The sequence below is a fragment of the Impatiens glandulifera genome, chromosome 4 (assembly GCF_907164915.1).
Source record: "Impatiens glandulifera chromosome 4, dImpGla2.1, whole genome shotgun sequence".
NCBI classification, from domain to species: domain Eukaryota; kingdom Viridiplantae; phylum Streptophyta; class Magnoliopsida; order Ericales; family Balsaminaceae; genus Impatiens; species Impatiens glandulifera.
The window spans coordinates 21,779,960-21,852,048 of NC_061865.1; the positions used below are offsets into that span (position 1 = coordinate 21,779,960).

Consider the following 72,089-nt stretch of genomic DNA (forward strand, 5'->3'; position numbering starts at 1 on the left):
TTGGGATTAATTGAACAAGACATTTACTATAATCAATATATATATATATATATATATATATATATATATATATATATATATATATATATATATATATATATATATTGATTTATGATTTATATTATATAAAAAATATTGATTTTAAATTTTGTTTTAAAATATAAATAATTTAATGATCAAAATTATTCACAATATTGTTTTTAATATAAGCATAGTAAGAGTGAAACGACTTGACATAACACGACTAAAAAGTCGTCACTACACAAGTATTCTGGCACAACAACGACAAAATCACACAAATATATATATATATATATATATATATATATTATATATAATAATTATTATTATTATATATTTTGCAAGTATAATGTTTTGTAATAGTGATAAAAATTGTTCAACCTAACCTCCTTCAAACTAAAAATTAAATCTAATATTTTTATTATTATATTTTAAAAATTATCTGAAGATTTTAATCAAGGTTTGAGGGGCTTCAGTATTACTTAGATAAGGGACTGGTTCATACAGTTTGTATTGTGTTGAGTAAGTTGAGGATATGGATAAGAACTTTATAAGAGAAATCAGCTAAAAGTAGTTATATTTTTTCATTTTAATTAAAAAAAATGTAATGTTTCTTTATAAATTAAGAGTGAACGATACCATTCGAGTTGTGAATTTCTAAAACAAATTGAGTTAGTAATTTAGTATGCACATGTTATAAATCTATAAAATTATTGATTATTAATGTTTATTATAAATAAAATATTTTTATTTTTCATTAATAATACAAACTATATAACACATGCAAATATAATTAATAAACAAGTTTTAACTTTGCTTTTTAATATTTGTTTTATTTTATTAAATTAAGGCCACTTATCATATAATAGGCTTAATTAATATGACTTGAAATTAATTATAAAAATATTTCACAAATTTATTAAAATGATGGATATTTTCTAACATTTATTATTAAGTTTTGACGAAATTTAAATATATATATATATATATATTGTTTGGCAAACAAATCTAATACTGAATTCAATTATTTTTATTTTGAATTACATATTATTGAATACTTGAGGGCAAAATAATAGTGTTGTGCCGTGTTTGTGCTTAGTCTTGACAAATAAATATATTTAATTATGTATTAAATTTCTATAAATTTAAAATTAAATATTATTTATTGAATCAATAAATTTTATTATTTAGTAATAAAGTCTTTTGTGAGTTTTTTCCTTTAAAAAAATATGTGATGGTGAACTACAAAATATTAGTAAATAATCAATGACTTATCTTTTATAAGAGTAAATATTATTTCCATATTCAGGTTGAATCTTCTTTTATTATAATTTACTGATTTTCATTCAAATAAGTGATAAAAAAAAATTAATATATTTTAAGCAAATTAAGTAATATGTCTAGTATTTGAGAAATATTTAAGATTAAATTTATAATAGTGTTGATAGTCTAATAAGAACTGATTTTATCAAAAAAAAAAAAAAAGATAAGTCTAGTATTTGAAATATTGTTTATTCAAACTAGAAAGAAAAAAATACTCAATCTAGATCGATGTGTCTTAACAACACCTAAGGTGTTAGGCATATGTACATCTTAAATGCTTCTATCATTCATTACATATTTTTGTCATATTGTAAAGAAGATGTAGATGAACTGATAACTCAATAGTATATGCAACAAAACTCTTTCTTTTTAATTGTCGTGATAAAAATACTTTTATTATTCACATTCCAAACCAAAAAATATTCTTAATAATTGTTATCATTTTTACAAATATTTCAAAAAGATTTATTAGTGTCACAATTTCAGCAAATAATAATAATACATTTGTGTTAGTTTTTTTTCTATTAGGCTCTAGTATTATTATAAAAATATTAAATAACCTTAAAGAAAAGTCAAGATAACAAATAGAAAAAAATTAAGCAAGTATGAAACTTTAGTCAAAAAATTAAGCTAAGTATGAAACTTTAGTCAAATGATTATGTGAGATATATACATAATTGCATGTTTATGAATAGATTTTGACTTAACTTATAGTTTAGTAAGATATGTATGGATGAGTGTTTAAAATTTTAATTTCAATTTCATCCTAATTCAAAATAAATTACAATTCAATTTTTATATTTAAAATTCTTATAAAAATGTAATTCAATTCTAATTTTGTTATTTGGACGATGAGATTATTTTATAAACAAAAATAATTAAAATTAACTATATATATCAATGCATTTAAACATAAATTATAACAAGCAAATAACTAATTCTAACATTTTTTAGCAAGATAATTTATTTATTAATTTGGTTGAAAAATATCATAATATCAAACAAGTTATAATAATATGTTGATATAAGATCAAAGTAACATATACAAATTTATAATTTATATTCAATACGAGTTAGTCTATCTTAGAACTTTACAAAACAACCAAAACCGATAATTTATCAGTTTTATTTTATCAGTTTATCGGTTAACTTATTCTAACGTTTTCGGTTAACCGATTTTTTACCAGTTAAACGGTTCGGTTTATGGTTGAACTATTTTTCTACCGTTTTAACCGGTGAACCGGTAATAATTTAATTATATATTTATATTTTAATTTATATTTGTTATTTTATAAATATTAGATATATTATAAATAGTATTTAATAATTTATATATATTAATTATTTTTAAATTTCAAACTATAATTTATATAAAATTATTTTTAAAAAACCTAATTTATATAACTATTATTTAAAAATGAAAACTCTTAAAATATATTATATTGTTACAATAATATAATATATTATATTATATTTCTAGATATATTTATGAAATTATAACATGGACAAAAAAAACGAGAATAATATAATAGGATGGCACAAACAAGAATTTTGAAAAAAAAATATTTAATAAATTGAATACTTGATTTAAAAATTGAATCATCGGTTTCCGGTTAAACCCAGTTAACCGCCCAGAATTGACTGGAACAAGTAGAACCATAACAGGTTAACCGCCCAGAATTGACTGGAACAAGTAGAACCATAACAGGTAAAATTAATACCAACTAGCATTTATCCTATGCATTTGCACGAGTAATAATATAAAAAAACCGTGAAAAAATATTACGGTAAAAATATGATAGCATTTTTAATTTTATTTTTAGCCGTTTTAAGTTTATGAGCGGGTCAACCCACAATCCAACCTAAGTAACCATTTACTCTCACATTACAGAACGATCTTTAAAACAATTGATACAGTTTGATTGTTCAACTCAATTAGTATGACCTTTAGAGATCACTTCTTCTCCATACTACGAGTGAAAGAGAAAATGTAAAGACTACCATTAAAGTTACTCATGCGAGACTTACTATATCCATATTAATTATGTCCCATATCTCTATAAATAGGGACGAATCTATGTAAGGGCTCGGGTGGGCTAAAGCCCACCCCGAAATTTTTTTTTTTTTTTTTACGGTAGAAATATGACATTACCCTTGATTTCTTAAAAAAATTAATATAATTCATTGTTTTTTTATTTAATTATTAAAAAAATGGTAAAACTTACTTTTATATACTTGTTTTTTTCAAAATTTTCTCGTTATTATTTTAAGTCCACCCTAAACTTTTTTCAAACCCACCCCAGTTCGAAATCCTAGGTCCGTCCCTGTCTATAAATATGACGGAATTCTTCCATTATTGCTCACTAATAATAGTGAAATCTATAGCACAGAGTGAAAAGAGAATTATGACCGATTAAAAACTATTGATGAACCACCGCGTTCATCAAATTTGGTGTTGAATTTAAAATATAAAGTGTTATTAATTTAGTTGTTTAAAGGGTTGTACTTTGTTTTGTTAAGTTGCAAGTTTTCACTATGCCTATAACAAATTTTATTTTATTTTTAACCGTTTTAAGTTTATGGGCGGGTCAACCCACAATCCGACCTAAGTATGCATTTACTCTCACATATATATCCAAATTAATCACAGCTTTCGACCCAACAATCCAGACACTTTAAAAATTAAGCATCATTATATATATATATATATTAGTCAGTTAAAAAGCTGAACTTATATTGTTAAAATATTCCGCGTTCATCAAATTTGGTGTTGAATTTAAAATATAAAGTGTTATAGCCTAGTTGGTTAAAGAGTTGTATTTATTTTTTATGTTGCAAATTCGAATCATACCTATAGCATTTTTAATTTTATTTTTAATAGTTTTAAATTTATGGGCGGGTCAACCCACAATTCGACCCAAGTATCCATTTACTTTCACATATATATCCAAATTAACCACAGCTCTCGACTCGGCAATCCGGACACTTTAAAAATTAAGCATCATTATATATGTGTATATATATATATATATATCTTTCGGTTAACCAATTTATAAAATAAAAGGTAAAACCTGACTTAATTAGAACCGATTAACCGGTTAACCGACCGGTTGAACACCCCTAATCTCTCCATGTTCATATATAAGATAAAAAAATAGTTTTAATAATGAAGGAAACACATTAAAAGCTCACAAACAGATAAATTGAAAATCTTATATTTTTATGATCACTTCTTTATTTATAGCAAAGTCCTGGCACACCTCATACACTTAGGGATTGTTAGGAACACCTCGAACTTCCTCTCGTTTGTTGTGAGGATGTCAACAACTTCTATAAATTGTGTCTCCTCTAAGTTTGAATTTTTTATAGTTCATCAAAAACTTGTTCAACACTTGTCTTTTCAACATTATATGTTTTACCAACCACTCCAGCCATCTTAGATATTACAATGAACATATCATCATGACGAATTCTCTTAAAAGGTCGTTCTACATTGGTTGATTCCTTATTTAATTTTGAATAACTCTCTATATCTCCAAATATATTGCTTGCACATTCATCACCCGTTTCAACTCCACTTTCATTTGCCTTATCTTGTCCATAAATAATTGGCAAAACTTTCAAATTCTAAACAATTTTACTTCTACAATGACTCATTTGGGGTGTCCTTATAAAAAATTCACAAACAAAAAATATATAAAAATATTATCTTAAAATAAGAATTCAAGCAACATAAACCAATATAACTTGACAATAAGTTGTCTAAAATTCTTCAGGATCCACTTCACCACTTTTCTATCCCAATTCCATCTAAATTCACTAGTACCAATAATAACACTTATAACATCATAATGTTTATCTCAAGTCTTAAGACGCGATGGTATATTTTCCTTATTAATATTAACATTACATTGACAAACCACAACAGCATATGCAACAAATTTTCATCTATTAGGAGGATGATTTCTCAAATTATGTTGCTCAAGTAATTGTTAGCACATTATCCAACATTGATGTCCACTTGAAATAATATTTAGTCATTATTATCTTTATCTTGTTCAAAGTAGATAGTCAAAATATGATATTCATTAGAAAAAACACTAAAACAATTTTATATCATTTGATAAAAGAATATATACATCACAATTATATTAACTTTACATGAATTAAAAAATGTTCAAGCAGATATCAAATTACTAACAACTCATAACTACGTTCTACCACTCCTAACATATTTGTGATACATCTCTCTTGCCATATTATTCATAAAATTTATCCATTTACTATCCTTGTACATTTGTTATGACATTTTCATAGTACACATCACATCAAATGCATCATTTGATTGTTGTGCAAATCACAATCAACCTCATATTATGTTGCAATATCACCTATATAGTTATGAAAAACACAACAAGGATTAATAATACGAACCTCTCATTCAAGTAAATAAACTATTGAGACAATATTTGTGCATATATAGAAAAAAATAATATAACAAATTCCAATAATTATGCTATAAAATTCAAATGTGTAATAGTACCAAAAAATGATGGTTGACGAAGTATTGTTTATCGTTTATTCAAAAATCCAAATGTTCTCTTTAGTGATTTTCTTGTTAAAGATTGACGTAAGCTGAATAATTATTTATAGTTAGAAGGATAATTGCCATGACAAGACCAATACTTTAGGTGATAACAAGTAGAACCATAAGACAATAGAAATTCTAAAGTATTTGCATATTCAACATCAACTAGATAATAACTTTCAAAATAAAATTCAAATTTATTAGTATATTCTTAATAATAATAATATAAATAAAATTTCAAAATAATATTAGTTGGCACAAGAAATAGATTCATTTTTCTTACTAATTCACTTAATAAAACTTTTGAATCTGATAATGAACATTTCCATCTAGCAAAAATATAAAAAAAATTTTAAACTCTTTATATCACATACTCCTCAGACATTAGTTGTTATATGTTATTTTTTATTTTGATATCTACCTTAATTTTTAAGTGTCGACATGTGTTCCGTTCAAAACTCCAAAACAATCCTACAAATTTAAAATTAAACTATATAATTTTATAGGATAATCTAGAAATATATTTGAAACTTAATATTTGGTACTAAACTTGAACCAATTCCATTTATGATCATTCTCACTAACATTCTCAACTTGATTAGGTAATAGAACTAAATGTAGTACTTCATAAAAGTGCTTACTAATTGTCTCACATGAGCGAATATAGATACATACATACCTCCAAGTATAAGAAGTTTTACTCCATGTCCTAGTACAAATAAAAACATGTCTACAAATTCTTTAACAATCACATTGTTACTATCATACAATAATTTTTCGTGCAACAATCCACAAAATTCGATAGAACCTTATTTTGTGTCAAATCAAGTTTTGTCTTTCTCTTCATATAATCATTTTACTAGTAGAAATTTATTGATAGACTTTGTCACTGTTACTTTAGTAATTATTATTTTCGAAGTAATATATGTTAATCAACTTTAGTATAAAAAAAAGAGAGAAATTATAAAAACAGGCTTCACATTTTTTAAAACTAATATTTTACTTTGTATTTTTTATTTGACAAAGTATAGAAGGAATAAAATAATAGTTTATCATAAATAAATCATTATTCATAAATACTTAAAGAAATCCTAAGTAATAGGACATATTTTCCTCCCTACTTTTTCTCATCCCTATTTTCACCTTAGATATGTTGTTCCAGATGTGATGCTCCACCCTACATCACCTTCACAATATATGTTGACTTTTCATTCTCTCTCTTCATTAATTTTGACTTATTTTATAAACTAATTAATTTTTGTTTTTTGTCAGGTGATGTAGGTTGGAACATCAAATTTGTAACAGCATATTTGAGCCCACCTATCTTAGCCTTCTCCTTCTTCATCGACTATCATTTAGGTGTTCTCTTTTTCACTCTGCAAAATCTCTTTTTTACCACCACAGAAAAAACTCATCTATCTGTAAAAACCTATTTACGCTACAAAGAAAGCTTTTGATCTTCCGTCATTCCTGAAGGTAATATTAGATGACCTACTATTTAGAAAATCTTGTAAACTGTATTAGATGATCTAATATTCTCCTTTTTTTACTTTATCTCCAATAATAAAGAAAATATAAGAGCGATTTTATATAGTGTTATTTTCTTTAATGTGCAAATTAAAGAAGCATTACAAGCAATTTCTAGAATATATATTTCTAACCGTACATAATACAAAAATATTTTAGTGACATATTGTTTTGAGGTTCTTGTAATATTGAATTGAATAAATTCTGGATATACTTGGATAGAAGGTAAAAACAGTATGAAGAGGGTGTTGAACAATTAATCAGAGGTTATTTACATAATCCTAATATTGACCCAAATTTAATGCATTGTCCTTGCTGCAAATTTATCAATCTTAGAAAAGGTCCGGTTAAGTTCATTTTAGAGCATGTTTATTTTCACAGTTTTAGTCAAAACTATCTGAATTGTTCTTGACATGGTGAATTTTCCGAAAAAAATAGAGTATAGTGTTAACCATGACTCAACTGATGATTATTATGACAACTTTGAGACCATTAATATATGTGAGGCATCTATAATAATTATACACAAAAAAAAAAGCATTTATGAAATTGTTGGAGTATCCCGGCTAGGGGTGAGCATAATATGGGTTTACCCAAACCCAACCCTAACCCAAACCCAAAATATTAATTTGGGTTGGTTAATATGGGTTGGGTTGAGTATGGGTTGGGTTGAGTATGGGTTGAGTTTAATTTGGGTTGGGTTAGGGTTACCCAAATTACCCAAATTATATAAATTTAGTTTAATTTTCTATTATTAATCCAATATAAACTAATCATCTTCCAACTTTAAGTCGAACACGTTTTTGACATGTTTAACATATTTTTCATACGTTTAACACGTTTTGCACACATTTAACACGTTTTTAATATTACTAACACGTTTCACTTATAACATGTTTTTCACACGTTTTTCACACGTTTAACACGTTTTTCACACGTTTAACACGTTTAACACGTTTTTCACACGTTTTCACATTTTTTACACGTTTTCACGTTTTTGATACGTTTAACACGTTTTTGACACGTTTAACACGTTTTTGACATATTTAACACATTTTCACACTAATAGCACGTTTTTCACGTTTTTGTCACGTTGAACATGTTTTTGACATGTTTAATACGTTTAACGCGTTTTGACAAGTTTAACACGTTTTTTACGTTTTTGACACGTTTAACACGTTTTAACATATTTAACACGTTAACACGTTTTTGATAATTTAACACGATTTTCACGTTTTTGGCACGTTTAACACGTTTTATGCACGTTTAACAAGTTTTAAACATATTTAACACGTTTTAAATAAGTTTAACACGATTTTCATGTTTATGGCACGTTTAACACGTTTTTGACATTTTAACACGTTTTTGATATGTTTAACACGTTTTTCACACGTTTAACACGTTTTTAATATTTTTATCACGTTTTCACACTTAAAACATGTTTTTCACACGTTTAACACGTTTTTATGTTTTTGGCTCGTTTAACAAGTTTTTGACATGTTTAACATGTTTTCATACTAATAACACGTTTTTATCATGTTTAACATGTTTTTGACATGTTTAATACGTTTAACGCGTTTTTGACAAACCTAACACGTTTTTTTATGTTTTTGGCACGTTTAACACGTTTTTAACATAACTAACACGTTAACATATTTTTGATAAGTTTAACACGGTATTCACGTTTTTGGCACGTTTAACACGTTTTTAACATTTAAACACGTTTTTGATATGTTTAACACGTTTTCACACGTTTTTCACACATTTAACACGTGTTTTACACATTTAATATGTTTTTCACGTTTTTGGCATGTTAAACACATTTTTATCATTTTTTTCACATTTTTGACACGTTTCACACGTATTTGGCACGTTTTGACACGTTTAATACGTTTTTGACATGTTTAACATATTTTTCATATTCTTAACACGTTTAATATGTTTGTAACATGTTTAATACGTTTGTAACATGTTTAACACGTTTTCACGTTTTGGCACGTTTAACACGTTTTTGACATTTTAACACGTTTTACACATTTAACATATTTTTGACATGTTTAACATATTTTTTTGCACGTTAACACGTTTTGTCACGTTTAACACGTTTTTGGCATTTTTGACACGTTTAATATGTTTTTCACACGTTTGACATTAAACATGTGAAAACGTATTAAACGTGTCAAAAATGTGAAAAACATGTTAAACGTGTCAAAAACGTGTTAAACGTATCAAAATGTGCCAAAACGAGGAAAACGTGTTAAACGTGCCAAAAACGTGGAATATGTGTCAAAACGTGTGAAAACATGTTAAACATGTTACAAACGTGTTAAACATGTTACAAACGTGGAAAACGTGTTAAACGTGTCAAAAACGTGGAAAACGTGTTAAACGTGTCAAAACGTGCCAAAAACGTGTGAAACGTGTCAAAAATGTGAAAAATATGTTAAACGTGTTAAAACGCGTTAAACGTGCAAAATGTGTTAAACGTGTCGAAATCGTGAAAAAACGTGTCAAAACGTGTCAAAAACATGGAAAACATGTTAAACGTGTCAAAACGTGCCAAAAACGTGTGAAACGTGTCAAAAATGTGAAAAATATGTTAAACGTGTCAAAACGTGTTAAATGTGCCAAAAATGTGTCAAAATGTGTTAAATATGTCGAAAACGTGTCAGAAACGTGGAAAATGTGTTAAACGTGTCAAAACGTGCCAAAAACGTGTGAAACGTGTCAAAAATGTGAAAAATATGTTAAACGTGTCAAAACGTGTTAAACGTGCCAAAATATGTCAAAATGTGTTAAACGTGTTGAAAATGTGAAAAAACGTGTCAAATGTGTCAAACGTGTCAAAAACGTGTCAAACGTGTCACAAACGTGTTAAACGTGTTAAAAACGTGTTAAACATGCCAAAAACATGAAAAACGTGTTTAACGTGTCAAAAATGTGTTAAACGTGCCAAAAACGTGTTAAACGTGTGAAAAACGTATTAAAAATGTCAAAAACGTGAAAAACGTGTTAAACGAATAAAAATGTGTTAAATGAATCAAATACATGTTAAATAAAACAATAAAAATAAAATAATTTGGGTTACCCAACCCATACTCAACCCAACCCATACCCAACCCATATTAGTAAATAATATGGGTTGAATTATGGGTTGGGTAAATTTAATTTGGGTTGAATATGGGTTGGGTAATACGGGTAGGGTTTACCCGTTTGCTCACCCCTAATCCCGGCGACATACTTACTTATCGTGTGCTTGAAGATGTCAGTAAATTGTCACAACATATTGTTGCTCACTTAGAAGCATTGAATAAAGATAACATCTACATTATTCCATACAACACTAGCTAGGTAAGATTTTAATTGTTTTTTTATCATACTACATACTAATCAATTATTATCATTATGCATGTATCATTGGATCTGAATATCATAAATGAGGGAAAGGGCATGATATATTTATTGAATTCTATGAGTAATAGGAATTGAGACTATGCTTGGAAAACTATTGTTATCAGGTTATATTAGATTATCCCTTACAACAAAGTAGATTTTAAACATTTTTTTTTAAATTACAATGTAGAGGGTGAAAAATGCATCAAGGGGTATCCCAAAAAAACTAGGTTTTAAACAATTAATTGTATGTATTGTGACTATATGTTTATGCATCATTTTATAGGTTTTATTATTTGAATTGTGAGTAATTGTATTACCTTTTCAATTTTGTTAGGATATTCTAAAACAAAGTAGTAGTAGTGTTGAATGTGGATATTGTGTAATACGTTATATTATCGAGATTGTTTTTGTGTTGAATGAAAATCTATAACTTGCGAAGAATGTATGATTTCTTCTTTATGAAATATCTACTTCAGCTCATGTTTTTTTTAGGATAGCATTAACTAAAATTATTAACACATTATATTTTTTTTACTTGAACACTTATGAAATGTTTTATTCAAATTTGAATTTCTGAATTTTATTTGATGGTTAAAACTTTATTTTGGTCAATTAAAGTTAGAATTCATTAAAGATACATTTATAGTATTTCTTGTATATATATTTATAAATTTAAATGCTGTAGTAAAAAATCTAAACCAGGAATTAATATATAAAAAATTCTTAGTTTACACAAAATAATTTGTGAAGTCATATATAATAAATTACTTCGTAAATCTATATAAGTTAGGAAGCCAAATCTATATATATATATAATAATGCTTAATTTTTAAAGTGGCTGGATTGTCGGGTCGAGAGCTGTGGTTAATTTGGATACTTGGGTCGAATTGTGGGTTGACCCGCCTTTAAATTTAAAACGGTTAAAAATAAAATTAAAAATGTTAATGGTATGTTTCGAACTTGCAACCTAACAAAATAAGTACAACTCTTTAACCAGAAAGGCTACTAAGACATTAAATTTTAAATTCAACACCAAATTTGATAAACGCAGGACCTTTTAACATTAATATAAGTTCAACTTTTTAACTAACTAATCTGTATATATATAATGATGCTTAATTTTTAAAGTGTTCGGATTGTTGGGTCGAGAGTTGTGGTTAATTTGGATACTTGGTCGGATTGTGGGTTGACCCGTTTTTAAATTTAAAACGGTTAAAATAAAATTAAAAATGATAGAGGTATGTTTCAAACTTGCAACCTAACAAAATAAGTACAACTCTTTAACCAACTAGGCTAAAAAGACTTTATATTTTAAATTCAACACCAAATTTGATAAACGCGGGACGTTTTAATATTAATTTAAGTTCAACTTTTTAACTAACTAATCTATATATATATATAATGATGCTTAATTTTTAAAGTGTCCGGATTTCCGGGTCGAGATCTGTAGTTAATTTGGATACTTTGGTCGGATTGTGGGTTGACCCACCTTTAAATTTAAAACGGTTAAAAATAAAATTAAAAATGCTAAAGGTATGTTTCGAACTTGTATAATTAATTACTTCAGTATATTACAAAATCAACTAAGCAAAATAAATATAATTAATTTGGATCGGTCCAATTTTGAACTGATTTTTCCTATATTGATCGGTCAAATACTTCACTATTTTTTTATACGACTTCGATTATTATGCAAAGTAAAAAGTATATATTACTTCAAATAATATCCGAAGTAAAAAACCCAAAATTCACATAGTATTTTAACAATATTTTTTTAATACATTATTTATCTAAGATGAATTTTTACAAGAATTGTTCAAGTAAACTTATTTTATTTTATTTTTGGGACAATAAACTTATTTTATTTACTCTTACTAAACTAGTATCATCCATTAATAATAATATTTCATTTTGTAAAATAAATAAAATTAAATCATATTTAGATTCACTAAATTGACATTTATTTGGATTAACAAATGTCTTAAAAAAGTGGTAGAAACACAACCAGAGATAGTTGCAACAAATTAGTTACTACTCCTTCCATTTGAATTTTAACAAATATTTTGTTGAAAAAACAGAACACATATTCTCAATACAAAATATTAATTTGGTTACCATTGTTCAATATCCAAAAACAGAAATCAAGATTAGTAATATCAATATTATCAAAATTATGAAATAAAGTTCTCTTAAAAAAACAGCTAAGTTGGACATATAACAAAGTTAAACAAATTAGAGTAAAAATGTTTCTATATCTATGATCAATTGGTTTAATCATAACTTCTAATACATAAACTTAAATAAGATATATAGGTCATTAAACCACAATAACTATTAATTGTTTAAGCATTAGACAATTATTTTTAAAAATTGCAGATTGTTGAACGTTAAGGTGGTTGTAATAATCAAAGATTTCTTAACTAGATTTGTATATTGTTTTAACTACTTTGAAAATAGAGATATGGAAGATACTTAATGCTGAATAGATGGCGAAGAAGCATGTCTTCAATGACAGAACTGAAACTTCACAAATATTTTTGGTTTCATCAGCTCCAAGTCAGAAACTATTTCCTTAAGTAGGCGGGAGGTGAGATTCCACCTCGTTTTGAGAGATGCTTAGAAAAGTAAAAAATCTAAGTCGATGTCTAGAGGGACGGACCCAGGATTTTGGGTTGGGATGGGCTTAAAAAAAATTGAATAGACTTAACAAAATAACGAGAAAATTTTGAATGAAACAAATATATAAAGGTAAGTTTTAATATTTTTTTCAATAATTATATAATCAAACAGTGAATTATATTGAAATTTTTTTAAAAAAATAGCGGGTATTGTCAAATTTGAACCGTAAAAGAAATTAAAAAAATTCGGGGTATAAAATAAATAATATGATAGTAAATAAGTTGGATTTAAAAAATATTTAGAATTTAGGGTGTTCTTGGCCAAGAAAGTCCAACCAAGAAATGAATCAAGGTTTGATTTTTGTAGTTGTGGTCTGGTTTTTGACAGTCATGGCTAAGTTTTTGATCGAGATTTTGGAAGGCCGGCCGATAAAATTAGTCTTTATAAGTTTTCTATCGAGAAAATTAGCCAGACTAGCTATCCGATCGTATTTTTCAACCTCACCTCACATCCGATAGAGTTTTTCAGCCTTTGTCTAGTTTTTGGTTCCATGACATGTTTTTTTGACCAAGAATTCAGCCCACACGATCAAAAAGATGCCAACGACCGAGAAAAAGAGCACCAGTTTGCTTGATTCATGAACTCAACCGGTCCGGTTTATTCCTTTAGGCCTATTTGTTTCTAGTTTTGTGTAATTTTATTTATTTTGTGTGTTTTATTTATTTATTTATTTAAATAACTTTTTTAATCCAAAAAATATAGAAAATACAAAATAATATTTTCAACCAAAACAAAAAAATAAGTTTCAGTAGGCCTGTTTTGCTCAAAATTTAATATTTTCTTAATTTTCTTAAATCATAACTTCCTCCACTTGTCCAAAAAAATAAGAGGTCAATATATTTATTCTAAAAAAATATTTCCAATCCAGAAATCGACTTATTAGCGTGTTTTCGATATTTTGTGATATAACTTCATTATTGCTTGAAATGCTTGAATAATCGTTATCAATGTCCACGTGATCTCTACTAAATTATAATTTTGACATCATTCTTCCATGATTTAAACTCATTGTCATGTTGATGTATTTTTTTACACTTTCCTTTATTTATATATATATATATATATATATATATATATATATATATATATATTATTTATCACAAACAATCATAACCCTCATGATTTTGATGAAATATTTTTATCATAAAATTACGGAATTAGTTTGTGTTTTTTTTTTTTTTATAAATAGTTGACTGTCAACATGAAAATCAAACTTAACATTAAAATCAGCATGATAAGACAAATTAAAAAAAAAAAACGTCAAAATACATCAAACGTGATGTGTAAAAACAATATTTTCTAAGAGACCAAAGTTTTAGTAATAGAGACCGTCTATATAGACACATCGGTATAGCGCTGATGTTCGTTTTCTACACATAATTTAAGTACTTAACTCATTTGAATAATCTATCATTCTTGGTGTTAACACTAAAATTTATCTTTTTTAATTTTGCGAGAAAAAATAGATGCCGACTTTTTATTGTGAGACTTGTTCTTAAAATCGAAAAAAAGTTAAAAGAGACCTATATCAAATTTACCATTTATTCCAATATCGGATGGGCTGAAGCCCACCCCGAATATATATATATATATATATATATATGCCCATTTACTAGTTGAATCTTCTCTAAAGAAGGTTCCATAATTGGAGAAACTAGCGACACATTCAGAATTGTGCCTAATGGTTTCACATAAGGAACATCATATGATGATGGCACCAAAATTGGATGCACTTCCTTAAAAATTCGGGGGACGACCGTTCATCAGTTTATTTAGTCTCTTATTCAACAATGGCAACAACGAAACATTTTTAGGCAAAATAAAAATAATTTTATTGTTACGCCATAAGCGACATACTTATCGCGATTATTGAATCCAGACGAAAATTCAATATATTTTGGACCTTTCTATACTGCCGAACCCAAACGCCTATTGTTGCGTTCATTTGTCACCACTGCCTTCCGTAGTAGTCGTAAATCCCAAGCATTTGCCATAAACTCTCTATAAACTCCTGGGCCAGATTCAACCACGCCGACGAGCTCTAGATCCGACAATCTAGTAAACAACTCGATAGTTTTTGGCCCACACACAATCGGCTCCCTCCACGCTTCCCAGATCGCTCGCCTTAGTCTTTCTACAATATTCGCAAATGATACCCCCTTACCTATCTTCTCACACATTATGACACATTATGTTGGAGACGACGACATGAGGTCTCATAATCCGAGAATGAGTTTTATCTCCCCAACGGTCTACATGATAATTATAACGATGAGAAACATACCTACCTCTAGCCCTCCCTCCATTAGTAGCATTGTCCGACCAATGATGCTCAACCTTTGCGGACCCGATCGTTCTATTTCTATTGTCATATCTTTGGTAACAGTCCATCAAACGGACATCGATCTCGTTCGTTCTTACCTGCCACTCAGTTTCGACCAGCTGATGCTGATGCTTTTTATGCCCAATCGACCTCTGATGGCAGGGTCCATCCATCTGATTCCTTCAAATTATATGTTAGGAATTTACTATCTCATCTAAAACATTTTAGATTAACTGTTTTTTTTGTTCTTGTTGTAAAAGTAGTGTAATTAAATTGGTGTTAAGTAGAAATTTTCTAAAAAGACTTGTTATGTGCAAGTTATGCAATTGTATATGGATTCAAATTTTCCTATAATATAATATTATAAATTATTTAATTAATTCATAAATTAATGAGTATATTATTTTTTAATTATATTAATATTTTTAATATATATTATTAAAGTTATTTTTAATATATATTATGAAAGTTTATATATATATATATATATAATAAGTATTATAATTATATATTTTATTTTTGTTCAAATTTATAATTAGGATCATTTCTTAATTTCTTCTAGTCACAATTCTTTTTATTTGAATTGACCCGGTTCTCATTTTGGTCCGACCCTGCCCGCCTAGGGATGATCAGATCGACTATGCGTTTACGTTTCCGTCCCATTTTATTTCGAGAATTTTTTTACTATTATCTCCGCACTGTTTCTTTCGGGCAATTTCCTTGGGAACTATTATACTATATTATCTATTTTTTTTAATAAAAAATTATATAAATAAATATTTTAATATTATATATATTATAATATAGTGTAAATTTATATTATTATACAAAAAAATAATTAAATTTTTTATTTATAAAATACGAAAAATAAATAAATATATTAGTAATGTTATATATTATATTATATTTATTAGTGTTTGGGGGTGAATAGTTTGAATAAAAACCATAAGACGGGATATAATTACCTTTTCTATGCCCTTTCTACCGAAATGACCAAGACCGATTATGTGATAATAAAAGATTATAGGTGTTAGCTTTAGATTTTAAATAATGTTATAGAGATTTTGTAATTATATATTCAAGATTTTTGTAAATATTTGTTTGATTTTGAACTGTTAGAAGATAAATTTAATTAAAATATTTTTTTATTAAACAATAATTTAAATAAGAGAATATTTTGAAATATATTTCAATTTAATAGATATATTTTTTTATTTAAAACCCACAACCAACTCAAATTCAGATTAAAAATATTTTCTAATAGGCCCAATAAATTTAAATAGTAGAAAAAGGAATATAAAATTGAAAAACTTTAAATAATAAACAAACAAACAAACCTAAGTTTGCCGGTATAAGATTATGTTTGATTCTGGCGTGTGTGCGTGATTCTTCTTTGGTTCGCATAAAGCTAGGTCTTTTACGGGTTCTTGTTTTCACCGTATCATGGATAGACAAAGAGGGGATCGCTACGGCGGACACCCTGACGCTCCCCACTTCATGGACTCTAGGCGTCTTTCTCCTCGCTCATCTGATGTTATAATTCCCCCACGAAGTAGCCCTAGTAGCTATCGCGGCGGTTTCTCCTCCGGTGGAGATGGCGGCCCCCATTTCCGTCAATTTGAAACTCCTAAGAACTTCCCTTCTGCTGGAGGAGCTGGAGGTGGAGGGTTCCGCCCATTTGTCGGCGGCGGCGGTGGGTTTGATTCCACTCCCCAGATGCCTCCTCTATCTGGCCAGAAACGAGGGTACCCCTTTCCCGTCCGAAGTGGATCACCAGGTAATAAAATTTTGTTTTTTGCTTTGATGGGTGTATAGTGAGACACGAGTTTTCTTGTATGTTACAACACTAATTGTTAATCCCCTTCTCCAATTTAGCTTCCCATTAGTGAACTTCATACTTTCCTTCCATTGTTGTTGTTTTAATTTGTTAACTTTGCTGTTTGACCATCATCATATCTTATGGGCAACTAAAGAACATAGTTTATTAGTAATGTTTAACAAATCATGGCCTTTAGTGGTGGAAGATAATCAAAATAAGGGATTGTAACATTGAATCTGCTGATTACTAATAATGGTTTAAATCACACCCGCCTCTTATAAAAAGAAAAGAAAAGAAAGAAGTGGGGCGGACAAGTTATATCTTTTTCAGGGTTATTTGAATGTATGTGGTAGAAGGTGCTTTGTTGTACACATGGAATTCCTAGACATTTCCTCAAATCAAGCAGTATTTTGGATGATATGGAACATGCTAGAGACTAAATAGTTTGGATGCAATTAACCTATTGAGGTCACAGGTTAATGTTTAAGCATATGCATGTTGTTGTTAAATGTGTAGGCATCAATAAGATATAAAGGCAGAGGTAACAAATATATTTGATACTATTATTACTTCGATCTAGGCCTGAGGACATGTTCTTTGGTTTGCAAGAACAAACAAATACGACTCTGGAGAATCAAGAAGAGGTTAGGGAGTCGAGGATGGCTGTACTCAACTGAAATTTGTCTCAGGAGAAGGGGTGCTTGGCCCATAATAAACTTTTTTTTTGAAGAAGGCCCATATTAAACTATTATCATCTAAAAGAGAGAAAAGATCAATTAACTGAGATTGAGTTGATGTTTTAGAAATTTACATGTATTTTGTATTCTTACCTTGTCTGGTACTAGTATTTTGTATGTGTAACCTGTGTGTATCATATACTTGCTCCCCATCTCAAAAAAGTTATGAAGCTAGCATAGTTTCTGATTCTAAGGTCAATGTGTGGTGACTTTATTGATGCCACATTAAAAGAACTTATAGGATATGTAAGTTGTGGTAATTGAAATATAATCACTTCAGTTTCTTGCATGATATTCCTTTCTCACTTCATACTGATCTCATTTTAGCTTTTTGTTCATAGATCGCATGACTGGAGGAAACTTTGCGAAAGTCTTTGTTGGGTCTGTTCCTAGGACAGCCACGGAAGAAGATGTAAGTAGTCCCTTGGATGCTATTATCAATTGTAATGAAGATGATGTGACACCTGAAACAAAATTTTCTTTTAGTTGGAATAGAATGTTTCATTTTGTTTGTGTGCTTTGTTCGTTATGGAGATAACAATTAAAAAATACTTTTAATCTCTTCCTTCTCTACTATTCCCTTTTCTTGGTTTGTCAAGTGCAAGAAAATGAGTCTAAATATCACTTAAGGGACATAAATGATATATGGCTGTTTAACAATAGATTAAGAAGGGTGCGATCATACCAGCATTAATGCACCGGATCCCATCAGAACTCCGCAATTAAGCGTGCTTGGGCGAGAGTAGTACTAGGATGTGTGACCCCTGGGCAGTTCTCGTCTTGCACTTTTTTTTACATTCAAAATAAATTAAGGAAATATGACTGATGTCATTTTTGCATCACCTTGCTTCTACTTTGATAAGATGCTTATGGTTGTAGGTTCTGAAATTTACACCAACACTTCTATAAGAAAGAAATACAAGTATGAGAACAATTATTATTTTTATAATACAAGTATAAGCACATGTCTCTTCCTTTTGTTTTTAGAAATTCTATATCCAAACTAGCTGTTACTATGAACATAGAGATATTTGAGTTTAAATCTCACTATCTTAACTCATAACTGTTATCTTTAACCTTCTTCATGGTGTCTTCCATACAACATTAAACTATGTAGCTCACTTGATGACAGATACGACCCCTGTTTGAGGAATTTGGAAATGTTATAGAGGTTGCTCTGATCAGAGATAAGAGAACTGGAGAACAACAAGGTATGCATAAAGTCTTGAGATTCTTTTGTTACTGCATCTTCTTCTCTTTTCAGGTTTACTGAGGGGCTGATGGGAGGACCTGTAAGCTTAGTTTTGATCTCAATTAGTTTTTCCAACGGTTTCGAGCTTGGTTTTGGTTGTGACATTTTTCTGTCTTCGTCCTCTCAACCAGAAGACCACAAGAAAATTATCTAACATTCAGTTTATGTATAGCGGTTGGGGACTTGAAAGACCTAGATCTTGCACCCGCTACTACAGGCTGCAGCGTTTGTGGCATTTTGCCTCAATTAGTTGTAATGGAATTCTCTATTTCCATGCCTGTGGTTTCTTTTTTTGGTCATGAAGTGTAGAAGAACATCTTGTATGTGAACTCAATGGTACTTAGTTATAATGGGTTCCAATGAGAGTTGTAAGCAATCAATCACAGAGGTGTGGTCTATACTTATAGCCAATTGGAATGATTTTATTGAATTGCCTTTGTTTTTAGTAAAACTGGGATTGATCAGATTTTGGTTTCTTGATGGAGGATGTTTTTATAGTTTCTGTTTGAAGTGAGATTACTGGTTCACTATCTTCCTAAAGCTATTGCGTTGCATTAGGGGCTTCAAACCAGAATGTTCAATTTGTTTGTGGTTGTGGTTGTGGATGGATATGACATTTATTTACTTTAGATTCTAGCAATTGGATGATATTTTTTTTTTGTGTGTAAGCCTGTTGGGTCTACTTGTGGATGTGTATTCTTGATGAGATCTTCTCTCTTTGTGGATGATATGTTGGATGTGTTGGAGTATGATCTTGTTGAGCTTTCTTGTTTGTTTTTGGGCCCTTGTTGATTTTCCTTTGTTTTTCGTGCAAGCTATATAAACTAATCTGTGGTTTGGTTGCTTAGTTCCCAAGAAACCATTCATTTTTGAGCAATGTCTATTCTATTTTCAGCAAATTTGAAAATTACAGGTCTTGATGCACTGGTTATTTTTTATGAAATATTCTATAGTATGTGATCATTGGTGGTTATGCTTCCTTGTGGAGCATGTTTGATGAGATGCTGTGGTTTCTTCCAATATATTGTGGGTATTGATATGAAAATTGACTTGGTTTATTAGCAGCCCTAGTGCTGGAATAATATCTTAATATCTATTGGATTCATTATAGCTTACAATTTTGCTTCTGCAGGGTTATGGTATCTGTGGAACTGAGTATACTTATTATCATTAGTAGTATACATTAATATGGATGGTTTGATATGGAGTTATCCTTGCAACTTTTATCATTTGTAGTATAAGTTAATATGGTTGTTTGATATGGAGTTATCTTTGCAACTTTTACTCTGTTGTTGTTATGTAGCTTACACATTATATGTTTTCCCTTCATCATATCTGGTTACTCTTTCTGCTTGTTCCGAGATCAAAACTTTACATATTTCTAATGGATTCGGCGTGCTTTCCTACTTGTTTTGGAGCTTCTTCTTTTCTCTTTATTTTTTTCTCCTAATATGATATCATTGTCTTTCTGCCTCCTTGTTGCTTAGGAATGCTGGTATTAAGTCATAATACTTTCTTGGTTGTGTGATTTGTTGATGTTATCACTTGTAATCTCATGCATGTTCCAATAAGAACATGATATGAGATAAACATGAGGGTATAGAAGAGCCAGGTCGAAGATGACATGTGGGAGGAAGATTAAAGAAAATTAGAATATGGTTTATATAGTTCACTTCATCTTTCGTCTAACGTGGAAATGAGATCCAATGGGATGAGGGTGGAACTGCAACATGTTTCTGTTATGTACTGGCGATCAGGTGCTCCTTGTATACAGGCTGTGGTGTCTCTTGCTGAAATAGATTAGGTTGCTGTTTTTTTTTGAAAAGGTGAACTATTTATTGAAAAAACACGCAAGGAGTGTTTGAACATTACAGAGAAGGGGGTGGAGGGGTGGCGGAAAAACAAAAACAAGAAAACAAATAGAAATGTTATATGCCAATAAGATCAAAGAATTCTCATCTTGTACAAAACCCTCTTTCCCTAATAGAAGCAAAAGCATGAAGCTCTTGATTCTTCCAATATTGTAGCTTTTCCCTTGGAAAGTTCTATGGGTCATTTCTTTCCAAATTGTCCAACCACATGATGAGAGTATATGTTTCCAATCATTTGCGATACTAATTAGGTTGCTGTTTTTATTTTCTCTTACTATTTATTATCTTCTCTCATTTGTGGATGATTGTAGTGTCCATTGCAAAAGTACCCTATGGGTGTCCACCATTGTTCTTCTTAGTTTTGGTTCTTCCTATAGTAGCAAATTATTTACTCTTTGTTTGAGAATCTAGTTGAGAAATTGATGAACATATTTCTTGTGGAATTAATCTTTATCATGGAGAATGATATTATTTGCAAGAGTGCTTTTCACTGGTCAGTGTCATGGATTCAACTTTGTGCCCGGGTTCTTACTGCTTATGAGTGTTTAGAGTTTCATTAGACCATACCTGGGTTTTTTACAGCAAGCATATTTTCCTTTCACCAGTTTCTGGTGTTTCTTTTCCCCTCATCTCAAAGTGTTCTTTGAATGTCATGCATGTTGACATATCAGCCAAGGTTCTATACTTGTATGCCACAACTAATTGGTTGAATTTGTGATTTAAGAAGGATTTTTTATGTATATATGATGTAATAAAGGTTTTGGATTAATGTGATGCAGACAATATTTGGATGTCAGTAAATAGATTTGTTTGAATCTTGATTTGGTATTAATTGTTCAAAAGAATTGGTTTGGCACTTAGATTTGTACTTTTTTTTGTATAACTTTGTTTCTTCTCTTGATGAGAGGTTATGGTATCACAATGTACATATACATATCTAATTGTATGGGTAGAGAAATCCATTCTCATTCTCCTCTTTTTCTTGGACCTTGATTTCGCCTTAGTGACCATATGGAGTACCTTAATTTTGTTGACTCAATCTTCTTTTTCTCTACTGTTTCATGAACTTTCATCTTTTCCATTTTCAATTGATTATCAGTTTGTATTTTTCATTATGTTAACCTTAGCAGAAAATTTAGGGGAGTTGAAATCAATATACAAAATCTGACTTTATGCAGGATGTTGCTTTATTAAATATCCCACATCTGAAGAAGCCGATAGAGCTATAAAGGGTTTACATAATCAACGAATATTACCAGGGGTATGTTTTTAGACTGATCTGGGTTCATATATGATGTCAGCTACTCATTTCATCTCTACTTATAATTTTGGATATATTCTGTTTAAATTATTTTGTAGGGAACAGGTCCTATCCAAGTCAGATATGCTGATGGGGAAAGGCAACGTTTAGGTACTTTGTGTTTGTGTTTTCCTTTTTTTTGATCTCGTTCTTAAAGTTTGACATACATAACATGTAGTCTATTTATCTCACTTTGCATGACCGTTTTTTCTTTTGCATGGCTGAACACAAATATGTTATCTTGTATTTTAAGTTTCTTCATGCTCGTAACAAATGGCTCTACCAATTGAAGCTTGTATCCCCATTGCCTTCTTAAACTTGCATGTTCATTTTGAACTTTCTATCTATCTATCTGTCATATATATATATAATTATCACATCAGAAGCGATTGATTATTAATTCCAAATTAATCCGCTGCCTTGTGATGGGTAGTGTGGTGTACCCTTTGTCCCCTTATTTCTAGACATATCATTATTAGAATGTGATAACTATCATGATTGTGAGTTGTGACTCTTGGGGGCCTAGAAATTCTTGATCCCAAACCATCTTAAGTTCTTGGCATGGTATATGAATTATTTTTCTAGAGTTAAATACTTTGATGCTTCTTTCTTCTCTGACATTTTATATATTTGATCAGGTGCAGTTGAGTACAAATTATTTGTCGGATCAATGAATAAACAAGCTACAGAAAAGGAAATTGAAGAGGTAAGCTCCTCATTCACTTCTATTTGACATGGAAGCTCTAATCCTCCATTCTCTCTCCCATGACCCATCCGATGTCCACAAAAGAACAGCAATTTTACTTGTTCTTATGGTTGTATGCTCTTGTTGTTTGAAGTGTGGATTGGATTTTCATGATCTGTGCTTTGTTGAGTTGGAAATATGATAATTAACTTATCTGTGTAGATTTTTTCACCTTATGGCCGAGTTGAAGACGTTTACCTCATGCGTGATGAAATGAAGCAGAGTCGTGGTTTGTCCTAGTGCTTATATTTCTTGTTGGTTTGTCTATTTTTGTAATACTATTGGAATCAGAATCATTGAATATGAAGAGATCTAATGCTATGCTCATGTTACTCCAATGACCTACTGGCTGAGTTTCTATATTGCTTCATCAGTAGGCTTTAGGGCACAAGCTGAATTTAAGTTGGTATATCTTGTTTGAATGGACAATGGAAGGGTTAGAAGCTGACCATGTGGTTTCCCGTAGTAAATAGTAATACTGCCCTTATGTGCATTTTATTTTGGTTTAGTGAACTACGATGTGGAAACTTCAGAAAAAAAAGGTTTCTTCAGCTGGCTTTGATGAATGCGAACCAAACTTGCCAAAGCATAATAATTTTCAACTAGAGAAGGATAGTAAACTAAAACAGATTTATCAGGCATTATATGGATACATTCAAGTGAACAAGTGTCATTATTGTTTGCTATTACATTTTCTTCTGTCCCTTGTTGCATCAATGCATTTTTACCATACCTTTCTTTTCAAGGTTTGCATTCTGATTTATTACTTGCCAAATATTTCTAGGATGTGGATTTGTTAAGTTTGCAAGCAATGATATGGCATTGTCAGCCATTAATGCCCTAAATGGAAAATATACTATGAATGTAAGTAGCATTTTCTTCAGTTTCATGTCATTGACTTAAGAGCTATGAAGTTACTCTCATTTTGCATTTACAGGGTTGGGATCAGCCATTGATTGTGAGGTTTGCTGATCCAAAGAGGCCTAAATTGGGTGAAACAAGGTTTTTCTTAGTTCCTCATCACTATTTATTCGTTCATATCGTTGTTTCATAGTTAGATGGGTTGAAACAAGTATTACTGTATGTGTTTGATAATACTAAAAGTTAGGTATTGAACTAAATGTTGAATTCTGAAAATTAAGTATTGAACAGGAAATATTCAATATAAGTGCTTAAGCAAGTTATCAAATCATTAACATGACAACTTCAATAAAATAAGTCCCTGGCAAAAAAAATCTCAAACTAATTTTTTCCAATGAAATAATTATCAATTGAATGACCACGTAGATGTAAACTAGTCAAAGTATTAGTCATGTGAAAGAAGTGACAAACTTGTTATTGCTCAGTTTTTGATGCCTAAGTTTCTGTAGGACACTTCAGTTCTACCTTTAATTCTGAATGGTCCTGTATTTTCTCAATATAGTGTATTAGCTCACTACTTGATATTCATCTTTCAGAGGTCCTGTATTTGGGAGCCCTGATCTTGGTCCTCGGTTCCAACCACCAGAAATGAGGTACCTGTAAACCATATTTATTGGTATTTTACCTTTGGTCAACTTTCGATAATGATATTTTCTGCTTATTTCAGACCAGTACCAAATCTTGGGGATGCCATGCTTGATCGGATGCCACCAAATTCCTGGCCTAACATGAGTCCACAGGGTTTTCGACCATCTCTAAATATGGGTAGGCAAGGGTTTGGAAATCAGTTGCCTCCTCGATCTGGTGACCCGACTATGCCTTCAGCTATGGTGAGGGAAATTGATGGTTCTTTATCTTGTCTGTGTTACAAGATCAATGTCTTGTTTAATGTAGGGTATTTCAAAATAAACTGTTTTTTTGAAAAACTTGTTAAATGACTAAATATCCTTTGCCTTTAATAATTTAAATGTTATAAATAATTAAGTTAGAATATTTTAGTTAATGATTTGATAGAAAAGTGATTGATGATGTGAGGGTGATTTATTTTGACTTAATCCAAATAATCTACATCAAACAAGGCACAACTATCACGCACTCCTCTAGTCAAACATCACGATGATCTTTTCACAGTATGAAATTGTCAAGGTTGCTTGTTAATGATGCTGATACTCCTCTTCGCTTTTTGCACATGATTTCCACTGGAGTTTTTGCAATTTCTTTTATTCTTCTTCCCTATTTTGTATTGCACGTATGCAATTGCTTGGAGTTAAAGACTTGTAATATTAATCAAGTTGCCTTTCATTTTCTGTTTAAAACAAAGCTATTGCAGTGAATGTGTAAATAGAGAAAATAAATGATGAACTTTGATGGAAGTAAAATAGTATCTGGTCAAATCTTCATTTTTGATTGAATATTTTAGGGCGGTAACTTTGGTGGTCCTGCTGATGGCCGATTTCCAGTACCTGGAGTTGTGTCTTCTTCCCCGTCACAGCAGGTAAAAAAAATAAGATTTGGTTTCTGGTTGATGAGCATCCCGGGTAAAAGCTATGTCTAGATTTTGTGTATTCTAAGCTATGATTGAATATTTTAGGGCGGTAACTTTGGAGGTCCTGCTGATGGTCGATTTCCAGTACCTGGAGTTGCGTCTTCTTCTCCTTCACAACAGGTAAAAAAATTGGTTTTTGGTTTCTGAGCATCCCGGGTAAAAGGCTATGTCTAGATTTTGTCAGAGAGTTCTAAGCTATTTTAATATTTTAGGGCGGTAACTTTGGTGGTCCTGCTGATGGCCGATTTCCAGTACATGGAATAGTGTCTTCTTCTCCGTCAAAAGTAAAAAAATAAATAAATCATACCAGAACCTACCATCATCTTTGCTTCTAAGACTTCATCTTCTATCTCTCTTTTGCAGACATCTAATGTATCTCTCCCAAAACATGGGCACGAGCAGATTCCTCAACCTGTTGGTCAACAGCATTTTGGTGGACAATTGCCCGTTTCTCAGCCTCAAATGCACCCAACTGTTCCATCTTCTGCAGCAAAACAAGTTAATTCTAATAATGTGCAGCAGTCACATTCTTCCATGCCAACTTCACAACAGCTGCCTGCTCCTCATATGCAGCAGATGCCTCCTCAGCCAATGCAACAGCCACCTTCTGAATTTGCTCAAAGGCTGACTCAGCAGAGAGAGTCTCTGAACGCAATCTATCAGTCATCTCAGCAGGCATTTTCTCAGGTTCAACAACAATTTCAGCTCATGCAACCTTCCAGTCGAACTTTCATGCCACAGCAGGCTTCTCAGGTCCCTAAACAACAACAGGTATCATTACTTCACCAGGTTTATTAGCCGATTGTTGATGATCTAATGTTCTGTTTGTTTGCTTCTCCCAAAAAGAGGCGATATGTGCTGAGAATATTATTATTTGTGGTATGCAGTCTCAATGGACTGGAGTAATGCCTCAGTCAACAGTCCTTGCTCCAACAAAGGATGCACATGCTGCTGTTTCTGCCATTCCTGCAGTATCCCAGACTGAAGCTCCAGCAAAATGTCAGTGGACGGAACATAATTCGCCAGATGGATTCAAATACTACTATAACAGTACAACTGGCCAAAGCACTGTAAGGCACTTCTAATTTTCTTCTTTTGGCACATTGTTTATTTTTATTGGGGATGAAAATTTCAAGAAGGCTGTCTTTCTCCGGGCTTGCTTCGAAGTTATAACCGGATACAAAAATACAATATATATCATTTTAACTCAGATATTTACAATGCCAACAATTTATATTTATCCTTCATATTTTCTTTTATTTAGAATATGTTTTTAATGTTATTAATATAATTTTGTACTATTGGGATTTGGGACACAGTGGGAAAAACCTGAGGAGCTGAGTCTGTTTGAGAAGCAACAACAGAATTTATCATCAATTCAATTGCCTCAAACTCAATATCCTAAAGGTCCGTCAGGACATCAAGCTGCTTCTCAGGCTGCACAACAGGTTCAACTTCAAAGTCAACCGTTAATGCAACAAGTTTCTCAGCAGGCTGCACATCAGGTTCAACTTCAAAGTCAACCATTAATGCAGCAAGGTTCTCAGCAGGCTTCACAATACGTTCAACATCAAACTCAACCACCGATGCAGCAGCAGTTTCACAACTCTCAGTCACTGCAACAAAGATCCTTACCATCTCAGGTCTGGTCTCATTTTCCTTTGTAATTAGGTTTTATATTTTATTTTATTTTTCTTTAATTGATTCCATACAAATGCAGTATCAGGTTTCCGGTGTTATGGGACATCAAAACAATCAGGTTTGTTTTTTCCAATAGTTATTTTTCCTTTATGCTTTCTATATCCTATATTTTAAGTATAATTTTTTTTCCCTTTGGTCCATGTTGCAGGGATCTCACTCTGCCCAGGATTGGATGTGGAGGAGTAAACCTTCAGGTTTTTCGTTAACTTCTTAAAGTTTTACGATTCATTGTGAATTGCCTTTAACTTACCCTAGGATTCAATGTTTCGTCATCAGGGGCATGATGTTGAATGTCAAAGAATTTGTGGTCAAGTGAAGATGATGCTGACTTATCTGTGAAATAGCCTGAGGTAGCCAATAGTAGGGATCTATTATTTAACTCAAACTTTTGCCAATGGAAGCTTTTACTTAGTTTGCATTGTTGGGAAATTTATTTGCGAATTTTATTTTTTACTGAGGCTTGGAAATAAATCTATTCATACTTTTGGACTCTTAGGGGAATTATAGGTACTTAGACAACGAAACCGCCCAGAATGTTTTTTATTTAAATAGGTTAAAGTACATTTTGAGTTAATTGGGGTTCCTACAATTCCTGCGGATTTCACCACTATTGATTGTACGAGGAGCAAGGCCTCCCATCTTGATCATTGACTGCTTAAATCCCTCGTAGAACGCTAGTGGGTCATTTGCATAGGCTTCGACAGTTTCCCGTGTTTGGTCACTTACGATGAGTGCCTGGTCCGACTGAAGAAGACCCTCCCCCGAGAGTAGGTTGATGTAGTACTGGTTGTCGAATGTTGTTGGAGTGGTTGTGTCTAGGTTAGCTAGTGTAGTGTTGCTGTTTGGGTCTGCAGCACATAGCTGCTGGAGTATCTGCATGAAGTTTTCGTTGGTATTGGGTAAGATGCCATTTCCCAACAGTCGAGAGCTAAATGTAAAGCATCTTGCTTTGCCCATTGTGTGAGCTCCTGAGAGAAGATTAGTATTTAGAATTCAAGCCTTGGTTTCGATCATTTAAAGTTAGTCAATTAAAACAAAGCAAGGGTTGGATTTGGAAACACCACCATTAAAAGTGTTTTAATCCTATCTCAAATCTAGCTCTAAAAATGTTTTCAAATGACCAATCCTTGGGATTAGAATTGTGACTTGGCTACCTGATAGAGTAACCATGTCAACAAGAGTAAGTCCCACATTCTGAAACTTTGCCATCAAAGCAGCCACGTCAGAATTAGGACCAGGGATATTGTTGTTGGCATCTGCCATGCTGGCAGTCAAGCTGTCCCTCCGTCCCACCTGGACTTCCCACCATGGCCCACCAGACTGGTAGAAACCGAGAATGAATAATGTAAAACCTTAATTTGTAGTTAACAAGTTCTCAAGTAGTAGTAGTAACTAAAAATGTCATTTCATAGTAATAATAAGCTAATAACATTACCAAGACTATAGAATCTCTAGCTGCAATTGCCAGTATATCAGCACACGAGACAGTCTCGGGACATAAATACTCGAGTTCGGATTTTATAACATCGATAATCTCAAACCCTCTTAGCGAGTTTACGTTCGGGCCTGCTGTCTTCTCGCCTTGGAAGCTTGTCGTATCGTCTAGCAGAACAGAAGCGTCGCAACCCTTCAAACAAAACAGTGTTGAAAATAAGTTAATTTATCTTGTATTTATTTTTTATCAAATAAACGAAAAAATTAAACTTTATTACATTGACAAAGCAGTCATGAAAATGGAGGCGGAGAAGTGATGCAGCCATTCTGGGGTCATCCAAAACCGCCTTTCCGACCCAAGAGAAGATAATTGCTTCTATGTCGGGGCAGCTTTCGCGATAAAACCCGACTTTTAAAACTGAATTCCCATCAGTACCTAAACAATCCTTGGAAAAAGAAGAATTAGTAGTAGCAACATTGGATCTTATTAAGAGCCCAAACATTATCAAGCTTATTGCCAAGTAAAATGCCATTTTTCTTCTCTTTCACTTTCACTTGCCTTTGAAGATAATGTGAAATCATGTTGCCCTTAATAAAGGATTGGGACAGAGTGAGTGATGGAAGAAAGATACAGACTGTTTAACCTAATGGCAATGATCATGATCTTCTGATATCATAATATGATCTTTTTATTGCATTTGGTAGAGAGAAATAGAGCAAGACCATGTCAAAAAGTAAGATTTGTAGTAAGTATTTGGGGATTTGTTGGGTTTTCATGTAGACTAGGTCAAAAACTCCTAATCATCACACTAAGTTGAATTGATGAAGTCTTAAATTTTAAATGCATTTTCCAATAGTTATACAGTGATTAGGACCTTTGGCAAGCTTGTTGTTATATGACTAGGATACTGATATTTGAAAAAATAAATTAAGTATAGAAGTTTTATTTAAAATATTTGAGAATTTTTTATTTAATTCTCGAAACATCTTAAATTAAAATGGACTAGTTATAGTAGATAATGTTCTAACTTTTAAAATTAAAATAATATATATTAAATTTAGGTAAAAAAAAATTATAATTAAAAATCATTTCAATCAAATTACATTAACCAAAATATTAAATATATATATAAACTCAATTTTTCGCTAACAACTCTTTAACATCAACTTTCGAGTAGTTCACCCCAACATTCCTTACTTGTCTTAGTTCCATAAAAACGACTTCTCAACGAAAGATGCTCAATTAGAAGTGGAACCAGCACCCTCGAATGTGTGAAAACACTACAAATCTGAAGTTCAAATTAGAAAATGTGAGGAAAATGTCATTCACGCGAGCAAGTAATTCCCGAAGAAGTTAGTTATTGAGTAAACCGGGAAAACAATAACAGTTTTTCATTAAAAGGGCATGATTCATTGTGCGAAAGGAAAATGTACGGTGAAAGAAAAAAAATGCTCCTTTTCGAAAGGCATAGCTTTTTCAAAAACATTTAAGGAAGAAAGACTTGAAACCATTTTCTATCTATAAGCCCGCTGTTTGCAAATAATCAAGTTTCTGTCTTCAAGTTCACAAGAAGTAAGAAATGCCCCGCCCGGTTCATTGGGCTGTTGGCCTATCAATGGTTGAGTGGTGTAGCTCATTTTTTCAGTTCGGCTAAGGCAGAATATGACTTTTCGTTGGCGTGTAGTTGTTTAAAATCGAGATAGTCAAGCATAAAAAATAAAAATGAACCGAAAACAGCTGAGACTCAATTCTTATTCCTATTGAGAATCAAAGTAAATATCTTCTCAAAATCACTACCCTCATCATTTTTAAACAAACAAAGATTTAATTAAATAAACCTATTGCACAATCTATATATTATAAGTTTAATAAAAGTTCTAATAAAATAAACAAGTAATTAACTAATAAAACAGACGGACCCAATTAAGCAGGAAGAGAGGAACATGTGCACAAAAAAAATAATATTTTTCTGTTTTTAAATTTATCTTAACTATTTGTTCTACTTATTAAAAGTTATTATAAAATGTTGCATTATTAGTTTGATTTTTTTTTATAGAATAAGTACAAAAAAAAAAACAATAAATTATTTTTAATTTAATTGATAAATTAATATGGGAATAGGTCGGTGGTACTTGTATCTTTAAACTTAGTTTTTTTTTTTTTTGTTTTTTTTAAATCAGATCATATGTATTTTAACTAACCACTAAACCTAGTTGTGATCAAATCAAAACCAAATATTAATAAATAATAACAAATAGCACATAACCGACCATTATTTAACAAACCCAAAGATCAAATAATGTAATTTAGTCTCTTACAACTTACAACCATCAAATTACATGATATAATAATAAAAAATCACAAAGCCAAAATCTTCAAAAACCCATCAAAAGAAACCCCAATCTCCTTCCCATCATCATAATCATCATCATGATCTCCATTTCCCAATCCAATCATGGCCTTAATATCTTCATCTCTTATTTGAAAACCAGCCAATTTCATATACATTCTAAGATCCTCTTTTCCCACTTTTCCATCTCCATCTCTATCCATAACCTGAAAAATTTCCTCCATTACTAACCTGAAAAAGCTCCTTTCTTTACACTCAATAACCTTCTCGAATTCCTCGTATTCCACGAACCCATTCTTGTTTTCATCCGCCACAAACATCATCGCACCGACAGCCTCGTGTTCTTCAGGATAGAATTTCTCGAGATCTTCACGGCTTATCTTGCCGTCGTGATCGGCGTCGAGGACGTCGAACGCTGAACGGCAATCGGCGGTGCAGGTCACGGGGTTAAAAGGGCACATTTTTATTTTATTTTTGTTTAGTAAGAGGTTGAATAATAATTTAGTGGTGGATTTGATCGATGCAATATATAGTATATATATATAGGTGTGAACTGATATTTTAATAGAGAAGAGAAAGAGGTCTATGTTTTTTCATTTTTTTAATCAAAACAAAAAATATTTGTCATATATACTAGTTTATAAAAAGTATTTTCCTTTCATTTTATAAATATTCAAACAAACTTATATTTGTCATCTACTTTAAAAGTAATTTAATATATAGTGCAAATGTTAATAGATTTAATATTATTTCAAAATAACCTCTCTTTTCTTTATTATTATTATTATTATTATTATAAAAACTTGTAATTATCTTAAAATTTAAAATCTTCTAAGTTTCATTTTAATATATATTTATATTTTAGACCCACCTCAAAATAATGTTTAACTTCAATATTGAAACATTCTAATTTCAATAAATAAATAAAAAATTCATTTTACTTCTTCTAATCTATTAAATTACTTAATTTTTAACTATATTTTTTATTTAATCAATATATTAATACATTTTAAAATATTTTATTAAAAAGAATTCAACGAATAACCTTAGGTCTTGTTTGGATTGGGGTTTTTTAAAAAATTTAAAAGAAGAAAAAAATAATGATTATTAATGATTTTGAGGAGATTGTAATTATTTTTAGTAAAAAAATTATAAGGTATTAATATGTATAAATAAAATAAAAAATAATAATTTAAAAAGTATTTTAGAATTTTGGTTAATGAAATAAGTGACGTGATTGTTGAGAAGTGATTGATTGAAAAATTAATTTTGCGTGAATTTTTAAAATAAGAGAACACGCATATTGATCCAACCAAACTGATATAGTCTTTTAGTCATTTTTTGGAGATAAGTTTTGCGTTTTATCACAGGAATTAATTATGTTTTATTTTAATTTAAGACGTTTTATATAATATAATGTTTATTTTTTTCCTTAAGAATTCCAAAATAATAAAGCAACAGATTCCAAACAAGCCGTAGTAGATATGACGCAAGCCATGACATCATGGGTTTCGGGTAAAACTATGTAGAAACCCGACTTGACTAAATTATTGGGGGGGGGGGCAATTTCATGGTAGGCACTCTTGTCTAGTTGTCCGATTTAGTCTAATTTGTTTCATAGTGCTCTGCTTTTATTCTCAATTTTTTGTTTGATTCCAAATGTTACAAAGTCAAATAATAATAAATGAACTTCTTTCCTTTTCATTCATTTCAAATATCAATTTTTTGGTACAATCATAACCCATCAAATTAGTGTCCTACCCTAAAATTAATTAATAATGATACCTAATTCAAGATGTTTAAGCGAAAATTAAACTCATAACTTTTGGACTCTCAAGAATCACTCTTGTCACTTCAATTATAGAGATATACAATTTTAGAATGGTAAATATCAATAAATATCAAATTCTTAAATAATAAGAATAACTACAGACAAAAGAGAACCACACACAAAAATAGAGTATGAGTATGAAATATGAAATATTTGAGGTTAGAATAATTTTAAGAACAAGCATCCAAGACTGTTATATAATATTAATAATTAAAATATGTCCACAAAAAAGCTTTGCAAATTCTTTTTTCTTTCCAATCAATTTTCTCACCCACCGAATATTCTAGAAACCATTTTGGCATTTCATGAAGCACTAACATGTTAAATGTCTTTCTTATATTACTGGTCCATAGTTGGAATATGTTCTTTGGTAAATAATATATATGTAATTTAAATTTTACTATATTATGCACTATTTGTTAACTTTTTTTTAAGTGTAGAGATTAGAGAAAATGTTTGTCATTATTATTTGGATTATCTAAATATTAATAAATTGTGTTTTTACCTGAGTATTAACAATATTAGTACATGATACATATTCAGGTTTTCTTGAATGTATAATGTTGAAAGATTATATGATGTTTATGATTAACATTGATTTTTCCGTGTTTCATGTCTTAATTTTCTTTTAAGTCAAAATGTATTGACAAACAATCTTATTTATTTTTATTTTGTGTATGGTAGAAGACCAAATTATAGGATTTTATTTTTACTACACTTGGAATTCCATGTCAACTTTGATATAAGATAGACATTTTATTTGTAAATTGTAACAAATAAAATAAATTTTAGTTTAGCTTATCTTATCTTAAAAATGAACAAAAATACAATGTTGGGCTAGAAGTTGAGCTAATTTATATTTTTTTATTATTTAAACTTAATTTTTCTTTTAACATACTCTCTCCACTGTGATAAGAACGAGAAATAGTAATATTTTTTATATTAAAATTTAACAAATGTATATAAATAGATTTGAAGATATTTTTGATTTGGTTAACTTAGTCACTTTTTGTACTTAACAAATTCCAACCAGCCAAAGTAATAGGAATTAGATCTAATACGATATCAAAAAGAAAAATAGGTTTGGATTGAAAGAACAAATATAACATGTGTATCGTTATGTTACTTATTGTTGTTGTCACTATGTATATTATCTTTTATTAGACTATTTGATTAGAAATGAATCATTGTATTTGTAGTGGTTCTGTTCGATAGATATATATAATTCATAACGTTATTATTATGACATTATCCGAAGTTCGTTTAAAAATGTAAGTAGAGTTGGGTGAAAACTCATCGTTCTTCAAAAATACATCTTCTGTATACGTTCTTTTTTTTTGTCCTGTCCTACGGTTTTTATTATCTCCCTTCATGATATTTTTGTATTTTGAATTTTTGATATCAGTTTTGTGTTTACAGAAATTTTATTTTTCAATATTTATATCTTAAAAAAAAAGGTATAAAATGCTCAGCAAGCAGAGCAAATAAGTTAGGAGACCTAACCTAGGGGAGTTGGTGAATATAAAAATCAATAAACATACTTCTTCTTTTTTTTTTTTCATTCCATCAACCTAATGTTTTTTTTACACATTATATAAAATAAATTATTATTTATATGTATACAAAGAAGGATAGTTGAACAATGTATAAATATTTAAGTTTTTATTCTCTAATAGACTAGGACATCCTTCCCGATTAGAAATGTATCTTGTTCCATATTTAATTTGTTGGGATTTTATTCAAAAATCCAAATATCTAATCTACCTCTTTTCATCAATTAAATTATATTTTAAATATAAAAAATACCCTATCATTTAAATATTTTATAAATTTATTCTTAGTTTATTGTACTATAATCTTAAGGATAATTAACTCTTTAAAAAACTAATTTTTTAAATTTTAGACCATTCTTATCCATGACCCAAAAATGGATCATGAGTGGTTATGGTTGATTTTGTCAATTTATCATGACCAAATGTTTGGTCATTCCATGACAAAACCAAAACAATGTCATTGGGTCTTTGTTTTTGTCAAATTATGACAAAAATTACAATCAATGTCATCCAATCAAATGCTGCCATTTGTTACCATCTGATTGGTTGTTTAGATTTTTTTTATCTCTTATCTTTAAAACATGATTTTAATATTATTTATAATTTTTTTTAAAAAAAAATTATATCAAAATACATAATTTTTCGAGATCTATAAATAGAGACCACTCTTGCTATATTTCGGAGCACAAAAAAAAAATCACAATTTTCTCAATTTTTACTAATTATCCTCATTTGTTTACAATTATCCATAATTAATACTAAATTATTATTATTTTTTAAAAATTATCCATAATTAAATATTATTATTATATTTAAATTTTTTTTTTAATTTAAAAATAAAAAAAATATTTTTTAATTCATGATCAAGATTTTGGTCATGGATAGTTAAATTTCTTGAATTGATAAAATAAACAAGAACTATTTGATTGAGTTCTTGAAGAGAAAGATTGAAATAATATTATTGATTGAATGAATAATCTTTACAATAGTTTATCTATTTATAATAGTAATAGAGAAATAACTAAATTGAGAAAATATAGGATTTGGTTATTATATTTAGCCTAATTAATAGGAGATAAAATATAGGATTTGGTTATTATATTTAGCCTAATTAATAGGAGATAAATAAATAATTTCTCTTATTTATTTAATACTTTATCATCCCCCTTCAAGCGAAAAGGTGAGGCACAAACCGTGAGCTTGCTACGTAAAAGAGCAAATCGATGAGAAGAAAGACCTTTGGTGAAGATATCAGCCACTTGATCTTCAGTAGGAATATATTGGATGAGTAGTTGTTTACGAGCAACTTTTTCCCGAACAAAGTGAAAATCGATTTCAATATGTTTTGTGCGAGCATGAAATACCGGGTTTGCTGATAAGAATGCGGCACCAATATTATCACACCATAGAACCGGAGAAGAAGAAAGTGAAACTCGAAGTTCACTAAGTAGAGATTGAATCCAACAAAGATCAGCAGTTGTATATGCAAGAGCACGGTATTCAGATTCAGTACTAGAGCGAGCAACTACTTGTTGTTTCTTAGAATTCCAAGAAACGAGGTTGTCACCTAAAAAAATACAAAATCTAGTTGTTGAACGACGATCATCGGGACATCCTGCCCAGTCAGCATCAGAGTAGGCAGCAAGAGTGAATTGTGAATTTGGACGAAGAAAGATCCCATGACGAGGAGTATGACGAAGATATCGAAGAATACGTTTAACCGCTCCCCAATGAGAAGATGTGGGAGTTTGCATGAATTAACAAGCTCGATTGACAGCAAAGGCTAACTCAGGACGAGTTAGTGTAAGATATTGTAGAGCCCCTACTATACTACGATAGAGAAACGGATCAGATAAAGGATCGCCATCATGTTTAGAAAGGGATGAGCCAGCAGAGACGGGAGTGTGTAATGGCTTTGCTTGAATCATATCAGCCCGAGTGAGAATATCGTCAATATACTTGGATTGAGAAAGAAATAAGCCATCTTTGGTACGAGTGGCTTCCATTCCAAGAAAGTAATGTAATTGACCTAAATCTTTAACAGGGAATAATTTATTTAATTGAAATATAATTTTTGTTAGAAACGATTTAGAGTTGCCTGTGAGAATAATATCGTCCACATATACTAAAAAGTATGCTGTTATTTGAGGTGCATGATACGTGAAGAGAGCCGTGTCAGATTTTGATTCTATGAAATCTAAAGATAGTAGAGCAGTCCGGAGAGTAGCATACCAGGCACGAGGAGACTGTTTAAGACCGTATATTGCTTTATGAAGTTTGCATATATGATTAGGAAAATCTGGATGGACAAAACCGGGTGGTTGTGCCATGTAAACTTCTTCTTGTAGAGACCCATGAAGAAATGCATTGCTAATATCAAGTTGATGAATGAACCATTGATAAGATATTGCCAAAGAAAGAATAACACGAATAGTAGTGGGTTTTGCCACAGGACTGAATGTCTCTTCATAATCAATACCTTGTTGTTGATGGAATTCTTTAGCCACGAGACGTGCTTTATGTCGATCAATAGACCCGTCAACTTTATGCTTGAGTTTGAAAACCCATTTACATCCAACAATATTATGAGATTGTGTACGAGGAATAAGAGACCATGTTTTATTCTGAATAAGAGCATTATATTCATTTGTCATGGCAAGACGCCATTGCAGATCCTTATTAGCTTTGGTAAAACATGTAGGTGTAGTAGCGGAAGAAGTAGCAATGAGAGCTGATGAGGACATAGACCGTGCTTTATTGCGTGTGATCATATGATGAGTAGAAGATGTAGGTGCATTAACTGTTGTGATAACTGGTTGTGTTGAAGGAACAGTAATAGTAGTAGAAGAAGATGTTATAGTGTTTGGTGATGTTGTTGAGGTCGAAGAGGGTGATGATGAAGACGGTGAAGTGATATGAGATAATAGAGGTGGTATTGGTAAATTAAGTATAGTTGTTGGAAGAGATGTCTCGTTATCTTCTTGTGGTTTAGACAAGCGCACAAGGTCCTTATTTTTGAAAGGAAAAGTGAGTTCGTCAAAAGTGACATGTCGAGAGATAAATATTCGTCCAGACGGAATGTGAAGACACTTATAACCTTTATGAGATGAGCTGTAACCAAGGAAACTGCATTCAGTAGTATGAAAATCGAGTTTGTGTTGATTGTACGGCCGTGTGAGTGGATAACAAGAACACCCAAATGTCTTCAAAAAACCATAATCAGGAGAAGAGTGAAATATAGTCTCGAATGGTGAACGTTGATGTAATGTCGGAGTAGGAAGACGATTGATAAGATATGTGGCTGTTTCAAAAGCTTCACTCCAATAATGTAGTGGCATAGATGCATGAGCCAATAAAGTGAGACCAGTTTCCGTAATATGACGAATTTTTCGTTCAGCAATGCCATTTTGCTCACTAGTATGTGTGCAAGATAAACGATGTAAAATACCATGATTATCTGTTAATGATTTGAAATTTCTATATTCTCCTCCCCAATCAGTTTGCAATATTTTTATTTTACGACTAAATAAATTTTCAACAAGTCGAAGAAAGTTGATAAACGTATTCAAAACATCCGACTTTTTCTTTAGCGGATATATCCACGTGAATTTGCTAAAATCATCCACAAAATGTACGAAATAACGACAACCATTAGATGAAAATTCAGGAGCAGGTCCCCAAACATCTGAATGAATTAGGTCTAAAGGAGCCATAGATGTAGATTTTGAAGCTGAAAAAGGTAGTTTATGTGCTTTCCCATATTGACATGATCCACAAAAAGAAATAGTATTACTACCTGAAACTGGTAATTTAAAGTGTGATATAACTAAAGATGTAGTAGCGCTAGAAGGATGTCCAAGTCGTGAATGCCAAATTTGAGCCGGAGATCTAATACCAATAAATGCTTGTTTATTAGAACATGTTGAAAACGAACTTTCAGTAGGTTCAACGCAATAAAGTCCGTCCTTGAGTAATCCCTTAAGAAGCACTATCTTCGTATCTCGGTCTTTAATAAGACAAATATTTGGGTGGAATTCAAAAAATACGTTATTATCTGATGAAAATCTCGCGACACTCATCAAATTTTTAGTAATATTCGGAACGTGTAAGATATTACATAAGTAGAGAGATTTTTGTTGATTTAAAATTTTAGTCGTACCAATATTATAAATATTCAGAGGCATACCGTTTCCGACTTTGATAGTTTGAGTACCTGTATAAGGAGCATGTACATGTAGATTATTAAGATCGGAAGTAATATGGTCGGTAGCACCTGAATCTGGACACCAAGTGGGATCTACAATAGTAGACGATGTAACTAACATTGTCGTAGGATTTGTAGAAGGATTAAAACGAGGGCACTCAAGAGCACTATGTCCTTGTACATTACATATTTGACAAGATGGATTATAAAAACAACTTTCGGAGCGATGACCAATTTTATGACAAAAATTACATTGCGGACGATTATTGTCTCGGTTCTGTCTTTGGTTCTTTCCGCCTCCATGCCTATAAATATAAGCAACATTCGCCGAAACGTTTGAGCGCGAAATATTTTCATAATGGAATTTTCTTTTCTTGAATATGAGTCGTTGTTCATAATTTAGAAGTATGTCTGTCATCTCATTAAACAATAGATCTTGTCCGGAAGTTAGAGCACATATCATCGGCTCGAACTCGTCTCCAAGCCCGTTGAGTAGAGTTAGTTGCAGATCTTGATCAGATACATATTGTCCGGCAGCAATAAGTGCATCTGATAGGTTTTTGATGTGTTGAATGAAGTTAAGAAGAGAATCACTACCTTTGTGTGCGTTTAGGAGTTGACTCCGTAACTCAAATAGTCGGCTCTTTGATTGAGAAACATAGATTTTCTCTAAGGTTTTCCAAAGTTCTTGTGCCGAAGATGATTTTGAGACTTGTTGACGAATCTCGTCGGTCAATGTTGAAAAGAGCCATGCAAGTACCCTTTGATCTTGGATACGCCATTGTTTAAACTTTGGATTCTTGATTTGAATTGCATTATTTTGACCATCTGTTTCTTGAAGAAATTTGGGAGGAGTTTCAAGATTTCCTTCTACTATATCCATAAAATCATAACCTATCATGATTGGAGTAACTTGTGATTTCCAATAGATATAATTATATTTATCAAGCTTTACGCTTCCAGATATTATTGGTAGAACTGAGGAGTGATATTGTTCTTCCATTGAAATCGTTTTCGGGAGTTTTCCCTTATACGCTCTGATACCAAGTTAAATTTCTTGAATTGATAAAATAAACAAGAACTATTTGATTGAGTTCTTGAAGAGAAAGATTGAAATAATATTATTGATTGAATGAATAATCTTTACAATAGTTTATCTATTTATAATAGTAATAGAGAAATAACTAAATTGAGAAAATATAGGATTTGGTTATTATATTTAGCCTAATTAATAGGAGATAAAATATAGGAATTGGTTATTATATTTAGCCTAATTAATAGGAGATAAATAAATAATTTCTCTTATTTATTTAATACTTTATCATGGATAAGCATAATGACCAAAATCTTGGTCATAGAGCTTTTCTTGATCATGACTATAATCATGATCCATTTTTTAGTCATAGATAAGGATGGTCTTACAAACAAGATTTTTCTAAAAAAAACCTAATTTTATTCCCAAATAACAACACTCTAAAATGAGGTAGATAGTTTAACCATATATATTTGACACATTTTAAAGCTTAAAAAATATATTTTTATTTTAAAAGTAATCTAGTGTAAAAACTAAACTATCTAAAGGCCTCATTTTGTTAAAATTGCAAGTTCAGCCTGAAATAGCAAAGTATGAAAACTGAGACCCAAATCATGCAAGTTACTCAAGGTTATCTGAAATAACTATTTTTACATATATATATATAAATTTATGCAAAATTTTAATAATAATTAACTTATCTTTCTTCAATTTTCCACTTGGAAAAAAATGGTTCATTCACATTGGTTAGCCAAACATAGAGAGGAATTTCATACCATCTATAGTTTCAAACAAATAACCTAAAAGAGTCAAAATAACTGCCACCACCACCACCACTTTCAAGTGTTTTGGAACCTTTCAATTCCTCATAAAAAATATTTTTTTAACTAAACCAATATCAACCACCCCTATTAGCTACATTCATTTTCCAAATGCCTTACAAGCAAATTCTTTGCCAATGCTAACCAAATTTGTTCCTCTAAGATGATGATGTTTCAACAAACGCGGTCCCTTTCTTCGAAGTTTCTTGTTGTCTTATGTGTTTTCACTCTCGATACCTTATTAGTATCGACAGCTCCAATATCCGTCATTGATTTTCCTCTTCTCAGACAAAAGATCAAATCTAAGCATGATATTACCGTTGATATAAATGGAGGTGGCGAATTCACATCAGTTCAGAAAGCGGTTGATTCTATTCCTGCCGGGAATACTGAATGGTACACCATCAACGTTAAAAAGGGGGTTTATAAGTAGGTGGTTGATCGAAAAAATTGTTAGAGAATAAATTTTGATCGTTTCGTTTTATTTTTTCATATATTTTTCGAATAATGATATCGACAGAGAAACTGTTCATATACCAACCAACAAACCTTATATATTCATGAGAGGAAATGGTAAAGGAAGAACACATATTGTCTCTTCTCAAAGCTCTAGCAATAATTTCCAATCTGCCACCTTCATTGTTGAAGCTCCAAATTTTGTAGCTTTTGGAATGAGCTTTAAGGTATATAACCAATTTTTATTGTTTTTTGAGAATCAAAATTATATAAATATAGGATAAAATTCAATGTTACATCTATTGTACATTCAAACATTACTAATCAAAATTTCTTTAGTACTAGTGATCAAACCAAAATTAAATGTTACATCTATTTTTTTTCTTTTTCGCAGAACAACGCCCCAACAGGGCTTGCGTTCACGTCACAAAACCAGTCGGTGGCTGTCATTGCCGCAGGCGATAAGGCTGCATTTTATCATTGTGGGTTTTTTAGTAACCATAATACTCTATTCGATTACAAAGGCAGGCATTATTACGATAGTTGCTACATTCAAGGCTCCATCGATTTCATCTTTGGACGTGGTCAATCAATATACCACGTGAGTTTTTTTACTATATTTTTGATAAGAATTAAAAAAAACTTGAATATGTGACAAATTAACCGAGTTGTCGATAATGGGCAGGATTGTGAATTGTTTGTGATAATAGATAGAAGAGTGGAGGTTCTTGGATCAATAACTGCTCAAAGTAGAGAAAATGCAGATGGGACGAGTGGATTTATATTTGATGGAGGAAAAGTATATGGAATAGGTGAAGTGTATTTGGGTAGACCTAAAGGAGCATATTCTAGGGTTCTTTTTGCAAATACTTATATTTCAAGGACTATTACTCCACAAGGATGGACTACATGGAGATATGAAGGCCCTACCGAGTAAGTTTTTTTTGAAAAAAAAAATGATCATGAATGTTTGAACTCACAACATTGTTGTTCACAGAAATCTATTTCAAGCCGAATACAAATGTCATGGACCGGGAGCGAACATTTCGAGTAGGGCTGCGTGGTCGAAACAACTTACCGATGCGGAGGCTAATCTTTTGACCTCCATAGATTTCATCAATGGAAAGGATTGGCTACCGGCCTGGCTGTGAAAGCATAAATAGGAGTAGAAGATGTTCGTTCAACAAGAAAACCCTAGATAAAGATTTTGGTAAATAACAATTTTATAGAGTAGTTCTAGTAGTATTTAATTTTAGACTAAACACAATTACTATTTAGTAAGCCAATCACTAGTGAAAAGTTGTTGCTGTTAAATTCAATTATTTTAATTTAAGAATGGTCTATATATTATACATATACATGTATATGTCACAAGTTGTTATTTGATGTAACTTAATTATACTATTCACACACAAAAGAGATTGACAATATGTTCCCATGATGAACTAATTAATTTAATGGTAAAAATTGTTCTTTATACTAACTAGGTTATTCTTGGACGATGCATGTATCTGGGATATACGATGTTTTAAAATCTGAACCGCGCGTAATATTGATTTATTGTAAATTTGAACATTAACCTTGTTTCACAATTGAGGCTTACAATCTCAATCAATACATGTTAGAAGAAAAATTCAAAATTGTATGAAAATATATATGCATTTGGAATACCAGTTTACAAAATCTCAATTAAGATGCTCTCTTTCCAAACAACATAACTGAATCAAGTTTGGCTAGCTATTAAGGATTGAATTTAAGTTGAAGTGAAAGATCATGCATGAATGACGCTAACTTCATAAATAAATAAATAAATTGAACTAAGTCATTCTAACACAAAATTATAGTGACTAAACCTCCCTTTCATTTTAAACATGTTTTAAAAAACTTTTCACAAAGCATGCTTGTTGGTGATCACTGTGAGTACTACATTCATATTTATAGATTCATTCTTGAGAAAAGAAAGCAATTAATTAAGTTAAAATCATACATGATTAAGTCTTTTAATAGTGACAAACGTTAAACAATTCACTAGTTGGAATAGCATTGTTGCAGGCTTTTAATAGGAAATTAAGTTTTGACCTTTAGAACACAAGAATGTAATCAAAATAATTTTCCCAAAGTTTAGAATTCACTAACCTTGAAATGGAAGGAGTATTAGAGTTACCCTTTTGTTTAAGTTATGATGAAGCTAATTCATAACCTTCCAAATGTAAAATTGGACAATTGCTTTATATGAATTTGGATAAAGAAAAATAATAACCTCTAGAAGGATCTTAAAGATTGTTAATGCTTCTTTTTGTTGGGTTTGTTTTACTAAAATTTGTTTTAAATTAAATTAATCACCTCTCTTAAAGGTAGGGCTGAGCAAATGAGTAAAACCAATCCGTTTTGTCCGATCCGTATTAAATTCAAACTAAATTTATCCAATCCGTAATCCAAACCATTTTACTAATTAATACGGATCGGATACGAATTGGATTGAAATGGTTTGGATAATCCAAACTAAAAAATATTTATATATATCAACTTAAAATTAGTCAACAATTTTTTTTTTAAATCGATTTTTTTTATTATAATTAAATTTAAATTTTAAAAAAAATAAAAAAATATAATTATAAAAAAATACCATTGTCAAAGTGATGATAAGTAAAATATATATTATATTGAGATAAAATTTTATTTAAAGAAAAATAAATTAAAAAATATATTTTTATCTAGATAGTCTGAATAATTTGGATAATCATAATTCAATCCGATCTCAATCCAATCCGAAATATCCAATCCGAATTAGTATTTAGAATTCAGATTGGATTGGATTTCGGATTAATCCACCCAATGCTCACCACTACTTAAAGGATCTTACAGATCTTTAATTAATGTTTCTTAGTTGGGTTTGATTTTTTTTATTGTTTTAAAAATCACTTTAATTAAATAATTCTAACTTTAACTAAATTTTACATGTTTATTATTTTAAAATGTAAGAAAAAAAATAAAATCATATAATAAAAAAATATTTCTTACTCAGACACTTAAGAGCTTGTTTGATGTTCACTATAAAAAAAAAGTTTACTCAAATTAAATTAACTTTTGCATTTGCAACATGATTTGCACTAAAAACATCCTTTACAACATTTTCAAGATAACTTTGTAATAAATGAATGGAAATAAGTTTGTTGCAATTTTGCATCTTTCTATATAATCTTTGTTATTATTTGAGTTTTTATAATGTCGAGAAATTAATGTAATTATTCTATCATGGTCGGTATTTCAATTTAAGGTATAATTTTAAGGGATATCAGTGAGTTGGTTACTATTTGAATTTTTAATTGATTAAAAAGTTATATATATATATATATATATATATATATATATATATATATATATATATATATATATATATATATATATATATATATATATATATATATATATATATATATATATATATATATATATATATATTTATTTTATTTCAAAAAGATAGCATTGACCTCACATTTTCATGGTTTCTTTATATTAAATACTCATATATATATTATTTAAAATTCAAATTTTATAAAATTTATGGTTTCTTTATATTAAATATTCAAATTTATATATTTTTTTATTTAAAATTCGAATTTTATAAAATTAAATTAAAATATTTTAATAATTTGATTGATTATTTAATTAATTAAATAATGAAAAAGGAAATCAATTTGTGAGTTTATAATTAAAAGAACAAGAAACTAGTTCTTAGAGCTTGTTTGATCTTGGGTTTTTAATCTTTTTTTGAATTTTATCTATTTTTTTTACAACTCCTATATTTATCACATCATTATAATTTTAACAATTAAATTATTAATTTTATTAACTAAAATACTAAAATGACTTTATCTTTACAAAATTTAAATTTAAATTTTTAAATAAAAAATATTATACTAACTCAACAAATAAAAAACCCAAATAATTTACTTTTTCACAAAACAAGATTTTTTTTTTTACATTTTTTTTTATAAAAATCCCTAAACAATCCTAAAAAAAACAATGTGGGACAAGCCTTAGAGTTAAAATAGAAAATTTGAATAAAATAGTTTGATTTTAAATTTAAATCTAGAAAAAATAATATATAATATTTTTAACTTTTCAAAAAATAAATAAATTAAAACCATTTAAATGAATAAAAAATTAGTTAAATTTCTAATAAAAAATGATAAAAAATAAAAAAAGTAGTTAAAGATTCCCCAAAAGAAGAAGAACCCCATAATAGTCATGGTCTAGATTTCATCGGTAAACATGAAATCCCGTTCCCGATTCTTTCTCACCATCAACAAATTCCCTCCACCATCTTCTTTAATCATTCTTTCTTACTTCAATTCGCCATTTGCCTTATCAATTTCATTTCATGTAATCCATAAAAAAGAGGATCGATCTCTCTTGCAGAAACAACAATGGAAATCTCTCATTCTTCATCAACAAACCCAATCATCTTCTTTTCCATTCTCATTCTCCTCTTCATCAACTGTTCAGCTCGTCACCACCAAACCTCCGATCATGAACATTCCGGCGAACTCAAAACTACATCCAACTTCCAACTCCCAAATATCAATCCAGGAATCACCAAAATCTGTCATGATACTGATTACTTCGACGTTTGCGTTTCCTCAATCGCTCCTTTACTAAAAGGTCGTGAAGGAACTAGCGATATCCCATCTGTCTTACAAATCGCAATCCAAGCCGCAACTGATAAAACAAAAGACGCACTTGCTGAACTCGAACGCATTGCTTCTGATTCAGGAAGCTCAAAACAATTGAAATCAACTTTGAATGATTGCAGGGACAGTTATAATGATGCACTTGAAAATTTTCAGTCTGCGTTGGACGCACTTCCATCTCGCGATGTTGGGACGATGAACAGCATGTTGAGTGCTTGCGTTACGGATTTTGGCGATTGCGATGATTTCCTTGATGGATTTGAAGTTTCACTTCCGGATATTAATCGAAAACTTACTCAGATGACTAGCAATTGTCTTGCTATTTCTTCACTCCTTAACTGATCCATGCAGATTGCATGCAGATCGCAAACGCAAACTCTCGTTCTTTACCCTTATGCAATTTTATTTTATGAATTTGTAATATAAAAAGGAATCAAAAAATAAATAATATAACAAGTACATCTCTAAAGAAAAAAAAAATATACTTTCTTAACACAAGCTTGATTTCTAAACTTGTGACCTGTCTCATTGTTATTATTGGATACTCATAAAGTTGTATTTGTAGAATTTTATTTTATTTTAAATTGTTTTATTGTGAAACATGTTATTATATATAAGCAATTATTCTGTTTGTTATATACAATTTCAAATTTATCTATCTTCAATAAAGAACAAATTTTCCATGCACAATAATTATTTGATTCAAATGTTATATTAAGTTGATTTATTTTGTTACTAGATGAGGAATTGATCATTTTTTATACAGTTTTATTAATGTAAGTTGGGTGACTTTTATTTATTTATTTTTGGTATTGTGATTGTTACTACATACATGTTCTCAAATTATCTATTAGAAGGTAAATATTGTACACTTCTATTTTGTGTATAATTTATTTTTGTTCTAGCTATTTGAAGAAATTTTACTTTATAACCATGATAAGTATATTAATCTAAAATAAAATAACAAGAGAAATTTTGTATGAAGTTAAAAAGGGATAATTTGTAGTTTCTTTTATAATTTTTTTTTAATTTTCAAATTATTGATTAAAGTGTCTAGTGTATAATTTTGTTATTTATACAATTAAAAAGTCTAGATTGCTTATTAAATTTAAATTTTAACACTTTCGGATCTAACTGTTGTCTAAAATTTAATTAATATATTTTTAATTTTTTTTTAAACATAACTAATATAAAATATTTATAAAATAATTAAGGAGTTAAATATTTAAAAATTGATCTTTAAATATATAATATGTATTATTTTTGTATATATATATATATATATATATATATATATATTATATAATAATAAGTAGTTTTAATTAAACTCTTTACAAGAACATTTATTAACTATATATATATATTTATTATTTATATATATTGTACAAATGTAGATTGGAAGATATTTTTATAAATGTAGGGATTAGTTTGTCAAATATTATTATATTAGTTTAAAATATTATTATAAGAATAATGACCGGTAGAAAAACACTCAAACAACAACTCTCAGCCACCCCCACTTAGCAATTCTCCACCTGGCAGTGATGTGAAAAAAATAATTCATGTGATTTTTGTTTAGAATAATCAATAATGCAAGTGGAACCTATATATATTAGAATAGGAGGTCAATAGAGAACATGTGACAAAATGATAAATCGATAATTTTTTAAAATAATGATAATATTAGTAATACAAGTACTCATAAGATGCCTAAAATAAATTAGTATCGGCATTAGTTCCCAAATTATTTAGGTCCATATGATATGAAAACTGTCCTTCTTTTTATAATTTTATCTTCATTTTTATAATTAGGAAATAATTATTATATATAAGCTACACCAAAAATGTTTTTAGAACTAATGAACGTTGTTAGGCTTACTAAACCGAAAGTTGGTTGCTAAATAATTTGTTTTTGTGTTTTTCTTGATAATAATGTATAATGGATTTTAACTAACCAAATTAATTTATTATAGAAACATCGTACCAATCTTACTGTCACAAGAATATCATGAAACGACCAATCTATCCAGCATTAATTATATGCCAAATAATATCACGTGGCGAGGAGTCTACGATAGAACTAGTAATAGGTCCAAGTTCGAACATTTTCGACCTCTTTGAATATTATTCGTAGGGAAAAATTGATAATTTTACATAGATTCAAGAATTAATATACAAATTGAACAATTATAATAATAATCTTTTATCCTCCTTATTGACAATTATCATCGTCAACAACCTTAGATGCTTGACAACAATCAATATTGGTTGTTACATAATTTGGATGATCAGAGTATATTATTTCCAAATGAGGTAATTATTCATTTTTCTTCAAAATGGTATGTATTGAAGGATAAAACTATTTGATTAGTCCATATATTTTTGATAATAGATTAAAAAAGTAATATAAATTATGACTATAGTAATAATAAATTACACTCAAAATAAAACATTAAACAGAAACGTAGATCTAGATATCTTTAGAAATATTATTGCATTTATTTGGATCTTTTGATACAATTTTTTTTTTCTTCCTTTTTCCAAGGTCATTTTATACGAGGTTGAATTTGATAGGTGAGTGCAAGAAGATATTGGATTTTGTGAACAATCGATAATAGATGATATGATCGTATTGAATTTTTGTATATTTGCTAGAACATTCTTTAGAGGTAAGGAATGCATATTATTAATTTTGTTACTTATAAATAGAGATTAATTATTAACAATGTTTATATTTACTTAGATGGAGACGCTTTCTTGAAATTAAATCGGTTAGGGTTAACTTTCCACATAAGCTAAACTAAAAGTACTTAACAATCCAACTAATAATCAATCTTTTACCCAACTAGGGTTTTTCAAGTAAGCTAAAAGTACTTGACAATCTAGATTTTGACCCGGCTAGAGTTGAATTTTGACATAAGCTAAAAGTTGTGTAGAGGTAAAAAGACAAACCAGACAAGCCTCGCATGGACTTATATTTCTTGGCGTCTTTGGTATATTATTATGGCTTGGCTTTTGCCCGAGAGCCATGTTATGCTAAGTCTTCTCAACATAGGCTTATGGACGATGTGTCTTGTTCAATAATAAGACTCATCTCACTTTGGAACCGTTTAACGAGTTGCTCTTGCTAAATCGAGTTCTTCTCGACGTAGACTTTTGGACGACATATCTTGTTCAAAGATGAGACTCATCTTACTTTGAATCTATTTAATGTCTTGCTCTTACTAAGTCGAGTTCTTCTCGACGTAGAGTTTTGGGAAAGGGCGTGTTCCGTCCAAAGATGAGACATGTCTCGATTGGGAACACGTTTAACATATTTCCATTCACTCAACGTGAAAATTTTGAAACTCGTTTGAACTCTAACTCATCGACCTTCCTACGTCTTTGAAACTCGGTCTTACGGTCTAGTCATCCCTTGACCGTGACGGATCGCCTCTCGCACTCTCAAACTCACTCACTCACTCTTAACGGTCTAACCTTGGAGGAGATTTGTAGACACTCGTTTTTATTCTTTCAAATTTATATTTTTAAATAAATCTGGAACCTACCAAATAATTTTTGTTTAAAAGTATAAAATTACTTTTGGAGCAAGAATATTGCATCTATCTTGCAAATAAAATAAATAATAGTTTTATAAATATGTTGAATTTTAAATGATTTAATTTATTATTAAAAGTGTTATTCCATTTTATATGCTGAAATAAATAAGCAAATAAATAAGATAAATAAAATTAATAAATATTTATTTTGATTTATTTGTTTTTTTTGCAGGAATTAAAGGAAGATAATGAGAGAAAAAATGGGAGATTATTTACCCAAAAAAACCCTAAATGACCAGGGTTCGTAAATGACCGAAAAAAAAAAAGTTTTTTTCTTTTCATTTTGTGTGCGTAAGGTTGTTTGAGAGTTTCTTACCTGTTTAAGAAGCTTATAGCATTTTAGATGAACTACCAAGAAGTTTAAGTCACTTCTATTTTTCAAAAAAATAGATGAAATAACCTAACAGACTTGGGAGTGCTGGGAACCAACTCCAGCTGCGCCATTAGGACCTCTGAACACAATAGAACGGATGTTTGACCAGCAGACATGCAGTTTGATTTTGCAATTAATTATGTGGTCTATTGCCTGTAATGAAATCCAAAGATGATAAGTAGATGCACAAAGAAGAACATTTCATTGCACTTGACAACATAAACAAATGGTGCCAGCAAACAACAAAGTAAACTTCTTTTAACTAAATGAGAAAAAAAGATGTCAAATACGCCACTCTTTTTCATAAATACTTTCAACAATAAGTGTTGGAGAATTTCTCACACCAATGTAGTAATTTCTCACTCCTTTTTCTATAATTCGCGTATTAACAACTCTCTCTGGATCAAACTTTGTCAGAAGATCTTTTGTAATCTAATAGAATTAAGTTAACAAGTGATTGCGATTTAGAAAAAAAACATATACATAACAGGTGGACCTGGTCAGTGGCGAATCCAATCTGCACCAAAAACTGCTCTTTAAGTGGCTCAAAGTTTGAAAATATATAACTAAATAACAAGACAAAAGAAAAAGCAGATGGATTGAAACTTTTGAATGATTTCCCCAAGGACAGAAGGAAATTCGGTGGACTGAAACTTTAATTGAGAACAAGGTTGACGTTTGAATGATAACCTAAAGTTAAACATTTTGTCCTTGATTGGGTTGGATTGAAACTTTTGTATACACAAATGAAGTTTTTATGTATATTTTGATTTTGAAAATGAGAACATCTCATTCAATTATTGTAAATGAAAAAAAAATCATTTTTAATACAAATCAATAAATAAATTTCTTTTCATTGAAATCAACAAGAACAAGAAAATAATTATAAGAATTAAAAAATTAACAGATAAGGTCACAGAAAAGTCTTATGAACAATATTTTTTATCATTGATTATCCCACTGTGCTAAGTGACTGGAATTAGTACCAAATGGACCAGAAATATAAATGTATTAAATTATCATCTTTGATGATTTAGAAGATTTGAAAACTTACATTCAACAAGAAGATATCCCTTGCTAAGAGTTGGACGCTCATAAGGAGCAACATGAAAGCTAGAAAATGTCCATCATCACAAGTACCAATAGTGATGACCAAAATGAACGAAATTAAAATCAAATCAGCATAACTCCAATAATAAACTAACAATATACATGAAACGACAACAGATGCAGGGAAAGTCATACATACACTTCTTTAGAAATAATTGCAAGCTCGCCTGGCTTAACACCCTGCTTAGAGAACTCTCTAGCAGCATAACCCTACATTAATAATACAATATTACATACACTTTTCAGTCATATGAAGCCAAAATAACCCCACACGCACACACAGAACTTACGGGATGATATTTTTCTAAAAACTTTATACTGTGAAGCCAATATAGAATCAAGATGTTTGCGCTACCAACCGAAATACAGTAAAAATAGCACATATAAATATATTAGATCAATACTTCACAAGGTTGGACACAAAATTCAGAAGAAATCAAGATGATTATTTCACAAAATTATGATCATGAAGATCCTTGAGAATGGAAGCGATATAGTATATGATAGCACCTGAGCATAACATAATTCAGGTATTGATGAAAGTAAAATCCAAACTATCCAGAATAATAAAATAACGAAGGATCTAATTGGTAAGAATACAATCGATTCAGTATCTTCGTCATACATCAAACTTCTATTAGAGTACGATAAATTGTTTATGTAAATACATTTGTTTAACCAAAGGTTGTGATTCATCTACCACACCATCTCAGCTGACAATAGAACATGACCATTTCCATAAAGAACATTAGTTAAAACAATGTGAATTGATCGATTCTTCAGCAACAAATAAAATTTCAAAGGGTGTGAAGGATTCTCCTGATTATGCAAAATGCTAATGACTCTATGAGGATCCAAGCTTATCCTCTCAGCTTTGAGTTCATGATTTAACAGTAAAAACCAATCCTTCCGGGAGAGAATCCGAGAAATATAATCATTGTCGACCGACAAATTTAAGCTAGTTTTAAACGGATAGACCAGTAGAGACTTACCTTTAAGCCTCTCCCCGATTTGCATTGAATTTGAATGCCCTCTCATATCCATTCACAGTCTCTGCCAAAAGATGTGCAGAAGACTGATGCTTCAAAACGGTTCTAACAGACACTAATCTATAACGAAACTACAGAAATTGCACTATAATTCAAATCATGATAAAAAATCATATATGAAAGGAAAGAAATCACTTTTCAGTTTCAAGTTTTGCAATTTTCCAGTAGATCATTATTATGACATAACCTTTGACAAAGTAGTAGTAGTAGTGTTCCATATCTGAAGACTGATCAAATGTATCTTTAAATATGATCTTTATCTTCAGAGTGGTTGCACTTCATTGTCTGAATTTGGAAAGTGCCCATGTATTGGATTGCCTGGAGGTATTCAAGATTAGGCAGAATTGTGCTTGTAGATTTCATTCATTTTTTTTGTCTGTACGAAAAACATTTTGACCTCACAAATAAAACTTGTGTTGCCATTGAAAAATTTGCCTATCATTTATATTTTTGTATTTGAATCTAACTGGAATTATGCCTCCAATTTCTTGCTTATTTCAGGTTTCTCGTGAATCCTATATAAAAAAATTATTTTCTTGCCAAACGGTTAGCTCATAAATTCAAGAGAAATCATGTGCCTAATTTTGTCGGTGAACAAGTAATATAATAAAATAATTATAACTGCCTAAGAGACAGTATTTTTTCTTTTGAAAATGTACCAATCGAGAACATTTAGCAGATTGACTTGGTTTGCTGCTAACTGCTGCTCTATTTTGGTTCAAATGTTGAAAAATCCTTAATTTGAACCTCATTCATTATTTTCGAAAACCTCCAAGTTAAAAATGAACATGATTTTTTGTTTGCTTGGTATAAGATTAGTTTTGGAACATGATCTGGATTCGTGTGTTTTTTGTTGCTTCATTTGGTATATTATTTATTGTCTTGATCGTGATCAAATTAATTCTTGGATATGATAAGAAAAATTAGATTTTCTAGCAAATATAACAAATATAGAGTTTCTATTTAATATGAAAAAAGAAATTGACAACCAAAGAACCCAATAGTGAAAACATGCATATTAAGTAGTACCCGTGTCTGAAAATCATCATTCGACAACAAAATATTGTTACCATGGATGGGGTCTGGTCATTTAAAAGTGACTTGATTTACGTGCTTACATATGAGGCTAACAAATTCTGTAATGTATATATATATTACAATACAAAGAAGTCAATAATGGGAATGTTTTAAATGGAACAGAAGGTAAATTGGATTACTCTTCTTCAATGAAGTCTAGTAAAAGAAGAGAATTTGCACATACCAGCATCACAGAAGGTATTAAATAAACATGGTTAGTTTCATAATTCTTCCATCTCATGTAGATTCTCAGTAAATGATGTTAAGGTCAAAGTCTATACAAATTGAATATGCTGGTTATACATATTGAAAAAAATACTTGCACAGTTTGTTCAGACCAAATATTGAACATCCCTATGCACAAATCACAGAAAAACTTGGTCAAGCAAACATGATATTTGTTTTCCCTTACAGAAGATAACTAATGATTACATGTGCTTTTACTACTATCCAAATACAGATCATGATCACTAGACAAACATACATTTCAGAATTTTATCATTAGTATCATCATTCGAATGAAAAAGCCTTTCAAGAGCTGGAAGTGTCTTACAATTTGATTTTGATCGCCTAGGCTATTGATGATTTTTGTTTATGTAATTTCATATACACAATTTGATGTATTTTTTAAAGTATGAGAGATTGAGAGTAGACTCTTTGTGTTTTCATTATGTTTTACGTAAACACAATTAACAAACCTGGTCAAAAGAGGTTGTGGCTTTCCCCTGCAAAAGTTTGACAATGTCCATGTAGCATTTCGAAGCTTGAGAGTTTGCAATTCTCATTCACAACTGCGGCAGTATACCTCCATGGCTTAGGACAAGATCGCGACATCTTCGAGAGTCACCCACAGTATTTCCCAATGCCCATACAGACAGACCGACCGACCTTTCCGATAGATAGATAGATCCAGCGCAACTCGTCGGTGATCTTTCCATTTGAGATCCATCACACTCTGGCATAAGAAATCCAACCACACACGATTGAGTAGGAATCCAAGCCTTGGGAGAAGCGCAAGTTGTTGTTGAAGGTGGTGAAGGAGATCAATCGATCGATCTAAGAACGGATCTAGATGATGTGATCGAAGAAGAGCTCCGAGAAAAGATGATATCAAGTATCAACTACCAACAACGGTAACATAATCACTTTTATTCTAAATATAAAATCCCTAACCTAATCTAAATAATCCCCAAATCCCTAACCCATTATATTTTACCTCTCTTTTCAAAAATAACCCTAATGACCACGGTAACAAATTTAAAATCAGCCACCAAACCTATTCATTCATTTATTTGCTTGTTACAAGTAAGTAAGTAATTGACAAGTGAAATAAATCACATTATCTCTTTTATCTCAAACAACAAAATCCCAACTATAACAAGAATAAGAAATCTGATCAAATACAAAATCCGAATCCCAACGGTAACCAAGATCTCCCAAATCTTTAATAAAATCCCAAATCTAATTACAAAATCGCACGTCTACCAAGAAAATATATATTTTTCCTCTCTTTTCAAAAAAAAATAACACAAATTCTCCTAACCCTAATAACTAATAACGGTAACAAACTTAAAATCAGCCAACTATATATATTACCAAACCTATTCATTCATTCATTTATTTGCTCTAATTACCAGCACTCAAACAAATCCCATTTTCTCTTTCTTTTTTTTTGTAAGACAAACTTCATTAATCCTTCAAGTACAATGGTGAAAGAAGGTGCGAGAGAGAATACGATCAAATGCGATAAGAAGAAACAACAATTGACAATGAAGATGACCAACATTAAGAAGAAGAGCATGGAGCTCTCCTCCCTCTGCGACATCGACGTATGTTTTCTCTGTTTGGAAGAAAATGGAAGAATAGAGTCTTGGCCGGATAATTTAAATCAAGTTAAGCCCATTCTTGAACGCTACAAAAAAGAAGTTTCAAAGAGGAAGAAGAAGACGTCCACTACTATTGCAGCAACAGATCATGTTCAAACATCTAAATCTGGATTCTCTAAAGCTAGAATCGGATCTCTACTTGATGGGTTGTCTCAGAAGTCTTTGAAAATATTCTCGAATCAAATTGCAGAAAAAATAGAGTTGATTGACAACCAATTATCATCCAAGAATCAATCTTTGCCCTTATTGAACTCGGAAGAGGAGATGACGACCCTTCACTCCATTACAGGTCCGGTGCAGTCAAACTTTTTTGAAGATGATTTTGATATTGAACGTATGTTGTCCGAATTTGAGGCGTTGGAAGATGAAAAAATCAACACCCTTGATCAATCCTTCTTCGACACGGATGAGGAGATGATGGCCCTTGATGCCATTGCAAAATCCATGTTGGAAAAATTCACTGAAGATGATTTTGATATGAAACATATATGGTCCGAAGGTGGAACACTAGAAGAAGAGGAGATCGTGGCCATTGATAAATCATTTCCCTTCTTGTTCAACTCGGAGGAGGAAATCACGACCCTTGATTCTATGCCGTTTGCATGATATTCTATGCCGTTCAAGTGAAACCAACTGCAGATCCATCCATCCATCCATCATTCTATTATAGATTTGTGTGTAGTAAATATATGTTATAGTCTATATTGATATTCATTGTTCTTAATAAGTTTCCAAAACATTTTTATTGAGTTTATCAACATTTCAATATATATTGAATATGTTTATTATATACGTCTCGATTTGTAATTTTTTATATGTAAAATTTGATTAAGAATTCGTTTGAACCATTTAAATTATCTTAATTTCAAGATCATGAATGTATTTGATCCATTCAAATTATCATCATTTTCGTCATGTATAGACAAGATTAACAAAATAAAATGCCTCATCTTAATTAATTTTTCATTTAAATCGACAACGATAACTTTTTCATATATTAAAGTTATAACCCTTTAATTGGATTAAGATTACAATCTTAATAGTAAATTATTTATCAAAGAACTTAGGTTAAGATTACTTAATAAAAAATAAAATAAGACATCTGGTCAATCTGGTCTATATATTGACAAAGACATTAGATTGTTTAAGAGGTGATAATGTATAAACATCTTTAAATCTTTATAATAATATTTCATATCTATGAAAGACCTTAAATTGATAACATATTTTCCTTACATTAGTTTAGGCTAAGAGTAAACACATATTTTCACCTTCATATTTGGATATTTAGATGAATATTTAATTAAAAATGGATTAATTGAGTTAAAAAATCAAAATAAAAGTTGATGAAATTGAAAATAAAGATAGCATAATTGTAAATGGATTCAAAATAATTGAAATGGACTAAAAGTAATTATTAATATTAAAATTTTACATCTTTGGTCTTTCTTTACTTCTTGTTTTTTATTTTTTTTATTTGTTAACAAAATATATATATATTCTTTCACAATTTATTTTTTAGTATAATTGTAAGCATTTATTGGGTGGTTACACAATTATATTTATATTTTTAATATAAATATTTGAATTAAATAAATTAGGTCCAAATTAATAAATATTTCAACATGTAAATTTTATACGTATATATCTTAGTTTATATATTTAAAAATATTATTAATTTTAGAAAAAATAACTAGAATAAAATGGATAAGATCTTTTACTTCCATAATATTTTGATTTAATTATTTTTTTCATAATAATTTTATAAATTTAAAATATATATAAAAAATAATTACAAATCCTTGGTATTTATTATTTATATATAATATATAAATGTAGATTGAAAGAATTTAATTATATATATATATTAATGTAGAAGTTAAATATATTATTGTTTGGTTAATAATAATAATAATAATTATAAAATCAATAATATTATTGACTATATTACTAATATAAAAATTATTGTGTAAAATAAAAAAAACAGATCCATGAACTTGAATATTTTCTTTATCTTAATTTATGACAAAAATATAAAGATCATAAGGTTAAATGCAGCAAACATTCAACCAAAACCCAATAATATTTCACATAAACATTTTTCTAGATGGTTTGTTTGGGTTGCATTTGCATTTAGATCTCTGACACCAAAATATATTACGACAACATAAAACTTTGACAAATTATCATATTTAATTTAAACCGAGAGTCATATTTAGGATATATCATTTTTAAATATAGAGAAATGCATTTGTCGTTTAAAAAATGTAATCATTATGAATATTTAGCAGATTGACAAGTTTGCTATTAGTTGTTCTATTTTGAGTCAAATGTTGAACAATTTCCTTTATTTGAATCTTTCATTAACTTTTGACATACCTATAACAAATGTAAAAATATTTGTAAAAATGTTTTCGTTTAGTTGAATTAAAGATATAAAATAATATGAATTTTTTATAATAACATAATATTTTTATATATTAAAAGTGGCATAACTAATTGAAAAAAAAAAAGGCTCAATAAGGCATTGCCAAATTAAAAGTGACATAGCTAATCTTTTACTTTCTCTATTTATTTAATTATTTTTTCATTATATTTTATAAAATTTTAAAACAGATAATCCAAATCATATTGTGTCTAATTTATTATATCTTCTTTCTTAATTCTTTTAATTTTAGCATAATTTTAGTTTGTTTAGTGCATAGTTACATACCTATATTTATATTTTCAATAAATATATATATATAATATATATATATATATATATATATATTATGTACAAATTAATATATATTACAGTTTTATACCTATATATTTTAGTTTATATATCTAAAAATATTTATTAATTGTACAAACATTAATTAGAATAAAATGAATAAGATTTTTTGTTTTTACATTTTTTTATTAATATTTTTATAAAATTTTAAATAAATATAAACATATAATCACAAATCCATATGACTTGTATATCGGTATTTTTTATATATATAATATATAAATGCAGACTGGATTTTTTTTATTAATGTAAGATAATTAGTAATAGTTTTTTAAATATTTATTATAATTATTTATTTTTTATAATAAAATAATGTCATATATAAAATATTAATTAATAGCGATTAAACTTTTATTATTATTTAAAAATAAATAAAAAAATACAAAATAAGAAAAATATAGGAACCAGATTGCAACAAGTAGAGGATGAAATTTCTCTAAAAATAAGAAAATAACACCGAATTTTATATTAATTTATGGTTGTACCGCAATTACTTTGAAACTTCACAAATTCATTGATAAGGTCTCAATTTAATAACCTGGGTCATTTTAGATGACACATTACTTTTTCTTTCTTTTTAATGAAAGTATTGTAACTTTTTAAATTATTTTTAGCCATAAAATATATAAATTAAGAATACACTATTATTAATTAAATGACAAGAAACTCAAATTAGAAGGGTTAACAATTATGATAAATTATCGTGTCTAAGAAAACAAATGTGAACAGATCAAATTTTATTAAAAATAACTTAAGGAGTCAAATTAGTCTTGATGTAACCATTCATGTGAGTGAGTTCAAATAAAATGTTTAATCTATAAATGTTTAAAATTATATTATATTAAAACTGAGTATGAGTGAAATATAAATAATGCTAATTTTCTATATTTAAAAAAATAGTCAAAAGAAAAAATCATAACATATTATTATTATTTTCTAAATCAATATCAACAATCTTGTTTATCTTAAAAACGAAAGTTTTAAAAATATTTATAATTTAGTTAGATATTAATAAATAAAAAAAGTCTAATTTAAATAAAATCGCATTATAGAATAAGGCAATATTTTTTAACTAATATTTTGAATGAATTTATAAGTTAAGATTGGTTCAAACAAGATGATGAATCTATCAATTATTATTTTAGTTTAGTATAAAATAAATAGGTATAGAAAGTGAAAAGTTTTATATTTTTGAGCTCAAACAAAGGAAACTATTGAAATGAAGAAACCATCAATTATTATTTTAGTTTAGTATAAAATAAATTGTGCAATTTATTTCGAGATACAATTAGTATTATTGATGAGTGAGTTGTATAAATAACTAAATAAGGAATAGATAAATTTATATAGAATTATTCAATATAGAAAATAATGTGATTTTTTTTATATATTAACAACATATTTATTATATATATCAAATGTTCACAATTCCTCATATTGCAATTATTATTATAAATAAAGTGCATGTATATTTATGGATTAATGCTAGTACCCAAACCTACTTGGATTGAGACTTTATGCATAACTTCTTCCCCTATATGAAGATTATGTTCACCTAAATAGATCCTTCTAGTTCCAAATTTGTCTACAATTGTCATATGTTTGCATAAGTCGATCTCAACCTTAACTCTTTGTTTCCCTTTTGCCGCAACATGAACTTTCTCAAATCCGACCAATTGTTTCACCGGTGCCCATCTCCTACTTGCGGGTGCGGTGGAATACACAAGAACTGTTTGCGCCCCATCCATATCACCGGTGTTCTCCACATCAATGTGAACGCCCCATCCATATCACCGGTGTTCTCCACATCAATGTGGACGTCAAAAGAGAGCGCGTCGCAATCAATGTGTGACATGCTCAAGCCATTTGACGTTAAGATTGTTGAATTTTGAACTTGCACAAGGTTACTTAAACTTTGCATTGAAATTTTCTGCATAGGATGATCTAATTTTATTTTATTCAAAAGGTCAGTAAAAATTGATTTTTAATCTCATTTAAATCCATTTCTTACCCAAAAAATTCACAAAAACATATTTCTGGAATCATAATAACAAATATGATCAAAACTTTTTTTCTTGGGAATTTTGTGATAATTTATTTAATTGTCTTAAGTCATAAATTAAGCATAATTCATGATTAAATCAAAAATAAATATTTTCTACCTCTTCTTTGGTTTAATTTGTAATTTGGTAATATAAATAAAATATTTAACCTCAAAATTTTTCCGAAATTTTGAATAATTTTCTTAATTAGGATTTAATTATCAATATAATTAATCCTTAATTAAGTTTTAATTTCTTTTTTTATGATATTTTGAATATAAAATTTTAAAATATTATTTTAATATTATTAAAAATAATAATATTATTTAAAAATAGGGTAAGTCAAATTTCATGCTTAAAAATATTAAATTTTGTAATTTTAAGAGTATAAGTCAAAATAATTTCATAATGTATATGCTCCAATCAGATAGTAGTAAGAATAATGATTAATATGCTAGTTTTAAAAAATCATGTAAATACTTATTTGGATCAAACCCAGGACAAATTCATAAGTTTATTTGACAAAAACCATAAAATGATATAGTCATTACACGTTAGCCTCTAGGAGCACAAAATGGATCCTATATTACAAATAAATAAATAAATAAACTTGTCGAAGTTCAGCCAAGTTTCTAGAAATTCCTCAAAATTTGGTAACGATAACCTCAATATCATTGAAAGTATGTGATATTTGCAAAACTTGTAATGATAACCTCAACATCTACTAATCTTATTGACAAATTTTTCGTCCTATATCGTTACTTTAACATTATAGGATCACTATTTTAAAAGTTATCTAATTTCATTTTAAAATATAATTTATGAATTTTATAAAAATTAACAAGAAGATATATTATAGGCAAATTTTGCAATTAAGTGTTTACTGGCTACATACTTAATACGTTGTACCATTTTATTTTTAAAACAAAATTTTTATATTATTAATAAAATATAAGATATACAATATATTATAATTAGTATATAGTATATATTTATTTTCTGATATTATTTTTATTTTATTTTATTTTATAAAATTTAGTTTTTATAAATTATTTAAAAATTAATATATTTTTGTATTAATTATTCAATTTATTTAAATATAGTTGACTAAATTTACATTTAAATATGCATTGATTATTAATATATTTTTAATTCTCAATTCTAACAAAATTTTATAGAACGTTTAAAATTTGAATTTGAATTTTTTATTAATCATATTATTTGAATAACTAAATAATATTGTTTTTTTTTTTGTAAGTTATTAAAAATAAAAGTATAGAATTAATTAAATAAATAAAAAAGTATAAATATATACATTTTATTTTATAATAAAATAATATTTTTAAATGTGAACTATGTCCATTTAATATTTAGTCTAGAATATCTATCAATTCCAAAATTATATTTTTTGGTTTCCAATTAAATTTTAAACTAGTTGAAATTCAAATTTTATTATATATATATTTAAAAAAATAGTTCAAAATTGAAAACCCAAAATCAAATTCAAATTGTTTTATTAGAATTTGAATAAATTCAAATTCATTTAAGTTTTTGAATTGGCTAAAACCTTAATTAATTTAGTCAAAGTTTTTTTTTTTAAAGTAAAATGGTTAGTTTCTTCATTTGAATTTAAAATTAAATTACTTAATAAATATATGCTTAATATATTTTGAAATTGTTATTTTTGTTATTGGTAATTAGGAAAATAGACTTCCCGCTCAACTCTTGCAACCCTAAATTTGAAATTTTTTTATTTTGGCCAAACTATAAAAGGCTCTCTCCAGTTCTTCTCAATTCACAATAAAATAAAACTCTCTTTGATTTATATTGAATCTACAAGATTATCAAAGCCAAGTTCAAACAGGTCAGTAATTCTTCAAACTACACTCTATTTTGATCCAATTTTTTTTATGTTTTATTAGAGTTTGATATAATTTACAACTATTTGAATAAAATAACATCTAAATACTGTTTAAAATAATTTAATCTATCAAAACAAATTATTATAAAAAACTTGTTTAAATCATTGGTCAAATTTTCAAATAATGATTATTAATTTTTATAACTTTTGTATTATTAAGCGGTAAAATGGTTAAATTTGATTTTTAATTTGTGTTGAACTTTTCTGTTATTCTTAAAATTTGATTTTTAATTTGTGTTGAACTTGTATGTTTATTTATTTTTTTTTATGTTTTTTCTTTTGAAAAAAATAAAATTAAAGTTTGTCTAGCTTAATTTTGAACTTATGTTTCTTTTCCCTTTTAAAACTTTTTAATGAAATAATACTAAGTTATTTTTAAGAAGAAAAAAAATAATAATAAAAAGGGCAAATTACCTGGGCGACCCTCGAACTATCTCGATCGCTCACTTTTGGCCCTCAAATTAATTTTTGAAACAAATGGCCCCTTCAACTTTTATAAAGGTCACTAGTGGCCCTTCCGTCAACTTTTTAGTTAAACTTAACGGTTTAAGTTTAAAATATTATTTTTTTATATATTATCTTTAAACTTATATTTTATATTTATATATATAATTATTAAATCGCTTATATTTTTTTAAGATATATTTAATAAAAATGACACAAATTTAAATCTTAAATAGCAATTGACATATTATATATATATATATATATATATATATATATATATATATATAATATTAGTATTTTCTGATATTATTTTTTATACAAAAATAGTTATATACAAATTATAAAATATTTATATATATTTATATCACTTGTTCAAAATTTATTTAAAATATATTTGACTCATTCTACAGTTAATTTGTATTATTTACAGAAAAATATGTTTATGTGTTTAAAATATGTTTAATTTTGTATTATTGACTCATTATGTGTTATATAATTCAAATTAAAAAATAAATCACTTACAACACATAAAATTTGCTGAAACCTCTTAAAAAATTCAATTCAATTTTTCATATAAAAAATAATATACAGTAGGATTATATTTTATTTTGAGAAGATTTTGCCTATTAACAATATATAGCTGATTATATATTTCTAATTAATAAAGTAGGATTTGTTAAAGAACAGCACTATTCATAACTTCCCTTAAACTTTATTACTTTGAAATTCTTTTATTCACTTTATATTTAATATTTTATTTTCTTAAACTAGATATAAAATTTATATTTGAAAATTGTAGGTCATCTATCTGTATTTGTTATTAGTTATATATCACCAATATTTGAATTATACTTTGGTAATATCTCCTTGTTTTGTTTTCAAAATAAATCTCTAGTAAGAAATTAATATATTCATTTTATAATTTTTAATAATTAAAATCAAATTTAAATATTCCAGTATGAAACAGTGGACACGTCAATGAAATCCTCTTGAATTTTTTGAAAATTAAGTTTATTAGGATTTCATCTTCTTTATATATATATTCAAAATTTAATTTATATTAAATTATTAACAATTCCAAATTACTGTGTATAATTTTAGATAATTGAAAATTTTATTTATTATTATAATTATATTTGTTTATTTATTCTTTATTACAGATCCAAAAAGTATGACTAGTTTAAATGATACAACTTTATATGTGTTGGCATGGGAGATATTTACATGGTTTACGGCAAAATATATCTTTAAATTAGCAACAACTTCCCAACAATGTTTGAATTTTACGCAAGAAGCAGCATTTTGTACAAGACAAACTCAAAATATGATGCTAAAAGATGATTGCAATTTCTTTATTCAAGCAAACATCGTATTGCACTTTGCCAACGAGAACATAATAAGGATATTGACTCTTATAGGCCAACCATTAGGCTTGGTAATTCAACCACAATCTATAGAGTTTTTGAGAGACGTTCAACTACTCGTATCAAGAGGCGGTCTTCTCTTTTGTAGAACTGCCCAAACGAGATCCAATTCGGTCAAACCTTTTGTGATAATTAATCCGGCCACTGGGATGAAGGTTCAAGTATCTGCACCTTCTGGTTTGTCAAACGGGGAAAGGGATAATTGTTTGAAAGTAGTTTTCAATTATAATAAAAATGGCGATATTTTTCTTATGATTATAATGGAAGATAATGATGACTGGAACCCAATATATAAGTGCATGGTATACTCACTCGAAGAGGAGGAGTGGAGAGAGAAGAGCCAACGACGTTTCAATATCGGAGGAAGAAATTTATCGGTGGAAAATCACGTGTTCTTCGGTGATTGTGTTTATTTTATTTCGGATTTTTATTGTTATTTCACACGTATGAGTGAAAACTATTTCCCTTATATTTTGTGTTATAACATAGAAAACGAAACAACACAACTTTTGAGATTACCAAGGAGAGCAAATAAAGGGCGAAACCACGGTAGTTGTCAACTCAAAATCTTTCCATGGAACAAGTGCAAGACAATGTGCTTGGTTAAGTTTCGTAAAGGTCTTTTCACGATATGGGTATGGAATAAAGTTAGTAAAAAGGGTGATAAACCGTGGATTCAAATTCTAAGAATGACATTATCGGAGATCGGATTACCAGAACATGTGCTAGATGACGTTGCCGGCTTTACAATAACCAATGGGAAAACATTGGTTATTGCAATGGGAAACAATAAGATTTACTCTTACGATGTAACAATGAACAATCAAAAGACGGCAACTTTAATATGCAAGGACCATCTATGCATAGGAAAATCTTTTATAATTCATTCTTATTCTAATACCATGGCTCAAATTCCAAACGCCATGCCCCTTTTCCCTTGCTAGATTAAATAAATTTCTTATTGTATTATTACATTTTAATTTATTGAAATTATTTTATTGAACCATATATATTATTATTTTGTTTTATAGATTATGAATGTGGCCCATTATTAATTTATATCTTCCCTATATTTGATTTGTAAAAAATTATTAATGTGTATTTTTTTGGGGGGAAATTGTTAAAACTATTTTATTAAAATTCTAAAAGTGGAAGAGTCGGAAATCAAAACTAGACAAATCCTAGCTTTGATTAAGGATGACAATCAAAAGACCCTAAAAAAATTGATTAGTAGCATTCATACATTCTAAAAAAACAGAGATTACAAATAGAAATGAATACGTTCAAACCTAATCATCCAAACTAGGGATTTTCGCATGCCATCTATCTTCATTGAGAGACCTTCTTCCCATTTTTCTTCCTCTACCTCTTCCTCTAACGATAAAAGGAGATTGTATTGAAGAGGATGATGAGTATTGTTGTTTCTTATTTTGAATTCTCTCTTTGTACAAGTTCGTTCTGATTTGATAGAAAGAATTGTTTCTAAGAATTTCAGGACTTTTACCTTTGTTATCTTCAACTTGAATTTTTGTATTCTTGTCTTCCTTATCTTTAGCTTCAGCTTCAGACTCTACATCGGTTTTGGAATCTTCTTTATCGGCTTTAGAATTCTCTGTTTCAGCTTTGGAATTCTGGGTGTTTTCATCTTGAGTTTCTTCAACAACAAATTGAGGTTCATCTTCCATTTTAGGCCTAAGCCTTTGCATTATAGAAAATTTTATTTTCCTCTTCACCTTAATTCCCTTTACTTTCTTTCTTTCGCTGTTTTCCATTTTCTCAAAATCCTTCTTGTTTTCTTCTACAAATGTTTGATCTTTGAGTTTAGCCTTCTCTGTTTCCTTCTTTTCCTTTTCTGTTTCTTAGCTTTTCTGCTCTTCTTTTTTAGCTTTATCACATTTATTGTGCAGAAAAATGTTACAGAAAGCACACATTTTTGGTTTCCATAGATCTCTATGACATTGTGATTTCTTTTTTCTGTCAACAATTGCCATTTTCATTTGCAGGACACTCCTAGGATGCACTTCAATGCTAATTCTAGTAAGGACAAGTGCTCTCCTCCTTCAGTTATTGAGTCCATATATAATGGTTTCCAAATTGTACTTGCAAAGTGACTAATCGCTTTAGCATTGTACATGTGGGCTGGAATATTCCAGAGCTTGAACCAAATATGGGCAATTTCCTTTGATCTACTTTGTAGATTCATATCTTCTGACCACTTTTCAAGCTTCATGCAATTTGATCATATATAAGTATGCCCATTATCCAAGATTTCTTTCAGATTTAAGCCTTTTTTGAACTGTATGAAGTACAGGTCATGTATGTTTGCATAAACTTTTTCAAGCCACTTTTCTCCTCACTGTTTAATTAGACAATCTTTGGTAGTTGGAAATGATACTCTGTTTTTCCCAATGAAGTTTCCAACCACCACAAACTCTCAGTCTTCAATACAATTCTCCTCTACTTTAGAAGGCAGTTTGAATTCAAAAGGAGAGTTGAGTACCCCTACCTTTGTTTGGATATCCCCCAAGTAGCTTTTTTTTCCTTTGTAGGCATGATCTTCAAATTTCTTTTCTACTTTATTCTTCCATACCTCGTTGACTTTCTATGTTGAATTACTCCTGATAGTGTAGGTCTTGGTTTTGGGAGCCTTCATCAACTCCTTCATTGCATTAACTAACCACTTAACCATCTCCTCATATTTTGTTTTCTTCAGTAAATTCTAGTCCTAGAGATAATAAATATTGAGTTGGACTGTAATTTGATGAGCTTTCTCTTTACTGATTATGATTTCTCCCTTCTTAGAATGCATTAGGAGTTTGGTAATCTGGTTTTTAAGACCAAACAGGTTGGCTCTTTCATTATAACCAACCTTCCAAATTCCTTCTTTTTTTCCCCTAATTTCTTGCAGCATTTTCTTCAGAATTTTTAACAGAAATTGGTTCCTTACCTTTGCTACATTCTTGTTTGTCCAGGATTATTTCTTCAACAATCCTATCAACTTTCTTTTCAGATACCTCCCTTAAATCTTCCATCACAAATTCATTGATTTCCTTATACTTATTGCTTTTCTTTCTTCGCATTTTATTGAAAAACAGAACAAAGCAACAAAGAAGAACAATTACAGAATATGGTACACCAGAAATCCTAGCTATACAAAACAGGGTAAACCAGAAACTCTAACCTTCCAACCAAGCTTGTAGATGAATGACCGGCCTAGCAATTAAAGTCGATATCGTGTCGTTCGTGCCGATTGTGCGCGCGTTTGACAAACGACACTGAGCAACTAACAATGTGATCACAATAAGCGAACTGCGACCTTGATACCATGTAAATCGTGCCGATTGTGTCGTTCGTTTCAATTGTGCCGATTGTACCGATCGTGTCGTTCGTGGTACTACTTTAAATTTGTATAACGTTTTATAGTATAAACAAAAGATGGTTAAACACTTATCAATGGTATAATTTAACACAAATTCTAATTTAGGGTTAATTGAGATTAATTGTGTAAAAATATACCGGAATTATAAATATATTTATGAATAAAAGTATATAGATATGATTATTTTAATATGGTTTTGATTCAATAGTGAGTTACTTAAACATCTAAAAAAATCACCATCAAACAGACTTATGTGTTGTCTTTTTATTCTATGTTCTTTAAAAAAACAATGGTTTGAAAGGATTTTTCTTTAGTTATTAGAAATTGGATAAAATGATATTTGTGTCTCATGTCCGTCAAACTATTATTATAGAGGATTGTGTCTCAAACACAAACAAATATAATTAAAATATATAATATTATCAATATATTTATTTGTTTTTCATCTTATAAGAATTTTAAGAATTTTAAGTTTATTTTTTTTAATAATATTAATTTTCAATTTATATTATATAAAAAAATAATTTTATTATATTATTTTTTTCTTTAAAAAATATGGTTTAAAATTACTTTAACATTCATTAACAGTAGTACTACATATGCACAGGGTTAACTTATTCTTATTTTATATGTAATCTTGTTTGACCATTAAATTGTCTTAATTAATTTTTAAATTTATTCCATATTTTTTAGAATAAATTTGTTTAAAAAAATATTAACATATATGTGCGTTTTTCGGTCCTAGGTTTTAACCTGGGTTTCGTTTCTCGGTTCTAATTTTGAACCCAGGGTTCATTTTCAAAAAAAATTTGATGATTAAATAAAAATTCAATTTTTTCAAAAATAAGATTTGATCAAACATGATCAAAATGATGAAACAGTTACTTGGAATTCATCCTGACATGTTAACAAACATGTATAACAACTAATTGGATCAAAAAATCCAGAATAAACAAAGAACACATATTTCAAAAATTTTAATTTTAAGCTTGAATTTCAAATTTTCAGTTTGATCAAAATTATCAAAACGCGATTACAGTTATTTGAGATTCATTCTAACATGTTAACAAACATGTATAGCAACTATCTGGATAAAAAAAATCAGATTTAAACCAAGAACATAAATATTTTAAAAAAACAATTTTCAAACTTTGATTTTCAAAAATTTTTATTCATGTTGATTTGATCGATTCTCTTTCGACAGAAAGTTCATACATGATATATATAATGATTCTTAGCAAAGAAATCACATAATCAAAGCTTAGAACAGATAAAATCTAATCAAACAAAAAAATTGAAAACATTCAAATTTTCAATCACAGATCATGGTACAAACGATATGGATGCATACCAACAGTGGGAGAATACTCCTGGGCTGTGTTGGAAGCTATTCAAGGGCCTGGATCGAGACTTGGATCGTCGGAACATGTTTTGAAAAAAACTAGTTCGCCGACATCTTCAAAGCTTGGATTCAGGTGATGAACTCCAGTAATTGTTGGATGATTGTTTGATGGTTTGGTCTACAGACCATGGAGGAGTATTTATAGTAGGGGAATGTCGGTTGAGGAAGGGTAATATAAGACGATTTCAGAATATATATATATATATATATATATATTTTGATAAATAAAAAAAATTAAAAATCACCGAAAGAAAAACAAACACTATAAATATGCAAAATTTCAAGATAAGAATTCGTTCCTAGCATTTCAATTATCATATTCATGTTTGTAAAAAAATTAAAAAAAAAACCGAACCGCTGTACATTCGTCAACCGACAAGTGAAGGTTTTGAAAAACCGATACTAACGGTTGGGATGATTATTTTGATAAAAAAAACGACCGACCGATCCGCTTACACCCCTAATTATGCCTAGGATCAAAGGAGAAATGATCATCATGGTAGGGTGATCATTCCACCTATCGAATCAGCCAAAAAAAGTGGACTATCGACTGAGTTCCATATTTAAAAAATTAAAAATGACATTCGTTCTTATCCCTTCGGCGATCGCGACGAAGAAGATGATCGTAGGACGAAACGACGTCATTTCGGGCGGGAACGCGAACTCTGAGCGGTTCATCAACGTTCTGTCAGCGCGCCGACTGAATCAAGAGAGTGAAAATGTCATTACAATAGAGTATACCCAACCAACTTAAACAGTGGCTCATGTTCATGGTAGTGATCCATTAGAGTGTGAAATAAGAATGGTAAGAGCTAGGAAAACTTAGGAAAACTAAGGGACCAAATATTGATCATGAACATGTGCAGAAGGAGGGACTTGATCACACTTTTGCTAAAGTGTTAGATGGAAACATGGTTGATGATGAACTTCATAGCAATTCTGGACCATCTGATGAGGAGTAGGAAGCACAAAGACCTTCATATGTTGACTTCAATACAAAAAGAGACATGAGAAATCCATCATTTCAGTTGGTACAACGATTTTGTAACTCTATAGAATTCAAGGAGGTTATTAGAAATTATTCTATATGCATGGGTAAGTCGATTATATTTCCCTCCATTGAGAGACAAGAGTGTGTGTCAAATGTCAGCCACCTATAAATGAGAGTGTTTTGCATCAATATTTTGTAATTAAAATGTTCAATGATGTTCACGAAGATTTTGCTCATACATACAAAAATAAAAACATCATTAAATATGGTTGGCAAATCGATATGAGGAAAGAATCCTGACAAACCATAGGATGAAGCTAGGAGTGTTCAACCAGTTGGTTAATCGGTTAACCAATTAAAATGTTCCGGTTAACCAGTTAAAAGGTTATGGTTAAGTCCGGTTTTACCTCTTATTATACAAACCGGTTAACCAATTAGTATCGGTATTGGTTTTACTGGTTCTGGTCGGTACCGGTCGGTTAACCGGTTTAACCATGAACCGATAATTCAATTTTTTAAATTAATTATTAAACTTATTAAATGATTTTTTTTCAAAATCCTTGTTTGCACCATATAGTTATGTTATTCTGCATTTTTAATATAATTATATTTCATATATATATATATTTAGAAAAAATAGTTAAACCGAAAATCGAATCGTTCAACGGGTATAAAACTGGTTAACCAAAACCGTTAGAACCGGTTAACCAATAAATCGGTAAAATGAAACTAGTAAGTTATCGATTCGGTTGGGTTATCGGTTTTCTAGTTTTTTTGCACAGTCCTAGATGAAGCTCCTAGATGAAGCAGATGATAGAAAAATCAATATTTTAGGGTTTAGTATAAGAACAAATCTTTTGTCTTTTTAACTCTAGTATTTTATCTTCTTAATTGCAGTGTTACTGCTCTTTATATTTTTAATTATAGTTTTTTTTGCATTTTTAACTACAGTGTGTAAAAGATTATTATTAATATTTTTAGTACTTTTTAATGAATATTATTATTTATACATTAATGTAGCAGTTGTTTAATCACATTCACTTTTTTCATTCTATTAAAATTTGTCAAAAAAATATTGATAGATTGCAATAAAACAAATTATCTTCAAATTTGGTCATAAAACAAAATAAAAAAAAGAGTTAAGATTGAATGTGTTGATAATTTTGAGAATAAATAATTCAAGGTTTCAAAATCAACTATCAAAATAGTTAGAGGGTCAAAAGTAAACTATCATAAAAGTTGGGAGGCTATTATTTAGAACCGTTAAACCATTGGTGATATTTTCTGAAAGTTTCAGGGACGATTTGATTTAAAAAATATTTTAATGTCAAAGTAAGCGATCAAATTAATTTGAGGACCACCTTATAATTTGCCCAAAATTTATTATTACTATAATTAATTTTTAATTATCAGACATATTTTTATAAATCTTTTAAAAATAATATTTTATTTAAAAAGATTCTAGACGCCACACACAAATTAAAATTTCTCAAACTTCCAACATTTTTGTAAATATATTAAAATTATAATGTACTATTTTTAAATATATATATTATAAAATTTGGTGTTTATTATTTATATATAATTTATAAAATGTAGATTGGAAGATTTTATTTTCATAAATGTCGGGATAATTAGAAATACTGTAGTTTGTTAAATATTTATTATATTAATTTAAAATATTATAATTATTGAGTTTTTATCATAAAATATTGTGTCATAAATAATAATATTTGATAGGATCAGCGTAATCAATAGAGACGGGGTCTGTGTTAGGATCTAGGTCGCCGCTAGAGGACCGAGGTTGGACCGGTCAGCGGGTCTCACTCAAAGGGTGGTGGTTAATCCGGTCAGAGATTAACATCGGGGTTTCAATACTACACAAACTGTCACAAACCCTTGAACTAGGTTCAAGCGCGGAAGATGTTTGTTATAGGTTGAAGCAACACACTTGTATGATAGACGGAACCAGTTTTGGATGAAATAGGTTTGAAAATTGATGGTTTGGTTTTTGTAACCTGGTGATTCGGTTTGAATTCGGTCAGGTAGGTTAGAGCGGTGTAGGTAGGTTAGAATAGGTCGGTTAGAGAATAGAGCCGGTAGAAAAGAAATAACAAGACAGATTTTTATGGATGTTCGGAGATAAAGCTTCTACGTCACCCCTTCCTCTCGAAACCGCGAGAAGAATATTCACTAAGGAATACAAATACAATCCGATCGAGGCTTATTTTCTGCTCGATAACACCCTTACAATTTACACCGAAATTGTAAAATACACACTTCAACTTTAGCACTTAGGCTTTCTCTAGAGATAGAACACACTATTTTCACTTGTAAATTAAGTGCTAGCTGTATTGCTTGTGTCCCAATGTGTCCCGTCACTTGTCCCGCATTTACTCTTCTTCAACTGCTCATTTTATAGGTGAAATATGCCAACGGTCATATTTCACTTCCTTGAATCTGATTGGCTGAGCAGAGGTTCAGTGA

General features: G+C 29.4%; 5 protein-coding genes and 1 non-coding gene across 8 annotated transcripts; 4 read left to right on the top strand and 2 right to left on the bottom strand.

The window, feature by feature from the left end:
- The first annotated feature begins 17,224 nt into the window (after positions 1-17,224).
- On the top strand, positions 17,225-28,323 carry LOC124933583 (flowering time control protein FCA). 3 transcript variants are annotated; one of them, XM_047474003.1, is made up of 20 exons: positions 17,225-17,634; positions 18,755-18,825; positions 19,546-19,624; positions 22,715-22,797; positions 22,896-22,947; positions 23,475-23,542; positions 23,744-23,810; positions 24,366-24,445; positions 24,519-24,583; positions 25,039-25,095; positions 25,170-25,332; positions 25,923-25,997; positions 26,094-26,168; positions 26,261-26,332; positions 26,412-26,819; positions 26,936-27,118; positions 27,368-27,691; positions 27,769-27,807; positions 27,898-27,943; positions 28,026-28,323. In XM_047474003.1, exons 1-20 carry the CDS (start codon positions 17,301-17,303, stop codon positions 28,031-28,033), a joined length of 2,349 nt encoding a protein of 782 aa, XP_047329959.1. In that variant the 5' UTR covers positions 17,225-17,300; the 3' UTR covers positions 28,034-28,323. The 3 variants fall into 3 exon arrangements, with proteins under 3 accessions (XP_047329959.1, XP_047329960.1, XP_047329961.1); XM_047474004.1 differs by lacking the exon at positions 26,261-26,332; XM_047474005.1 differs by lacking the exon at positions 26,094-26,168.
- LOC124937208 lies at positions 19,085-19,202 on the top strand. The gene has a single exon (XR_007099315.1). It is a non-coding gene; the product is annotated as a 5S ribosomal RNA (ribosomal RNA).
- On the bottom strand, positions 28,320-29,716 carry LOC124934935 (peroxidase 40). The gene is made up of 4 exons (XM_047475422.1): positions 29,462-29,716; positions 29,185-29,376; positions 28,904-29,069; positions 28,320-28,717 (listed from the first exon to the last, which is right to left on the bottom strand). The coding sequence occupies exons 1-4, from the start codon at positions 29,714-29,716 to the stop codon at positions 28,320-28,322; spliced, it is 1,011 nt and encodes a 336-aa protein (XP_047331378.1).
- A 1,686-nt stretch (positions 29,717-31,402) lies between these two features.
- On the bottom strand, positions 31,403-32,058 carry LOC124936163 (calcium-binding protein CP1-like). Its single transcript, XM_047476630.1, has one exon. The coding sequence runs from the start codon at positions 31,993-31,995 to the stop codon at positions 31,543-31,545; it is 453 nt and encodes a 150-aa protein (XP_047332586.1). The 5' UTR covers positions 31,996-32,058; the 3' UTR covers positions 31,403-31,542.
- A 9,066-nt stretch (positions 32,059-41,124) lies between these two features.
- On the top strand, positions 41,125-42,619 carry LOC124936630 (probable pectinesterase 67). Its single transcript, XM_047477144.1, has 5 exons — positions 41,125-41,405; positions 41,497-41,659; positions 41,827-42,033; positions 42,118-42,365; positions 42,430-42,619. The coding sequence occupies exons 1-5, from the start codon at positions 41,140-41,142 to the stop codon at positions 42,581-42,583; spliced, it is 1,038 nt and encodes a 345-aa protein (XP_047333100.1). The 5' UTR covers positions 41,125-41,139; the 3' UTR covers positions 42,584-42,619.
- Positions 42,620-45,862: 3,243 nt separating this feature from the next.
- Positions 45,863-46,468, top strand: LOC124934936. Its single transcript, XM_047475424.1, has one exon. The coding sequence runs from the start codon at positions 45,863-45,865 to the stop codon at positions 46,466-46,468; it is 606 nt and encodes a 201-aa protein (XP_047331380.1).
- The last annotated feature ends 25,621 nt before the right edge of the window (positions 46,469-72,089 follow it).

What these genes read in the sequence shown, in the direction of transcription:
- LOC124933583 (XM_047474003.1), top strand. Translation starts at nt 17,301, where the DNA reads ATGGATAGACAAAGAGGGGATCGCTACGGCGGACACCCTGACGCTCCC. An exon ending in ATCAACGAATATTACCAGGG is followed by an intron (nt 22,798 to 22,895) that starts GTATGTTTTTAG and finishes ATTATTTTGTAG; the next exon opens with GGAACAGGTCCTATCCAAGT. An exon ending in TGTCTTCTTCTCCGTCAAAA is followed by an intron (nt 26,333 to 26,411) that starts GTAAAAAAATAA and finishes TCTCTTTTGCAG; the next exon opens with ACATCTAATGTATCTCTCCC.
- LOC124934935 (XM_047475422.1), bottom strand. Translation starts at nt 29,716, where the DNA reads ATGGCATTTTACTTGGCAATAAGCTTGATAATGTTTGGGCTCTTAATA. An exon ending in TTCATGACTGCTTTGTCAAT is followed by an intron (nt 29,377 to 29,461) that starts GTAATAAAGTTT and finishes TTTTGTTTGAAG; the next exon opens with GGTTGCGACGCTTCTGTTCT. An exon ending in TGACATGGTTACTCTATCAG is followed by an intron (nt 28,718 to 28,903) that starts GTAGCCAAGTCA and finishes ATCTTCTCTCAG; the next exon opens with GAGCTCACACAATGGGCAAA.
- LOC124936163 (XM_047476630.1), bottom strand. Translation starts at nt 31,995, where the DNA reads ATGTGCCCTTTTAACCCCGTGACCTGCACCGCCGATTGCCGTTCAGCG.
- LOC124936630 (XM_047477144.1), top strand. Translation starts at nt 41,140, where the DNA reads ATGATGATGTTTCAACAAACGCGGTCCCTTTCTTCGAAGTTTCTTGTT. An exon ending in GTGGTCAATCAATATACCAC is followed by an intron (nt 42,034 to 42,117) that starts GTGAGTTTTTTT and finishes GATAATGGGCAG; the next exon opens with GATTGTGAATTGTTTGTGAT. An exon ending in AGATATGAAGGCCCTACCGA is followed by an intron (nt 42,366 to 42,429) that starts GTAAGTTTTTTT and finishes TGTTGTTCACAG; the next exon opens with AAATCTATTTCAAGCCGAAT.
- LOC124934936 (XM_047475424.1), top strand. Translation starts at nt 45,863, where the DNA reads ATGGAAATCTCTCATTCTTCATCAACAAACCCAATCATCTTCTTTTCC.